General features: G+C 31.5%; 1 protein-coding gene across 1 annotated transcript; it reads left to right on the forward strand.

The window, feature by feature from the left end:
* The first annotated feature begins 25653 nt into the window (after positions 1–25653).
* Positions 25654–27752, forward strand: LOC129952280 (UDP-glycosyltransferase UGT5-like). The gene is made up of 3 exons (XM_056064794.1): positions 25654–26503; positions 26573–26741; positions 26804–27752. Exons 1-3 carry the CDS (start codon positions 25824–25826, stop codon positions 27536–27538), a joined length of 1584 nt encoding a protein of 527 aa, XP_055920769.1. The 5' UTR covers positions 25654–25823; the 3' UTR covers positions 27539–27752.
* The last annotated feature ends 44337 nt before the right edge of the window (positions 27753–72089 follow it).

Below are 72089 nucleotides of genomic sequence, written 5' to 3' on the forward strand. Positions count from 1 at the left end.
TGTTTATAGAAACACACTGGAGTGGTTGATATTTTCACATTTTTGGTTTGCGGTGATGACGATGATGGTTGATGGTTGACAAGACAAGAGATTGAATGAAAATACGAGTATATATATAAAAATAAATGAACAAAATACAAAAGGACAACAAAAAACAAAAAAACAAAAACGACTTAAAACACAAAACCCCTGAATTTGTGCGACGCATAAATATAATAATTTGAATTGCAAATCAATTTGACAGTTATCTTTGACACTTGCGATTACAGACAAGTCAATTTGAAAATCAAACAGTTCTTATGTAAATGAGAGAACAAAAAGCAGCGCTGCTGTCTACATGTAATATTGAAGATAAAGAAATAAAAATGTTTTAATAAAAAGCTGTCAAAAATTAATGGTTGGAGAAAAGAAAAGCATCTTTTTTGTATAACATTTACCTTAACCATAATAGACCACACATCATTTGACATTTCGAAATGATTTGTTGATATTTAAGAAAAAGCAGTTTTATGATTGAGGAAACATGTAGTACTTGGACTTGTTTCTATAGTATTTACTGAACTTCTAGTTTTTAGGAGTTTATTTAACATTGTTGTTTTTTTAATCTCCTCGAAGTTTTTAGTAACCTTTGATATTTGGTTTGCTAGTCAGCCGAATAGTGTTCACAATGTTTTCAGGTTATAATTATAACTTAAAAGTAGTTTAACCTCAAATCCACTGTTTATAGTATGTTGATGGAGTTAATGCGAAACCATAGAGACGCCATGTTGTTTTTTTAAGGGAGTTTGACGTCTGTTAACATTATTCAGTTAACATTGTCAGTAATTTCATAATACCAAGTAATTTAAAGATTATTGTAATCATGGCCAATTTTTATCAGAAATAGAACAAATGAGGAAGAATTTTCGCACTTTTGAATAGCATTGAATGCATGGTTAGAATAGACACAGTGAAGCATCTGTTAAGGCCTAAAAACATTTCGCTTAGATCTCATTGGAAGTTGAAAAATTAAGTAAGGTAAGGGAAGGTTGTTGAGGATTTAGGTTGAGGAGTCCTCCCCAAACCATCTTGATTTGAGGAATTTTAGACAGTCTTCAGGTGGCAAGGTAGAGACGTCTTCGGAGAAATATTTAAACAATATTGTCGTTCTTCTTTTGGATATGATTGGGAATTCGTAAAGAAGATAGAAGGTATTTTCTCCTCGCCTTCATATCCTATCCACAAATTTCATTAACTGATATCTATCAATAAGGACAAATGAGACCTGTCTAGTTGCAGAGGTAATTTTGTTTACAATAAAATGAAAAAAGAGGCTGAGATATGACACACACTGATAACTTCCAATCCCGTCTGTCGATTTATCTTGCTTAAAAGTTTGTACGTTTTTGTGTTGAATTATTCTTATAAATTTTAAAATTACCAACAATATTTTTCATATCAAGAAATAGTTTAGTTTGAAAATCTAGTTTTATTGAATAGATTTTTAATCGAAAACAAATTTTTACCAACTTTAGTAGCATTTCTAAAAATTTTTACAAATTGGATGAATGAAAACAATATTTTTTGTCAAATAAAAATATTTTGAATTTTTGAAAAAAAAATTTGAGTCGAAAGTTAATTTTTTACCAAGTTTTAGTATTATTTTTTTTTTAGATTTTTAATTTTTTGTTAGAAAACTGTCAATTAAATTTTTCTCAAAATTAAACTAAATGGTGACAACAATATTTTCTAAAAGATACAAGTAGTTTACATTTCTTATAAGATAAAATAAGTTTGAAGCCATAGTCTTAAGTGTTTGAAATGATATTTGAGTTGAAATTCAATTTTTACCAACTTTGAGTAATGTTTTTTTAGGTTTTCCTTTTTTATAAAAAAAAACTGTCAATTTGATTTTTCTTAAAATTTAACAGGTTTTAAAAACGTTATTTTCGTTAAATTTTCGAGGTGAAAAATTTTGTTTTCTGTTTTTTTTTGATTTATAGAGAAAACCGTTGATGAGATTTTTTTCCAATAATAAATTGGTTTGGTATTACGTTATAATAAACGGTGATTTTTTAAGAGCTTGAAAACTTTAAAAAAAAAAAAAAAACGCATAAAATTTGCAAAATCTCTTCGATTCTTTATTTGAAACGTTAGATTGGTCCATGACATTTTCTTTTTGAAGATAATTTCATTTAAATGTTGACCGCGGCTGCGTCTTAGGTGGTCCATTCGGAAAGTCCAATTTTGGGTAACTTTTTCGAGCATTTCGGCCGGAATAGCCCGAATTTCTTCGGAAATGTTGTCTCCCAAAGCTGGAATAGTTGCTGGCTTATTTGTGTAGACTTTAGACTTGACATAGCCCCACAAAAAATAGTCTAAAGGCGTCAAATCGCATGATCTTGGTGGCCAACTTACCGGTCCATTCCTTGAGATGAATTGTTCTCCGAAGTTTTCCCTCAAAATGGCCATAGAATCGCGAGCTGTGTGGCATGTAGGGCCATCTTGTTGAAACCACATGTCAACCAAGTTCAGTTCTTTCATTTTTGGCAACAAAAAGTTTGTTAGCATTGAACGATGGCGATCGCCATTCACCGTAACGTTGCCTCCAACAGCATCTTTGAAAAAATACGGTCCAATGATTCCAACAGCGTACAAACCACACCAACCAGTGCATTTTTCGGGATGTATGGGAAGTTCTTGAACGGCTTCTGGTTGCTCTTCACTCCAAATGCGGCAATTTTGCTTATTTACGTAGCCATTCAACCAGAAATGAGGCTCATCGCTGAACAAAATTTGTCGATAAAAAAGCGGATTTTTTGCCAACTTTTCTAGGGCCCATTCACTGAAAATTCGACGTTGTGGTAGATCGTTCGGCTTCAGTTCTTGCACGAGCTGTATTTTATACGGTTTTACACCAAGATCTTTGCGTAAAATCTTCCATGTGGTCGAATAACACAAACCCAATTGCTGCGAACGGCGACGAATCGACATTTCACGGTCTTCAGCAACACTCCCAGAAACAGACGCAATATTCTCTTCTGTACGCATTCGTGTGGTTGGTTTTATGTCCAATAAAGTAAACCGAGTGCGAAACTTGGTCACAATCGCATTAATTGTTTGCTCACTTGGTCGATTATGCAGACCATAAATCGGACGTAAAGCGCGAAACACATTTCGAACCGAACACTGATTTTGGTAATAAAATTAAATGATTTTCAAGCGTTGCTCGTTAGTAAGTCTATTCATGATGAAATGTCAAAGCATACTGAGCATCTTTTTCTTTGACACCATGTCTGAAATCCCGCGTGATCTGTCAAATACTAATGCATAAAAATCCTAACCTCAAAAAAATCACCCTTTATATAATTTACAATTTAATTCCAGTCTCTAGTGTTATTGGTTCGGGAGATATTAAGGATTAACCAAAATGTTTTTTTGAAACTGCTATGGTAAAAAAACCACAAACGCAATTTTTTTGAGAGCCCTTTCTGCTTTTTCTGCATTATTATCTGTATAATAATATTTATTTGAAGTCAATATCTACGTACGTACGGATGTGCGGACACGCGCAAACATCGTTCTAAAAATCTTTTATTTCGACTCTAGGGACTTTGAAACGTCGAGAAATGTCAACATTTTCAATTCGAAAAATTGCACCCATTATAGTAACTTCTTATAAGAAGTTAATAAGTGGCGCAATAGTCCGTTGAGAACTAGGGCCTAGTGACTTAGAACTCTCAACCGTTCCTGTGGCGAGTTATGTTGTCAGGGATGAAAGGAACCTACAGTTTTAAACCAAATCCAAACTGCTTTGTGACAGTGGTAGATATTGTTTTGATTTCTGCTTAGCTATCGATAATTATGTCTATGTTTTTGTTTTCCAAATTGTTTGAAGAAAGATCCTTAGCAACTTCAGAAATCGCCGGTAATTCTGCTTTAAATAGACTAAAGTAATCTATTAGCTTTATTGATCTTTCTAGGGAAGTATTAAAGAGAAGATACAATGTCCTACCTCTTTTCCCCATTTTGGAACCATGTGAAAAAACCAATGAATCATTTGTTTTAATGACCCTGTTTTCCATCCAGTCTTCTAATAGTGCTACTGGGTTAAAATCTACGTAAAGCTTTGAATACTCTGTTTTGTGATTTTCTGGCCAAAGAAAACACTCTTCAAGTTATAACACAGTACTGACGTAATGTGCTCTCTTGGGCTGCAGTTGGTGTAGTCCTTATGGCTTTTGAAGTACCTATAACGTTCTCCTTAAAATGGCTGTGTATATTCACAAAACATATTTGGGGCTTGGACCACATTTTCTTCCAAAAATCCTGCTGGAGGTATAAGAGACAATTGAAACTTTTCTCACTCTTTGTTTGGTGTATTCTTTCCAGTTTTATTGACTATCAAGAACCAATCCAAGATATAATGTGTATTAAAATACCGTTTGATAACACTTTGACATCTTTGATTGAATGGGATTATTCCATCAGTACCAGGAAACTTATATAGTAAGAAGGAGTCAATCGATCATGACACTTTTTTAATCTACTATGTGATAACTTCTGCTCTTCAATCAGTGATGTATTAGTTACACATCCTGGGAAATGCTTATTCATAAGTATTTTCAAAGTACAGAGCTGGAATCAGGCCATGTTTTGTCCGGTTTTAACCTGAAACAATTACCTTGGAAACAAATTTTCTGAGCCTGAAAGCGCTTGGACAGACCTACAATTAAAGTGTTTTATGACAAACGACGTGCTGGGATTGTCATAGTTAAGAAACAAACAAGTCGTTTTAAATAAATGGTATAATAATTTTTAAAACATTGTTTTGTTAATTTATTAAGTGTAATTTTAATAAGCTTTATAAATTACTAAAAAATTCAATCTGAATCAATACCTAATTTGGGCTTTGTTTCTTTATTTGTATCCTTTTTTTATACCAAAGTTTGTATACAAACACACGTTAATCACCATTTTATTCAAGTCTTAAAATACTAAATTTTATTAGAATTTAATTTTGTCTGCAATCACAATCAATCCTAATTGCATATAGACATTCTCAATATATATTCATATACCTACCTTTAGTCATTTCCCTCAATCCTTTGATACAACATCACTCAATGATGAATAGGCCCTGATTGCAATAAGTTTACCTACATCCTCTTTTTTCAGTTGTTAACCAAAAAAGGCGATGACGATAATATGGAGTAAGAGAAGAAAGAGAAGGAAGGAAATTTGTGTGAAATTGATTCGTGGCAATCATCAAAATGTTGGCTTTTTATCGGAAATTAAAGCCTTTAGGCATTTTAATTTATTTGATTGGTATAAGGGAAGGAGCGATAATTAGAATCCTCAATTGCATTTGGCGTATCTATGTTTATACAATTATTTATGTGTATACACTGAACCAAAAAGGTACGTAAATATAATTAAAAAGTTCGTTGAGACAATGAACATAGTGATGGAATTTGTCCAATAAACACATTAATTGTGTCAGTGAATTATCGTTTATTATTCTCCATTTCCGGCTTAAAATTTTACAAACAATTTAAAATTTTCGTTTATAACCACAATAAACTGAGTTTATTGATTTTAATAAATCCATTAATAAAAATAAATAACCGTTTATATTTCCATTTATAATATTAAAAAACCCGTTTATAGCCTTAATGAACAGAGTTTATTAATTTTAATAAATGCGTTTATAAATAGAAACAACCGTTAATTATTTCCGTTTAGAGTATTAATAAACCAGTTTATAGCCTTAAAGAATACAGTTTATTAATTTTGATAAATGCGTTTATAAATATAAACAACCGTTTATTATTTCCGTTTATAATAATAATAAACCTGTTTATAACCCCAATTAACAGAATTTATTAATTTTAATAAATGCGTTCATAAATATAAACAACCGTTTATTATTTCAGTTTATAATATTAATAAACTCGTTTATTGCCTTTATGAACAAAGTTTATTGATTTTAATAAACGCGTTCATTAATATAAATAATTTATTTATTAAACCTGTTTATAATATTAACAAATAAGTTTATAACCGCAATAAACAAAATTTATTGATTTCAATAAATTTGTTTATTGCGCTTATTAAACCCATTTGTTAAATTCACAAACAGGATTATTAAAATAAATCCTTTTTTCAGGAGGATTTACATGACTGCAAAAGCTTTTTAATTTTGCCATACTTTTACCATTTATCGTCAAAAGCGTATTTTTTGACAAAACATAGTAAAGTAATGGCAAAAATGATGAAACTTTTTCAGTCGTGTAAGTCCAGCAAATATTGATCTAAAACGTATAAAAGAAAACATTCATATTAATATTTTTAAAACAAAGTTTCCAACTTCCAGTTACAAACCTGTTTACAGCGCCAATGAGTCCCTTCATCCTGGACCTCATCTATGCTGAAAATTATAAAAATTCTGAAAATAAAGAATTTCGAACTAATAAAAAAGATCTAGTTAATTTAATTTTACAATGTTATTTTTTGCAGTTAAGTTCATTTATTATCAAGTAAATCAAGCACCGACCCAAACAAACGAATTCTGGGAGTTGTTGATGGTAAATCTCGTGAACGTTTTTTTTCCCTCGTTGTCTTTCCTCACAACTTTTTGGAAAGGCACAAAATACCCATGTAGGGCCCAGAGTAAAGCTGCATCTTGACAATCTGAGAAATATAAACAATTTTATTTAAAACATTTTTCATATCATCAATTAATAAAGAAATGAGTTGCTATATTATAATTTAACAAAATTGTTTTGCGAATATTTGTTAAAGCAACATTAGACTTGACATACATTTTTTGAAATACTGTGTTTCGATAAAACCCAGAAATGAGGAACAAGCGATTGGGTAATGAAGATTAAAAAGATAAACAAATTTAACAAATATCTATTGCTCTCAAAAAAGCAGTAGGTATTGTTATATCAATAATTCAATACAAATTAAACTACGTATGTACATTAATACTGTATCCGGTATCTAATAAAATTTATTTATTTTATATCTTGCTCAGATAAAAATTTACTTTTATACCGTTGTTATCAATGGCGGATCCAGGGGTGGGTGGTCGTACGGGTTATGACCCCCCTGGGAGATAATTTGTTTGCTTTTTCGTAGGAATTCCCTTTAATTCAAAACTAATCGTATTGCAATGGATTATATTTTGAATTATTTATTTTTTGTACATGAAAATAATATTTGTATTTTACTTCCTTAAACTTGGTTGCTAAAAGTACTACTTTTGACTAAAGATTGGTCCAAGAACATAATATGAATCGAATATAGCCCTATTACAAAAACACAGCACAAACTCTCTAACTTTTGACCAAAGGACGATCCAGAAGGGGGGGGGGCTCATAAAGCTTATACAGTTAAGTTGTATACAGTTAAGTTATATAAGTGCTCAGATCGTGCACTATTTTTAGGTGGTCTATAAACATCTTTACAGAGGCAATCTTTTCCTTACAAACAAAGCAAATCATTATCGCTAAATTAGTCTATTTTTATCTGCTAGCTCTTATTTTAACATAAAATATTTTAGTGATAGATTATATAAATTTAATATGCAATATGAATATTGTAGATGTGTAAATACTAGGTAATTAAGTTTAACGAATTATAAACTTTTCAATGTAATTATAGACACTTCGCATGGTAATAATGTTGATACCAATTCAACTAAAAGTAAGAAAAGAAATGAAGAAAAAATTCAAGTAAATTGAAATACTTTTTCGAACAAATTTTTAAATATTATTGTTCAAAATGATATAAACACCTTTGCTGTTTTTTTTTAACTACTGAATAAGTTTTAAATTGTCTATTGTCTTCCATCATTAAACATGACAGAAATCAAATATTTTAGTTGCTAAAAAAATACGAATAACTTACATTTTAAGTTGATTTTCTTCTTCAATGTTTTCCAGTAATGTTTGTATATATGTATAAACCATCAACAAGCGCCAGTTTCTAATAAATACAATCTGTAAATTTGTGAAAGATTTTTTAGTCAGCTTTATCATTAAAATTTTTAACAACTTATGTTAATTTTTGTTTAGGTTTTTATTTTTTGTAAGAAAATTGTCTATTCGATTTTTATTAAAATGTTATAGAATGTTGAAAACAATATTTTTTATAAGATAAAATTAGATTGAAGGCAATACTTCAAAGTTTTGAAAAGATATTTACGTCGAAAAACAATTTTTACCAACTTTTCATAATTTTTGTTTAGGTTTTTATTTTTTGTACAAAAACTGTCAATTCGATTTTTGTCAAAATTTTAAAGCATGTTGGAAACAGTATTTTTTAAAAGATTAAAGTTGTTTTAAGTAAATATCTCAAAGTATTGAAAAGATATTTACGTCGAAAAACATTTTTTTAATAACTTATGTTAATTTTTGTTTAAGTTTTTATTTTTTGTGAAAAAATTGTCAATTAGATTTTTGTCAAAATGTTATAGAATGTTGAAAACAATATTTACTATAAGATAAAATTAGTTCAAAAGCAGATATTTACGTCGAAAAAAATGTTTACCAACTTTTGCTAATTTTTGTTTAAGTTTTTATTTTAAAAAAATGTCAATTAGATTTTTATAAAAATTTTACCAGATGTTGAAAACGTTATTCTTTGTTGCACAAAATTGTTTTGGTGATGAAATCCTTTTTATTCGTAAGATTTTATTTCACTTTTTTTGGTTTATAAAAAAACAGTTGATTGGAATTTTTCCCAAAAATATATGTATGTACTTGTTTGGTATAACTTTAAACTATATAATACACAATTTATTTCAAGTCTCTAGCGTTATTAGTTCGTGAGATATGTAGGAGTTACCAAAATGTTCACCTTTTTTAAACTGCTATGGTAAAAAATCACTCACGCAATTTTCTTGAGAACCCTTTCTGCATCATTCTGCATTACTATCTGTATTTTTAAAATTAATTTGAAGTCGATATTTCTTCTGTTTCTTGAGCTATGGACGACGAAAAAAACGTCGCGAACGTACAAACGTGTGAAATTTTATGGATATAAATAGATAAATTACTGTGGTACTTAGTTGAAAAAATATTCAAGAAATGAGATGGGAATTAAAAGAAAATTTGTGTAGTTAAACTGACGTGCGCCGCGCGCCGCCGCCGAGTCGCTCATGGCGGTATGCATTCAACAGATGGAGAAACCATTTTGGTGGTGTTGCGCGTTGCAGAGAGGGGATTCACAATTAAAATAATAATAACTAATAACATAACTAATAATAATATCTAATAATAATAATTAAAAAATAACTCACCTGATTAACTTATCTAATTGTTAGCTGATGCACTAATATTTTTTTAATATCTTCATTTCACTTTTTTTAATGTTCACTTTAACTATAAACCACTTTTTCGTGTGGGCTTCTTTTTGTAAATGATTTGTATTATATTGGTTGTTGCTCGTTGAAATTCGGCGGCACTTCATTTGTTCGTTCAGTTCGGCAAAAAAAACTTCTTACATTGAAAGTATTGTTAAGCTCCGTTTATACTGCCAATTTTCAAAGAAATTTTCATATTTTTTAGCTAGGAATTTGATAATTAATTAATGGTTTATTAAAATTAATAAACATGATGTTTATTTATATAAACGGGTTTATAAACGCAATAAACGGTTAATTGATTTTAATAAACATGATGTTTCTTATTTATACTCCGTTATGTTTATCAGACGCTTCGTTCAATTTGTAAACAACCGCCAGGAAAATTAATAAACTGTTTATTACCATAGTAGTAATTGGGTAAGTTAAAATCAATGAATATGGTATTTAATTATTCTATAATATATTGCCGACTTATACCACGTGTTCACTCGAACAAAAGAAAAAAATAGGAGAAAGGAAAACTTAAATCAACATTTATTTGAAAAAAAAAAAAAATAGGTCATCACATTAGTAAGATTAAAACTAAATATAAAAAGATGGCGATCGAGTATACTTTAAAAATGTAAGAAGTTGGTCAATCAAAATCAAAAAAAAGTTATTCTTAGAACATTTAAGATATGAGTATTTTAATAAAAATTAAAATGACTGTCAAGTACATTGGTTTTGGCTTACCTTACTTTTAACAACACTGTACCTACACAAATATTATTATTACTCTTGTTATTATTATTATTATTATTATTATTATTATTATTATTATTATTATTATTATTATTATTATTATTATTATTATTATTATTATTATTATTATTGTTATTATTATTATTATTATTATTATTATTATTATTATTATTATTATTATTATTATTATTATTATTATTATTATTATTATTATTATTATTATTATTATTATTATTATTATTATTATTATTATTATTATTATTATTATTATTATTATTATTATTATTATTATTATTATTATTATTATTATTATTATTATTATTATTATTATTATTATTATTATTATTATTATTATTATTATTATTATTATTATTATTATTATTATTATTATTATTATTATTATTATTATTATTATTATTATTATTATTATTATTATTATTATTATTATTATTATTATTATTATTATTATTATTATTATTATTATTATTATTATTATTATTATTATTATTATTATTATTATTATTATTATTATTATTATTATTATTATTATTATTATTATTATTATTATTATTATTATTATTATTATTATTATTATTATTATTATTATTATTATTATTATTATTATTATTATTATTATTATTATTATTATTATTATTATTATTATTATTATTATTATTATTATTATTATTATTATTATTATTATTATTATTATTATTATTATTATTATTATTATTATTATTATTATTATAATAATTATTGTTATTATTTTTATTATTACTGTTAATATTATTATAACTTGATTGAAATATAAAATAAATACCAGTATTAATAAATAATTAGCGATAGCTTCCAGGAAATCACGGTTGTACACAATAACAGCAAATACTGCAAAAAACAAATGTTTGTAAATCTGAACGTAATTTTCGCGACATTCCACACAATTTGTTTTGTATTCTTTTTTACGATCTAAACACACATTTATATATTTTTGCGAACCAAGTAATCATGAACGTTCGTGCTTGCCAAAAGATGAAACAACCAAAAAACGAATCGTGTAATCAGACACTTATTCGATCACGCAGTCATAGAAGATAAAGCATTATAAAGATACAAATCCTTCTTACGTTCTGTAAATACTACCGTAGATTTGTATATTTACAATGGTTAACCTATCTTATTACACTTTCTTTAGAGTGCTGAAATGGGCTCAAAGTTTCCTTTGACCCTTTGTGTTTTAACTTGAAATAAGTTTGGTTTGGCTGGTTAATGTGAGTTGGTAAAGGTAGAAGTTGAAGTTGATATGAGATGTGTGACATTCAACATTTTTTCTTATAAAGGTGTGAGTAAGAGAAATGCACTATAGTTGGACATTTCACAAATAAAATTAGTCTCAAAAAATGTTTGCTCTTGTTCTCACACTCTGAGTTCACATTTCTGGGAATCATGTATACTGTAGGTGTAACATATTACGATTTCCATCAATTACATTTTAAATATTGACTATAAGGATTTTTAGAAAAAAGTGTGAACTCTGCATCTGGGTAAAAAATAAAATTTTTCGTTAAATTTTAACAAACGATTTATTATTTTTGATAAATTGTTTATTATATATAACAATGGTTAATTAAAAACACTGCCATCTACAACACACATGGTAATTACACCCAGCTTACATTACTATTATTAATAAAATAGTAAGGAAGCACAGGTGCCTGTGCCACCTTAATTTAAAAAAATTAATTTTCGCGGGTACTGCCTCTTGCGGGGAATTGACATTTCCTTCAAGAGTAATTCTTGTCCTGAAAAAGTGCTTTCTCAAATTAGCTGTTCGGATTCGGCCTAAAATTGTAGGTCCCTTCCATTCCTGACAACAGTACTCGCACACAGGAATAGTTGAGAGTTGTAAGCCACCAGGTCCTGGTTCACAACGGACTGTTGCGCCACCCAATTTTTTTTTAATATTAAATGCAAATGTTTCTCATTAAACTTTAACCTTAAGATCGACTTTATTAAAAAATGGTCTGCTTACATAAAATATAAAAGTACTTAGCCAAAATTATTACCTATATAGAATTAAAAACAAATTAAAAGACATCAATTATGCTCTAGGACTTTTGCTCTTATAGAACGAGTTATAAATATAAATAAAACTCATCACTGAACAATTTACTTATTTTGACTGCAGCGTTACTGCAATTCACAAGAATTCGTATGAAATGATATGAAGTTTAGCGATATTCCTCATACAATTTCATACAAATAATGTTTTTCGGCATCGTGAAGTTTAGTTCCGCTGAGTTTGAGTGCAGTGTTATCTTTATGATTTGATAATTGATTGATTCAAGGAATCAATTTCATTTTTGGAGGTTGGGATACAATATTTAACAATTTGCCTCTTTATAATGTTGTTCATAGCAACAATAAATGGTTCACTATTTTCCAATTACCAACGTTTATAGTGTCAGTGAATAAGGTTATACAAAATAATAAATTACTTGAAAATTTTCCAATTCGTCTATTAATAATGTTGTTCATTACAACAATAAACAGTTTATTATTTTTTAATTGCCAAAATTGTATTTGTCAATGAATAAGGTTATAAAAATAATAAACTATTTGTAAATTAAAGAATTGGTTGTGATATTAGATGAAGGTTGAGATATAATCTTTAACAGTTCCCTTTCAAACATTTTGTTTATTGTGGCAATAAACGATTAATTATTTTTAATAACTAAAATGTTTGCGGCAATTAATAGAGTTATTAATTTCAATAAACGGTGATTAAGTGCTTTATTTTTCATTTAATAAACGGCTGTTAATAGTATTAACAAACGATTATCAAACGCTGAATTTTTTTTTAATAAACCGTTCACTCCGACAAGAAAAAGTTTGTTGTGACAATAAATAAGCAGTTAATAAACACCGTTTTTTATATTAATGCACGTTTGTTTTTTCAGTGTACTTTTAGTGTATACAAGTTATTTTGTTGAATCTAAAATTTAAAAAAGTGACAGTTAACTCTGAAATACCACTTTCAATCGATTTTTGACAGTTCTACTTTTCAATTAGTTGAAATGATTGAAATTCAAATTTGAAATTAGATCGAATTTCCAACTCCAATTTAACTTAAATTTTAAAATATTAATTTTGTATAGGTGCTGCTATAGTTGTTCCCAACTGTCATGAATTATCTGCTCATATAAACTAAATATAATAATTCACTACTATTTGAAATAAGCAATAAGCAATGATAATTTTCTCCATGTGTAACGCGCTTTAAGTTTATAAATCTATGAGGGCCAATATCTTTATTATAGGTTGCATCGTAATGTATGATCTGTAAAATAGGCCCCAGTTGAGCTGTTGTCTTATGCAAAGGCTGCTTTTTTAAGAGGTAAATATCTTTATAAAATAAACTCAACATAATTTTAAAAAATTTAATTTTCCAAAGATAATCTTCTGGAATTACAATTTAAATAAGATTTCTGACATATGACAGCAACGAATGTATTGGTCGTAGTCGAATCTGGTGGTCCAATTTTCAATGACTTTTGACAACATTTGTGGTACATTGGACTTCAAGTTGTCAACCGTTTCGTACTTATCAGAATAAGAAAATAAATTAGGTGGCGCAACAGTCCGTTCATAACTAGGGTCTAGTGACTAACAACTCTCAACCATTCCTGTGTGCGAGTACTGCTGTCAGGAATTGAATTGACCTACAATTTTAGGCCGAATCCGAACTACTATTTGAGAAAGCACTTTTTCATGACAAGAATTACTCTTGAAGGTTTTGTGAATTCCTCGCAAGAGGCAGTGGCCATGAAAAAATCTTTAGATGGAACTGGCAGGGATTCAACCATCATGCCACGGGTACTACTATCCCGATAAGTTGATGGACTTATCGGGATATCAACTTCAAATATCTCCACAGACAATAATCAAGCGTTGTTAAATTGCACGGTCCTGGAGGCCAATTCACGGGTTCGTATCGTAAAACTATGCGGTTACCAACACATGTTTAGCCGTCTTCTGTACATCATGGTTGTTCAATCAATGAACCATTGATATTAACAATCTGACCACCAAACCCATTCAAATCACTCAATAATCAGTTTTTGAACAAAGTGCGCTTTGAATTTGGTATTTTACTTTAGTACCAAAGTTATGTGCAAATCTATGAGGCTCTATAAGAGGCCCATATCTATGTTGGATGTTAAACAAATAGCCCCAAACTACATTATCTCATTATCTTTTTTTGTAACAATTCAAACTCGCCATTTTGATAAAGCATGGCATTACTATGGTACAGGAGTCTATAAAAGTGGTTCCCACAATTCTGTCCTCACTCATACAGCGAAAACCATTGGGTCGGTTCAGTTCAAACTTGGTAATTAAGGTTTTCAGCAAGCATGCGATGGACATTTTGTATTCATATTTTTAGGACTCAAAACAACAGTAGTTAACATACAATCGAGCATTCATATTTTCTCAGAAACGAACCGATAGATTTGTATACAATTTTCTCTAAACATTGAACATTCTTTTAAAATGTTGAAAAAGGCAATAATTTGTATGGCGAAGAAGAAGGCGAAAGAGAGGGGCCTGTCCGACGTTCCTTGGATTAGTATAAATAGGAATCTTTTCAAGAATAAACTGTGAGTCTATGTTACCTGCTAAAAGCTGTTGTAAAAAGAGAATATCTGGGGGTTCTTGAAGGTTTTGAAGGGTTTACAGATTAATTAGTTCTAAGTGGTCTTCATAAGGTGGTTAGAATAGATTATTAACCAAAGGAAGACCACGGAGTGAAAATTGAAGAAATCTGCGTTGTACAGAATCAATACTTTGAGAGTGGGAATTTTGATGAGGAGACCAAACTTGAATACCATATTCAAGCAAAGATCTAACAAAAGTGGTGTATAGGAATTTAGTGACAAAGGGTTTCGAGAATTCTTTGGATCAACTTTTGATGAAGCCAAGGGATGAGCTGTCCTCTGTAATAATATAGTCAAAATGGGCTCGAAAATTTAACTGAGTGTCGCAAGTTATTCCTAGATCACTAATGGAACAGACAGAATGGATGTAAATATCTGGCATACTGTAAGTTCGGTAGGAAAAATGTGAACGCTTGTTATCAATTGGGATTTAGCTACATTGAGTTCTAAAAAATTTCGTAACAATGAGCCAATATCATTTTGGAGTAAGACAGAATCAGATGGAGGTAAAATAACCTTATTAACTTCCCATAGGAAATTATTGTAATGGGTCCGATTTGTCAAATTGAAAATTTTGACATTTCTCGACGTTTCAAGGTCAATAGAGTCGAAAAAAAAGATTTTAATAAAGATGTCGAAATAAAAGATTTTAATAAAGATGTCTGTGTGTGCGTGTGTACGTACGTCCGTACGTCCGTTCTCGACGTTTGTTTCGACGTCCATAGCTCAAGAACCAGAAGAGATATCGATTTCAAATAAATTTTGTTATACAGATAATAAGACAGAAAGATGAAGAAAGGGAAAGAAAAGGGACCCTAAATATCTTACGAACCAAAAAGGCTAAAGACTTGAATTAAATTTATTAAAATTAAAAAAAATCGATTTAACGGTTTTTTTATAAATCAAAAAAACTGAAGAAAAAAAAATTTGTCACCTCTAAAATTTTAAAAGTAAAATATTATTTCGTCTGAAAAACAGTTTTGTGCAACGAAGGATAATGTTTTTCAAATCTCATAAAATTTTCAGAAAAATCCAACTGACAGTTTTCTTACAAAAAATTATTAACCTAAAAAAAATTTAACAAAAGTTGGTAAAAATTGATTTTCGACTCAAATATCTTTTCAAAAATTTGAAATTTAGGCTTCAAACTTATTTTATCTTATAAGAAATATTATTTTCAACATTAGGACAAATTTTTATATTTTATTTATTTTTTCGATTTTATAGTTTTTTTACAAAAAATAAAAACCTTAAAAGAAATTAATAAAAGTTGGTAAAAATTGATTTCCGACTCAAATATCTTTTCAAAACTTTGAGATATTGGCTTTAATTTGCTTTTAGCTTCAAAAACTACTGTTATTAATATTCTGTTGACTTTTGATCAAAAACGAACAGACATTTTTTTTTAAAAAAAATAAAAACCTAAAAAAAATGTTGATAAAAATTGATTTTCGAATCAAATATCTTTTCAAAAGTTTTAAATATTGGCTTCAAACTTATTTTATTTCATAGAAAATATTGTTTTCGATATTCAGTAATTTTACATAAAAATCCAACAGGCCGTTTATTTCATAAAAAATAGTACGCAAATTTGGTAAAAGTTGATACCAGTACAATATAGACAATCTTTTAAGCAAGACAAATCGACAGACGGGATGGGAAGTTATCAGTGTGGGTCGCATCCCAGCCTCTCTTTTTAGTTATTAAACTGAAATCTCTTATTGGAAATAGCTCATAAAAACTGAATATAATAAAACGTGTTTCATTGAATATGTCCTTTACTTGATGGACGCTGAATGTTGCCAATTCAATTTTCATATTCCACGTATAAATCTGAATAACCAACAACCATTTCCACCATAAGTGTCTCATTTAAGAACAATTTTCAGAAATTATTCAAAGATACAAATATTATATCTGTTGTCCTTGTCATTGACATTGTCGGTCGGTCTGTCGAATATTATTTGAATGTCAATTTGTAAATATCTAAAATGTTTCGCTCTGTTGGTGTGATTTATAAAATTACACACAACAATTTCAAAACTGAAGGTATATTCCATATGAAACGAAAAAAGGATATAGTTAGGATATCTGGATATGCCAAAGGAGCACCATCAGGACAAGTGAAATGAAAATGAAGGTACAATATAAGGATCGTTTTCAAAAATTCTCTTACTCTCTGTGTGTGGAAGTGGAGGCCATCAAAAATGAATTGAAATTGGCTGCCATAGATACAGGACGTTTTTTTCCTTTTGAAATTGTCTCATATTCTTATTATGTGGATGTCATATAAGGTAACTCTTGGGTACATGACATGTTACAATGATAGAAATCCTGATTGTGGAAAGAGGACCAAATTGTGTGCGGGTTGCTATGAAACCGCTTTCAATTCAACTTTGGATCCATCAAATAAATCCAAAACTCTTTCTTGGATAGAGCTATCTACGAGTCCCTATACGTGATAAAGGTAAAAGAGGTTGCTAAAAGAGTTGTCTTTCAAAAATTTGATTTTACCAAAACACACAAAAGGATACGAGTGTAACAAGAATTCATAGGTAAATTCCTGGATGTTCTGATGTACATATAAAAAAGGACACTTCCATTTTAAATTGATGTTTCAATTTTAAACTTAAACAAAAAGACTTAAAATGTTAAGGGTGTATTTATAAGTGAAGTTTATTGATCAATATGACCACATCCACAGAAATAACCGAAACCCTCTGAGAATAACATTTATGTGTTTTCATTTTTACTTAAATCAATGAAAATGAAAAAAAAAGTCTTAAACAACACAACAAACATAAGCATGACATATTGTCCAGCTAAAGTAGCACATTTCTGACAACTATAATTTGTCTTCTTTAACATTTAACGTAGTGACAACCCGAAATGAAACAAACTCCATTTGGTAAGCTATGGCTATGATATGACGACGACCGAAAGGAAATATAGTTTCCAGAACACGGTGACGTCAAAATGATAGTGAAAATGATTTATACGACTGCAGACGGATAAAAAGGATATACACGAAAAACTGTTCAAGGACTATAAAGGAAAACAGGACATGACAACTATGAAAAATAAAATACAGAAAAAACTGCTTCCCTTTGAGATTGTGATTTTCGATATAATGTAGAAAGTGTTTCTCAATTCAAGAAACGAAAAAAAAAACGACGATTTCCGGAAAAGTATGTAGAAGCCAAACTAAAAATAATTCTTGTTTTTTAATGTTTTGATAAGGAAGTTCAGTTAGAAACCAGGAGAATCTTACAACGAACACAGTTTTTAAATTTTATTAAAATCTTAAACTAACTTTAACTACTTTTGAATAACATAAAACCTCAGTTCTGGAAGAATTTTAAAGAAAGAGAAAGGTTTATTTAAATGCACAAGAAAAGCTTATTATGGCTGAAATACAAACACGCTTCAGCTTCAGCTTTGCCTGACGTTTACGAGTTCAGCCATAGGAATTCAATGCATGCTATCACAATAGAGCTTCGACCTCACGTTTCGTTTGACAATCGTAAGGAAAAGAACGTAATATAACGTAATGTGACTCCAAACGGAAGCTCTAGTTCAATTATCTGAACATTTGCTTTGTCTGAAAGCTCATCAGCTGTAAAAAAATGTCAACAAACAAAATATTTGCTCTTTTGAGTGATGAAATAATAGAAATGTCATTCAAAGCAACCTCGAAGCAAGCCTATCGTAACGCAGACGAAGCCGAAGCTGAAGCGTGAATGTGTTTGAGCCATTAGAGTCTTAAAACGATAAGTAATCAAAAATTAACATTATTTTGAGAACGAGATCATCAATACAAAATTAAACCAATCCTTGTTAGCTTCAGTATTGTCTTACTTTCTAATTTTACTAAAGGACTTGGTCGATTTTGCAATTCAAAAAGAGGCTGGGACGCGACGCACACTGATAACTTCCCGTCCTCTCTGTGGATTTGTTTTGATTAAATTGTTTGTAGGTTTTCGTGTTTTGTTAAAAAAGTTGTCAGTTGAATTATTCTTAAAAATTATAAAATTATCAACAATATTTTGCATATGATAAAATGTTTGATTTCAAAATCTATTTTTGTTAACGAGATGTTTAGTCGTTAACTAATTTTTACCAATTTAAGTAGCATTTCTAAAAATATTATATTTCTTATATAAACCAACACAAATAGAATGAACGAAATTAATTTGAAGTCAATATCTTTTATGGTTCACGAGATATCGGGAACCAAACATTAATTTTTACCAAATTTGCGTACTATTTTTTTGTAGATGTTATTTTTTTTTATGAAAAAACGGACTGTTGGATGCTTATAAAAAAATAACTGAATGTCGAAAACAATATTTTCTGTAAGATAAAATTAGTTTGAGACTTTTTTGAAAACATATTTGAGTGGAAAGTAAATGTTTACCAAGTTTTAGTATTGTTTATTTTTATGTTTTTATTTTTTGTAAAAAAAAATATCTTTTCTGTTTTTCTCAAAATTTTAACAAATGTTGAAAACAATATTTCTTATAAAATAAAATTAGTTTGAAGCCATAATCTCAAATTTTTGAAAAGATATTTGAGTCGAAAATAAAATGTTACCAACTTTTACTAAGGTGTTTTTTGTTTTTATTTCTTTATTAAAAAAAAAAACTGTCAATTCGAGTTTTCTCAAAATTTTACTGATGTCAAAAACTTTATTTCTGGTGACATAAAATTACTTTGAAAATAAACTTATTTTCATTCGTAAAATATTCAAGGTGACAAATATTTTTGGTTTATAAAAAAACGTTAATTGTGTTTTTTTTTTTCCAAAAATATAATTGTTTTGTATCACGTTACGATTTAAAATTTTATTTAAGTTTCTAGCAATATTCAATTTTTCTTTTAAATTGCTGTGACGCACTCAATTTTTTTGAAATTACTTTCTGCTTCTTTCAGCCCTATAATCTATATAACAATATTTATTTGAAGTCGATATTTGTACTGGTTATTGATCTATGGACGACGAAAAAAACTTAGCGAAAGTACGGACGTACGTACGTATTTCCATTCTAGGGACCTGAAATGAAACGTCTTGAAATCTCAACATTATTAATTCGATATATCGGACTGATTACAATAACTTCCTATTGGAAGTAAATAAAACAAGTTGTATATGAGATATCAACCAAAATTTAGCCTTATCGCCAAAGATGTTTTTTTGACACAAATTCGGATCAATTTCCAACTAATCTAAAATCCAATGGTCGTTTGGTTCAAACTCATGGGTTAGTTTGGTTTTTACGGGTACAGAATTATGAATGTGACAGCCAAGTTCTTGTGAGTGTCGCACGTAAATTGACTGCCTTGGTCTCTGCTGTACACTTTCACAAATAGCGGTGATGATTTCAGCAAATCTTTCAAGTCTTTACCTAACGAGTTAGCTAATTGTTGACTGAGCCATTGGAATCAAATAGTCTATGTGAACATCTAACTAAAGAACATCCATTTTGATAATAAAGTTATATCATTGGGAGATTTTCTTCAACGCTGTAACATACCAAAATGATTCGAAATTAAAAGAAAAGATTTTGACAGAAATGAAAAGGAAAAATATGACACTATACGATCTTTCAAAATTAACCCGTTCCTATTGTACAATCATTAATATAAAAAGATATATGTATCAAAGTTGTGTACGTGAATTATTTCTTAACTTATAATGTTCTAAACATAGTTTTATGTCAAGATTAATACGATACGAAGATTTGGACTTTTTGTAAGGTACACCACATAACATTTTACTTGCGATACATACTCGTAGGATAGGATATTTTGAACTCGAGATTTTGTTCAAACAAGACATTATGATGATAGAGAAGTCGAAAAAAGTGGGTCCCCCGATTGTGTCCCTCTGAATGTCTGTCCTGGCCCCTACAGCACAAAGAATTGGGTCCGTGGACTACATATTTTGAAATTAAGGTTTAAGCCCATTTGCGTTAGTAGATTTTTTAATTTTTTTTAAGACTACAAAAATCGAAAATTCGAATTTCCTCATAAACAAACCGTTAGATTTTTTTTTAAATTTTTGGTAAAATTATTTTCTTAATTAATCTTCTTTCAATATAAACAAAATATTTTTGTATTGCTCCAGAAGTGTACCCCCCACAGAACCTTTTTTGTTTTGTTTTGCTCAAGCTCTTAAAATAACTCAAGAATATTAAATGATCAGAAATGTCCTTGCTCTAAGTTTTAATTTTAAAAAATATATTAACTTTTTTTCGAAATTAGACATCTTTAAAATAGGTCATAATATAACAAAAATATTTTTAAACTGAAATTGAAAGATATTATATATAATTAAAATGAATTCAAAAAAACTGCTCTAAAGATTTTTAAGTAAAAACTTTGAAATATTAAGAAATCAAATGGGCAAGTATATTTAAAAATTTTAAAAAGCATTGAATATTTTAAAACATACTGTTTCGATACATGCTAAAGTTCGTACGACCCAGTCGTGTATTTTATTAACTTCACATAGGAAGTTATTCTAATGGGTACGCTTTGTCAAATTGAAAATTTTGACATTTCCCGACGTTTCAAGGTCCCTAGAGGCGAAATAAATGATTTTTAGAAAGATGTCTGCGCGTGCGTGTGTACGTACGTTCGTACGTCTGTACGTCCGTACATTCGCGACGTTTTTTCGTCCTCCATAGCTCAAGAACCAGAAGAAATATCGACTTCAAATAAATTTTGTTACACAGATAATAAGGCAGGTGGGTGGTTTATTTACCATTTCAGTTTGAAAAAAAGGTGAAAATTTTGGTTAACACTAAATATCTTACGAACCAAAAACGTAAAGTGATATCAAAGAAGTAAATTTTTTGAAAAAAATCCATTTAACGGTTTTTTTTATAAATCAAAAAAACTAAAAAATTTGTCACCTCCAAAATTTTAGGACTAAAATATGATTTCATCTCCAAAACAATTTTGTGCAACGAAGAATAATGTTTTCGACATCTGATAAAATTTTGAGAAATATCGAATTGACAGTTTTTTTATAAAAATAAAAATCTAAAAAAAAACGTTACTCAAAGTTGGTAAAAATTGAATATCGATTCAAATATTTTTTCAAAAACTTGAAATTTAGGCTTCAAAATTAATTAATCTTATAAGAAATATTGTTCTCAACATTCTGAAAAATGATGAGAAAAATGGAATTGACAATTTTTTTTACAAAAAATAAAAAATTAATAAAAGTTTTTAAAAATTGATTTTCGACTCAAATATCTTTACAAAATTTGCGATATTGGCTTTAATTTACTTTTATCTTTCAAAAAATATTGTTGTTAACATTCAGTAAAATTTTGAAAAAAATCGAATTGACAGTTTTTGTACAAAAAATAAAAACCTAAAAAATGAAATTAATAAAAGTTGGTAAATATTGATTTTCGACTCAAATATCTTTTCAAAAATTTGAAATACTGGCTTCTAACTAATTTTATCTTATAAGAAATATTGTTTTCAACATTCATTAAAATTTTGAAAACAATCGAATTGACAGTTTTTTTTTTACAAAAAATAAAACTCTAAAAAAAACAATACTAAAACTAGGTAAAAATTTATTTTCGACTCAAACTTATTTTGTTTCACAGAAAATATTGTTTTCGATATTCAGTCATTTTTATATAAAAATCCAACAGTCCTTTTTTTATAAAAAATAAAATCTACAAAAAATAGTACGCAAATTTGGTAAAAATTGATACGAGTATACAAACTTTTAAGCAAGACCAATCGACAGACGGGATGGGAAGTTGTCAGTGTGGGTCGCATACCAGCCTCTTTTTTTATTTTGTTGGTTCATAAAACTATCAACCAACTTCTTCAATTAAATTAATAGTTTGAATGATTGGACATCATTGAAAAAAGTGTTCATAAATCACTTGAAATTAAATTAAGTTTTCTGTGTTAATTGAGTCACAGTTTTGTTCCAATGTTTTTAGCTCATGAGTATGTTTAAGAAATACTGGTTTTGTTTTCATGGACCGATATTTTGAAAGCGTAAATTGGCAAATTCTTTATAATTGCACTAATTTTGAGATGGTTTTCGCTTTGTTTCGGAACATTTAAGATGGTGCTATTGCTAAGTTTGTTCCGTTAAAAAAATGCAAAAAGACCAATTTGGTTTACTAAAAGTTTGTCTAGGTTAAAAATGTCGGAGCTAAACTTCGTAAAAAGATTAAGATTTTGGATTCTTTTCGTGAACAATTTATTAGATCTAGGAAAGAGTACGAATTCTTAAGAAGATTTACATATAAACAATATATTTGGTCTCTTGGTGGAAAATAAGAACTAATTCGATTTGTGAAACTCAATTGGCATTCCTTCCAGTATTTCTTACAATGGTATTTTTTCTGAAAGTTTAGAAGATATTTGTAATAACTTTGATTTTATTTTCCAATCGAATTTTTCTGATTTAGGTTTAGTTTGTATTGAAAAAGCAACATTAATGTTGGTGACCTTTCTTTATCGACAATTGACGTATTAAATGCTTTATTGTTGTTTGATAACAGTTTCTCTGCTGCACCGGACAATATTCCACCTTTTGTTTTGAAATTTTGTTAATATAACCTTAAAACCCCACTTTGCTTTATTTTTAATTTGTCCTTGAAACAAGGAGTATTTTTAAATACATGGAAACATTATCTGATAACTCCTTTGCATAAACCTGTATCCATAGCATCTGTGGAAAATTATAGACCTATTGCTAAGTTTCAGCTAATCCCCAAATTATTTGAAGCAATTGTTAAAATTACATTTTATAGTTTAGTTCAAAAGCATATTTCCCTGCATCAGTATGGCGGTAGGTATACTGCAGCAAATTTAGCAATAATTACAAACTACTGTCTTGGTTGTTTTGAAAATCGTACTCAAGTCGATGTAATCTCCATCGATTTTTCGAAGGCGCTTGATCGGGTACAACATAATGTTCTCTTGAAAAAACTTGAAACTCGAATCTCCTAAAATGGATCAGAAGCTATTTGGTTGGACGAAGACAATATGTTAAAATTGGTGATATTCTTTCCAATGAAATACAAAATTTTTCCGGTGTACCACAAGGTAGTCATCTTAGTCCACTCCTTTTCATTTTATTTATAAATGATTTAACGAACTGTATTAAAAGTTCTAGATGTCTTTTAAATGCTGATGATCTCAAGGTTATTAGTTATGTAAGTTATTCATTAGATCCTAGTAAAATTCAATTTGAATATTAATAATATTACCAAATGGTGTTTCATAAATGGTTTAAATTTTAATGTAAAAAAGTGTAGTATTAGTAAGTTTTCTAAAATAAAGGATCCCATATCAGTTCTTAATGGGATTAACTAATCAAAAGAATCTTGGTGTGATTTTTGACCCGAATATGAATTTTTCTCTCCAAATTGATAATGTTACTTCAAAAGCTAACGCCATGTTGGGATTTATTTCAAGTTAGAAGTTTTGACTCATTCGAAGATCTTTATAATTTAAAAACTATTTTTGTATCCCCTGTAAGACCTTTACTTGAATATTGTTGCATGATATGGAATCCTTTTACACAACCAAGTATTTTAAGGATTGAAAAGATTCAGAAGAGTTATGAGACCAGATATGCCTTAAAACCTTTAGTTTCTAGAAGAAAATTGTATTCAGAACTTTTTGCTTAATATGTATGTTCCATCTTGGAATTTGCGTCCCCGAAATGGTAATGTTCCTTTCATAGCACAAATTATACGAAACATAATCCAATAACTGCTTCTTATATTGCTTTAAACGAATTTGGGTTTGTAATTAATTTTGATAAAATTAGATTAGATGTTATGAAAGATGTATTGAATTTGTTGTAACACTTTGTTTTAACCACTGTCAATATGTAAATATAATGTTTGATTTTAATGTAGTCTCCATAAAGTATTGAAACTTGAAAGTCGAATAAATAAATAAATAAATAAATAAATAAGTAAATAAATAAATAATAACTTGTCATTAGATAGGTCGGTCTGTTTAATGCATAAGTTCTTAAATTGGTCTACAAAATTCTTTATTATCTTCAAAAAAGTTTTATTAAAAAATAGTAAGTTTAAAAAACGAGTTGTATTGATAAATGAATAAAATAGTCAACTCAACGTCCAAATCGTAGTTTTATAAATTGTGTACGTTTATTGATGAAACGATTTCCTTGACTGATTTTGTTAATATTGCGAAAATTTCATTATTTGATGAAACTTTTCATTTACGTATATCATATAAAAATCAATTAAATTTAAATTGGTTCAAAGACTATTTTTTTTTTACATTTACGTCAAAATTTTGTTCAGTGTTATGCCTTCCTAGTTTAATTTCACCTTGAAATTTTAATCAAAACAAACTCAAACAAATTTCGTACTATTGTATTTTTATACAAATCAAAATAATGACAAAGGTCTTCAAAACTCAGAGGCATAAAAAAGCACTTCTATCCATAAATCTCTTCTTTTCTCTCATGTTCTGTATTCAAAAAATTGAAAACCAAAGCAACAAATGAAAACCAAAAACGAAAGCACAATAATATATAAACAACGACAACTAATTTTGTTCGTCTTTATTTAATTAAAAGCTAGTTAAAGAGAACTCAACCGCTAAAAAATAAACAACAATAAAAGCTTAAGTCAAGATGACAACATAAGTCCAAAACACATGAGTAAATACGCCTTCGAACAAATAATCAAAAACAAAAATGTATAAACAACCAAAAAAACGAGCTTTTTGGAAATTATGTGATTCTATTTTCAAACCAAAAGTATTGGTTCTCTTAAATTGGACGTGACGATAAGTTCAGCATAGATAAGTTACTCAGTCTCTTGCACCCTTGCTGTTCGAAAAGTCCAACATATCTTATCTACATAAAATTTAAATAATTTGGAACTTATATATAAAGTGAGACAAACTTTAGTGCGTTTAGTTTATTTTTTAACTTTGAGTTTGTTCGGAGTGGGATCGTGAAGCCCGCTTAATCCATCATGAGTGGAGTGTTTAAAATGTTAGGCCTTTTGGTCATGCTTGGCGCAGCAGTTGAGCCAGCAAATATTCTCGGTGTCTTCACCAGCAACAGTCCGTCTCATCAAATCATCCACATGTCTTATGTTCGAAGTTTAGTCGAACGGGGACATAATGTCACAGTTGTAACCACGACTCCATTAAAAGACAAAAATCCCGGATATAAACACATTCACATTCCCCAAACCGAAGCCAGATCTCAAGCCATTGCTAAGCAGATGCAGTCATTGAAAGATTCAAAGTCGGACACAATTTGGCAGTACCTTCATGTTGCTGCGACATCACTGAAGGCTATCGGACCAGTTCAGTATGATGCAATTAAGTCGGAGCGGTTTCAGGAGATCATGAATAATCCCGGAAACAAATTCGATCTCGTTTTTGTGGGATACTTCTTCAGCGACTATCTTGTGGGTCTGGGAGAGCACTTTAAGTGTCCAGTAGTCCTCAGTTGGACGTCACATTCGAATGAGTTATTGGATCGGTATGTTGGTAACCCACCTGAGATTTCTTATGTCCCGGGTATCCTTGCAATGCAAAAACCCGACCCTATGACATTCTTGGGTAGGCTTGAATTTTTCTATGGACGAGTACTGTCGTGGTATTGGAGGTACATCATGGATGCACACATTTCAGAATTATATAAGTAAGTTAACTGGAAACTGAAAAAAAAGTTCTTGGAAATAAACAAACAAATATTTGGTTCCTCTTGTAGAGATCTTTTCCCGCCATCGAAGTACCCATCATTGGAAGAAGTCACTAAGAGAATTTCGCTGGTATTTGTCAATTCTCACCTATCTGAAACTGGCGCCCGTCCACTTGCACCTGCTGTCATCGAAGTTGGAGGTATTCAAATCAAGGAAAAACCAGATCCCTTGCCAGAGGTAAGAAAAATGTTTTGTGAATCGATGAAAAACATAATATATTTTTCTTTTCCTTAAAAAAGAATCTCCAAAAAATTGTCAACTCGTCCAAAGATGGTGTCATCTACTTGAGTTTCGGTTCGAATGTTGGCAGCCGAGAGCTTGGTCCAAAAGTTATCTATGACCTATACAAAGTGATGTCCAGTCTCAAGGAAACTGTTCTATGGAAATGGGACGACTCGCCGAAGCCAGGCAACGCGAAAAATATCCACTTCCTCAAATGGCTCCCCCAAGACGACCTTCTAGCTCAAAAGAACGTCAAACTTTTCATAACTCACGCCGGCAAAGGCGGTGTGGCTGAGTCTCAATTCCATGGAGTACCGATGTTGGCCATACCGATTTTCGCCGATCAGCCAGGTAATGCAAAGAAACTCACTCAAGACGGTTTTGGGCTGCAGCTCGACAAAAATACCATGACAGAGGAATCGATTCGGGAGGCAGTATTGGAAATTCTTCAGAATCCAAAATACACACAGAATGTGAGAAAATTCTCACAGCTCTACCGAGACAGACCAATGAGTCCCCGTCAAACGGCCATGTTTTGGATCGAATACGTCTTGAGGCACAAGGGAGCCTATCACATGCAGAGTCCTGCAATTCATTTAAATGTCTTCCAATACTTGAGTTTGGACGTTATTGGATTCCTGCTTTTGGTGGCTTTTATAGTTTTCAAAGTCGTGGCAGTTTCAGCAAAGTTTGTATTCCGAAAAGTCTGTTGTAGGTCTGGTGTCAAAGTGGAAAAGTCCAAAAAGCATTGATTTATTGTTAGAAGTTAGAATTTTAATAAATTAAACTAATATTAATTCAATCAATTTTGTTCATATCGAATACGATCTTTGATTAAATATTCAAGATATACGTTTCTAAGCGATAAGCAAAACATTAAGACGTGAGTTTTCATGTAAGAAAAAAGTAGACTGCCGAGTTAGATTGATAAAAGATTTCCAGTTAATAAAAACAATCAAAAATTGATATCTTTATAGTTCTTTTCTTTGGGATCAAAGATAAGATTGAATTGGAATATTTTTGATTAATAATTTCGCCAGTCATTTGATCCATGAACAAATAATAAAAATAGAAATAAAAATAAATATTTTGATCTATTAGTTGTTAATCAATCAATTCCTGATTTCTGAGTATTATTCCATCGGATAAAAGATAACTAACAGATAATTGCGTTATGTGTTCTTTGAAGTTCTATATTAAATATTTTGATAAAGGTTTTAAGTGAAACGATCTTATTTTTGATGTTCTATTTTTAGATAACTAATAACACTATTTGCTTAAGAATTTATTTATATTGAAGAAATTAAGTTACTGGTTAAGGTTTTTTTCATTAAGGTGTATAAATAGGACACAAGTCCCAACATGGACAAAAGTCCAAAAGTCCCAAAGTTAAACGGTGGGATGACAAAATTTGTTAATGTCTGCAGTCTTGTTGTCCATTAACCTTTAGCCTGCGCAATCAGGCGTAAGGGCAACGGAAAGAAGATATGTCATTATGAAAAGATCAAATATTATATAGTCCTTTATCATATTACATTGTAAAATAAAGCTGAAAATAGTCTTCTCTTCAGGATCTTATATAAACCAGTAATTTAGTTTAGAAATAAATTGTTAAATTTTGTTATGGACTTTTAAGTTCTAACCCTACTCAAAAGTAGGAGAATTGTTTTAGTGTCAAAAAAAAACATTTCGAAAATGTATTTTTCTTTTTTTTTAATTTTACGTACTTTACAAAAATATTTTTTAAGAATAAAAAGTTATTTAACAAGCAAGTAGGTCTAGGGTTTTTATTATAATTTAAAGCCAAAGCACAGTTGGTTGTTAGAGTTGGATATGAATTCCGGTACAACTTTCCAAATGCGTGTAGTACGACTAAAGAACAAAAATCTTTAATTAATAGTTCGACTGATAAAAGCATCTACATTGTACATAAAATAAATGGCCAATTGATACGGTGAAGTCTTGTCTGAATCAATTAACACAGCTTGTTAATGCGCCACAGCGATTTCCTGACGATGTAGGCCAATCCGTCAACACCATAGACTGGTTTCTGACTTCTAATTTTAATAAATTTGCAATCAATATAATATTACCGCCTCTATAGGCACATCAGATCATTGTATCGTATCTGCAAATTTCTCGTGTCGAAAAAAATCCAGTTTAAAAAAAAACTTATATGAGAACCGTTTGGCAATATGAGATAGCTAACTGGAATGTTCTCAATGATTTTTTTGCATCTGTCTTTTGTACTGCCTTTTGCGAGGAGTTGACAAATTCTTCGAGAGTAATTCTTCTTATGAATAGTGCTTTCTCAAATCGTTTGTTCGGATTTGGTTTGAAACTGTAGGTCCCCTCCATCCGTTACAACAGTACTCGCACACAGAAATAGTTGAGAGTTCTAAGCCACTAAGCCCAAGTTCTCAACGGACTCTTACGCCACCCAATTTGTTTTATTTTTTATCAATTACGCCAAAAAACACTACCATGTCCCAAAGTAAGCACAAATTTCTGATCATTTAGGGTAAACTATTTTATTGGATGAATCTTTCTTCGCACTTTATCAATTGCAAAAGTACTGGAAGACCTTGACATACACAAATCTGCTGGCCCGGATAGTCTCTCCCTATTGTTTCGAAGAGGTGTTCTTCAACGGAGGCAAAACAACTGCGTATAAGCATTTCCATCTTTCCTTCTCTACAGGTCTCTTTCCGAGAGGAAGAAAAATATTAAATTATATTACAGCATTACAGAACACAGCACCTTGAGCTATTAGACTATGTAAGGTGATAACAACACAAGACAGAAGGACAGAAGAGAAAGAAGAACAGACAGAAATAACACATGACAACAACACCCGGTAGATTTCGAGACGGTCCTCCATCTCTCTACTAACCACGCTCACTGGTGCTTGATTTCGGTGATCGATGGGAACCGAAGCTTAATCAGCGACTAGACCGTTGCCTGGATGAAAAATATAATTTGTCCAGCCTTTCCCCAGCTATCGTGCAATAGCATCTGATCTGTCCCCTCTTTCCAAAGTCATGAAAACGTAAATTAATTATCATTTAAAGAAATATCTCGAAGATCGGAAGCTTCTTAATGGCTTTCGTAGAGGTTCACCGCCGATTTGATGGTTTATCTAACATCAATATCTATTAACAAATTTTTACATCGCTTTTGAAAAAGTATGATTATTGCATTTGATATTTAAAAACATTTGAAAGAGTTTCGCAAAAATCTCTCTGTGCCAAAGCATTTGAATCTATTATTCTTTGGATTAGAAACTAAATTTCGAACCATTCAATTCAAGTTATATTAGATGGTGTCCCTCAGGGCACCGTTTTGTCTCCGATTCTCTTCTTTATATTCTATGATCTCTTGCTGCTTCTAATCCATTAAAGTATTTCTCTGAAGAGGAAAACACTACCCTCAGCTTTTCATAGTCGTTTCCGTATTCACATCCTTGTCCTTCAGATGCCGAAGTTCAAGGGCAGCGTATAATAAGCTCATTAAATTCCGATCTCGTGTAGACTTTAATGCTTCAAAAACTCAATGCTGTCTCCTATCGTTAAAGCGTTACTCACCCCGATGTCTCTAACTATAACAGGCACCTGTACCCAGGAAATTAATCAACTTTCAATACTCGGTACATATATCACAGATCACTTCTTATAAAATGAACACATATTCGATATTGCCAAAAATGGTGCTAGGTGTTTGGGATTTCTCCAACGACGCGACGCAAGAAATTTGTTACCACTTCTGATCTGGCTGTAATTTGCAAATCTTGCATTCAACGAAAAACTTAAATTTAACTCACGCATTTGGGCAGTCTTTTGGATATGATGTAAAAAATATCTTAAAATAGATAGGCTAGATAGATAGGTTTTGAACACCGTCGCAATGTTTCATGCCTTTCGTTGTTTTATAGTAATGCTAAACTATAATTTCTTTCTCTAAAACAATTAAGCTGTGATACTTGCACTTCCAGAAATACTCAACAACTCACCCTTGAGTTCAATTTAGGAAATACTGTTAAGTATAGAGATTTTTTTTTTAACTACTCGTCGAGAATGTGGAATGCTTTACCGAACTCTGTTTTTCCCTCCCATTTTAATATTCAAAATATTAAAACGACCAATGTATCACCGGTATCTCCTCTAAAATCTATTCCTATTATCCTTACACTGTTTTTAAATGTAGGAATGTTAAGAGTCTTGATAACCCTTTGAGAACCTGTAAACTATAAGAAAAATGAAAATCTTACAAAAGACTCTGCTAAAATTGATAAAACTTAGTTTTTGATTTTTAAAAGGTATTGAAATAAAATGTATTTTATCGTATGCAAACTATCGTCGCCAGCTTTAATTTCAACTCAATTCAAATTCAATTTAGCACTAAAGTAAATTAAAAAAATGGAAATATGTTCAGTCGAGTTCCTAATTTTTATATTGAAAATATGTGGATTTGGCATAAACTTTACGAATGCATACTTTAAATGAAATATTACTACACTTCCTTTTTCAACCATAAAATTGAAAGGTTAAATCCTTGATCTTTTTTAAGTTATCAATAACAACTAATACTTGTAAAATACATTCATTGACAATAAAAAGAAAACCACTTCCACCAACATCATCAGTTACTCTGAACTCCGTTTTCTGGTGTCGTTGGTTGTTAAGTTTGTATCGCTTCTTTGAAAGGATATCCTTTTACACTCTCCCATCCAATTCCTCACACCAACGCCACTGCCACCACCGCACCGTGCCGGGAAAACATTTTCAAATCATTTCAAATTTATAAAATGGAAAACATATTCTTTTCTCATTTTAAAAAGCAAAACAAAAAAATAAAAATAAGGAAGAAGAACTTTTCAATCATATCTATATGAGCCCGCTCTTTATCTAGGAAAACCATACAAACCATATCCTTTCTATATCCTTATTTCTTCTTCTTTTAGTTCTACAGGTTTATGGAACATTTTTAAAAATTCTCTCAGCGTGAGTGTGTTGAAATTGTTTTCCCTAGAGCGTGAAAATTTCATCTTTTACCGCAATATTTATAAAGTGAAAGTTAGATTGATGTCTTCTATATTCAAACAGGAATCAACCCTTAGTCCTTTTTTTTTTTGAATATACCGAGGGTTGATGTATAACTTTTTTCACATTCAATATAATAATAATAATATGTTTCCTCATGCAAAGCAGGTGTGATGCGTGGAACGTTTTGAATGTTGTATATTTGACTTTGATCATGTTGCTGATTGAATTATGATGAAGAGAAGTGATACCACCGACGACGACGATGACGATGAGGATGGAGACGAACGTTGATGCTACCGCTTGGTGGAGCTGTCTCCTTGTCTACAGTAGAACGCCAGTCAGCAGCGTGCGCAAGCAACAGAACATCAAAACATTTACAATGCAATTACGTTGAGTAAATTGGCTTTTGTTCTATACCGCCGCAGCATCTGAACCGCATCTCTTTGAGACAAATGGCCATAAATGGACTCATAATTGATGGTTGATGGCAAACTGATTCTGCTTATGGGAAGGGTGCAAGATACACGGTCTTATTATTATTATGATGTTGCAATCTAATATTTATACACAAGTACATACATATATATGTAAATAGACACGAGTAGATATATGTTCAAAGGAAAAGATGGTTTGGTTACGGTTTTAAGTGCTTTGGTCTCTTAAGTGGCTATGAAAGTTTCGCTTAATCAAATCAAGGACACTAAACGTCAATATACGGTCATAATTGAAAACCATCAATAATGCATTAAAAGGAAGTTCAATTTGAAGAAAGGACATGCGACGATAATAATTGGATGTGAAATGTTTTCAAAAGCATTACGGATGTCAGCTAAAAGGTTGAAATTAAAGATAATATTACTTTAATGGATAAAATCTTTAAATTAAAGTTTTTGAAGGTGGCTTTTAAATAACTATTCCAATACATAAAACCGTCAGAGAAAACTAAGTTTTTTAAATAGTTTAAAATTGAAAAAGCTATTAACTTAAATATAAATTATTGCAAAGAGAAAATCCAAAGGATATCAGTAATATACCAATTGGCCAAAGCATTGTTAATCTTATTTCGCTTTTCTTGAGAAACTATCCATACCAGAAGGTAGGTTAAGGTACGAGAACTTATATCCTTCAAGTTAAATTTATTGTTATTATCGTTTTTCTTAATCCAATTTTTTCTCGTTTATATCCTCATTATAGAGAAAGAGAAGAAAACCTGGAAGTAGAAGAAATAATACCTTTAAGATAACATAAGTTATTGCTAATGAGGTAAAATCTTATTATCGTTCAATTAAGCTTACACATTTAGAAATAATTTCCTTTAAAAGGATAGTTTGTTTTCATTTATTCACAAAATCAAAAATTTACAGTAAGGAATATTTCTATTAATGCTAGAAGTATCTTCTGAACTTGCTTTTGCAAAGTTATTGTAATAAATTCGATTTTTGATTTATTACATATCGATATTTCGATATTTTTCAACGTTTCAAGGTTCGTAGAGTTAAAGTAAAAGATTTGTATAGATATGCCTGTGCGTGGGTGTGTACGAACGTCCGTACGTCTCCACATTCGGAAAGTTCTTTTTGTCGTCCAAAAGCTCAAGAACTAGCAGAGATATCGACTTATACAGAATGATATTAATGCAGCATGATGCAAATTGTTCTTGAGAACAAGAACCCAAAATATCTCACGAACCAAAAATGCTAGGCAATTGAATTATATTGTATACTATATATGCAGGGTTTTGTCTAGGGATAATTTTCCGAACTTGATTAAACTTTTGTTTAAAGTTTATTGATAAGTATTTAGTTTATAATTATAATTAAAAATAAATGGAAATGATGCGTAAAGCCTGGCCAACTAAACTCTCTGCGCACAAGGACAACGTATACGTAAGACTGAATAACTATTTAATGTGGGTATGGAAAAGAATATGAAAGGGGACGCTCGTCCCCAAATATTTTTTGAAAAACTTGAGATTGTGGCTTTAAACTTATTTTATCTTATAAGAAATATTGTATTATTCGGTAAAATTTATAAAAAAAATTGAACTGGCAGTTTCTTTACAAAAAATAAAAACCTACAAAAAAAACATTACAAAAACTTGGTAAAAATTTACTTTCGGCTTAAATAGCTTTTCAAAAATTATAAATATTGTCTTTAAACTTTTTATTTCACAGAAAATATTGTTTTCAACATTCAGTAAATTTTTTATAAAAACCCAACAGCCTTTTTTTCATAAAAATTAAAAATCCTCAAAAATAGTACGGAAATTTGGTAAAAATTGATTTTAAAATGTTAAAAAATTGAACAATAGCAGATATTGACTTTAAATTTATTTCATTCATCAAATTTGTAGTTGTTTATACAAGAAATAAAAACTTTTAAGAAATGCTAAAAAAATGGTAAAACTTGGTTTTCAAAAATATTGTTATTAATTTTGAAATTTTTTAGAATAATTCAATTGATTTTTTTTAAACAAATCACGAAAACCTATAAACTTTTAAGCAAGAAAAATCGACAGACGGAGTGGAAAGTTATCACTGTGGGTCGCATCCCAGCCTCTTCTTAGCATTATTTTTCATGTGCTCTACATGACCCAGCCTCTAATTAAATGGATTTCTATCCTTCTGGCGCTCGAGAGAGGGCTTTACTATAAAATTGCTCTCTTTAACATAAAGAAATAGCTGTTAGTAAGAGTAATTCTTCGTATGAGTTATTTTCTTAATTCATAGACAAATTGCGATGGTGACATTTTTACCAATACGTCGGTGTTGTAATTTCACCGCTTAACCCGTTCTTAGCGCCTCTGTCTCAATACTCACAAAAAGCCCAATTGAAATCACTCTCAGTTTTTTCGTTGCTGTCAATGTCATCAGCACATGTAAGTAAATAGATTGAAATTGATGACATGGAAGCTCTGTACTATTCTTTCAAGGTCGATGTTAAAGAAATCAAATGGCAGCGCATTACCTTGTTAACTTCCCATAGGAAGTTATAGTAATGGGTCCGATTTGTCAAATTGAAAATTTTGACATTTCACGACGTTTCAAGGTCCATAGAGTCGAAATAAAAGATTTTTAGTAAGATGTCTGTGCGTGGGTGTGTACGTACGTTTGTACGTCCGTACGTTCGCGACGTTTTTTTCGTCGTCTATAACTCAAGAACCAGAAGAGATATCGACTTCAAATGAATTTTGTTATACAGATAATAAGGCAGAAAGATGCAGAAAGGGCTCTCAAGAAAATTGCGTTTGTGGTTTTTTTACCATAGCAGTTTGAAAAAAAGGTGAAAATTTTGGTTAACCTTAAACATCTTACGAACCAAAAACGCTAGAGACTTGAATTAAATTTTATATAATATATTGGAACGTGATACCAAACAGGTATATTTTTCGAAAAAAATCAATATAACGGTTTTTTTATAAATCAATAAAACTGAACAAAAAAAATTTGCCACCTATAAAATTTTACGACTGAAATATGATTTCATCTCTAAAACAATTTTGTGCAATGGAGAATAATGTTTTTGACATCTGAAAAAATTTTGAGAAAAATCTAATCGACAGTTTTTTTTACAAAAAATAAAAACCTAAAAAAAGGTATAAAAGTTGGTAAAAATTGATTTTCGACTCAAATATCTTTTCAAAACTTTGAGATAATAGTTTCTAACTAATTTTTTCTTATAAGAAATAATGTTTTTAACATTTGGTAAAATTTTTAAAAAAATCGAATTGTAAGTTTTTTTTACAAAAAATTAAACTCTAAAAAAAAACAATACCTACTAAAACTTGGTAAAAATTTACTTTCGGCTCAAATAGCTTTTCAAAAATTAAAAATATTGGCTTCAAACTTATTTTATTTCAAAGAAAATATTGTTTTCAATATTCAGTATTTTTTATATAAAAATCCAACAGTACGTTTTTTCATAAAAAATAAAATCTACAAAAAATAGTGCGCAAATTTGGTAAAAATACATATAGACAAACTTTTAAGCAAGACAAATCGACGGGATGGGAAGTTATCAGTGTGGATCGCATCCCAGCCTCTTTTATAGTTTGTTTTCAATGTGTTGCAAAAAGATTTGATGAACTGTATACTTTCTTGGTCTAAGGCCACTCTGATATGGACCTATCAGGTTGTTCACAATGAGCTTTAGAAGTTCACATATCACTGCAGAGAAGATTTTGTAAGCGATGCAAAAGTAGTCTTCATTCCTATAGCAGGGACACCCTCCCACGTTTACCCTACGATCATCGACCAATCATCATCCTTCCTTCTTAAAACCTTGGAAAAATTGATTGAAATTTACATCAGACATAACTTAAAACCATGTCTCATTTCCACAGCTGAACATGCTTACTCTAAGGGAAAATCAGTAGAATCAGCACTTCACTCGCTGGTACGTATTATTGAACATTCCCTCGAATACAAGGAATATAACTTAGTAGCGTTCCTAGATATTGAAGGAACTTTCAACAACGTCAGTTACCAGGCGATCACAACAGCAATAGATAAGCTGAAATTAGAGAAATCACTCATAGATCTTATAAGTCTCATGTTCAAAAGCAGGCCAATAACTTCTAGCATGAGAAGTTTTACTACCACCAGATCGGTGAATCGAGGCACCCCTCAAGGGTCCTTTCGCCTCTTTTATGGAACTTGGTAGTAAACGACCTACTTACATCATTGGAAGCAGAGGGTTTCAAGGTGATTGAGTATGCTGACGACGTTGCAATATCCGTATCTGGGAAGCACCCCCAAGTTCTCTCGGAACTCCTACAAAATGCCTAAAATAGGCTAACAAAATGGGCTAAGCAATGTGGCTTGGACGTCAATCCACATAAAACAGAATTAATACTCTTTTTAAAAAGATATAAAATTCCTCAGATTAGTCCACCAAAGATAAGAGGAATACCATTAAGCTAAATATTTAGGCCTCATTTTAGACAAAAAACTAAATTGGAAGGCAAATATTGATAAAAGAGTAAAAAAGGCTACTGTAGTAAAAATGCCATTGGATCAAAATGGGGCTTCTCCCCAAAAATTACCCACTGGCTATACACTTCGGTAATCAGACCGATACTCATTTATGGAGCTGTCGTATGGTGAACCGCACTGGACAAAATGGTAAATCTAAATAAGCTCATTAAAGTCCAGCGGTCAGCAGGTATGTGCATCACAGGAGCACCTCGCTCAACACCAACCGCAGCACTGGAAGTGCTTTTAAACCTAACACCTCTTGGCATCTTCTCCAAAATGGTGGCAGCTAACTAATGTGTGAGGCTTAGAGCCACCTCTCAATGGAACAATATCAATACTGAAAATACTACTATTCTAGACAGTTTCAGATCTATCCCAGATCGCTTCGACTATACCGCCCCAAAAATAGTATTCGGTAAAAGCTTCCATGTGTCCATCCCTTCAAGATCCCCCTGGGAAGAAGAGATACTACTGGAAGACGATGTGGTACACTTCTATACAGACGGTTCAAAGACCGATTGCGGAGTTGGAAGTGGTATCTTTTCAGAACAACTGAATCTCAGTCTATCCTATAGACTTTCCAATCAATGCAGTGTATTCCAGGCAGAAGTAATGGTGATTAAAGAAGCACTATCCTGGATCAAAGAAAACACGTTATATCTTGTAAGGATATACGAATCTTTTCAGACAGCCTAGCCGCTCTTAAATCTCTCGTGTATGTCTCCACAAACTCTCAAACAGTCCACGATTGCCGATCATCTCTGAATGAAATGACGGAACATTTTATTATTCACCTCATTTGGGTGCCCGCCACAAAGACATTCCGGGAAATTGCAAAGCCGATGAGCTCTGTAAGAGCTGCATGGACGAGGAGGAAGAGGAAACAGTCCAACACCTTCTTTGTACATGTCCAGCACTCTTCATTAGAAGGAATATCTTTCTCGGTAATCCCTTCGTCGATTATACAAGTGAACTGTCAACAATTGACACAAAACGTCTCTCTAACTTTATTAAAAGTACGAAATGGTTTGTTTAAGTTCATTACTCTCCCATGACTAACCTCATTAGTGGTATCACAATGGACCCTTGAGGTCTACGTGCGTCAATTACATTTGGATAGCCACTCCAACCTAACCTTAGGAGACTGATTTCAGATAGATAGTTGGTGCAGCTTAGAATAGAAGGTTTATTTTTTTAAAACCGTTCCAACAGGTGATGGGAAAGTATAAAAACAAAAAATATTTTAACTAATTTTTTAAGTAAAATTGCATTTTGAATGATTAATGTACAATGTACATTGCAAAATCTAATCCAATCAAAGGTTCGAAACTAGAAGAAATAAAAACAAATATACGCCTGAGTGAACGACGCGTAAAAGATGCTTAGATTAGATTTTTAACATTGTTTTAAAAAAAAAAGGGGGCTGCATATTTTCAATTCTGCCTTTTAATTTTGTTTTAAACATTATTTTCCTTTTATTTGAAGGGGAAAAGGGAGTTTTTTTTCCTCTTTTTCAGCTAGAAACATAATTATAGGTGTAGTAAACAAAAAATGTTTGTTTAAAAATTTGTGAAAATAAAAAAAACAATAAACCAAGAAAACAAGCAAATTATGGTATAATTGCTGTTTTTAATTACTAAAATTACCACAAACATGTTTCTATCACGCAAAACATCAAACTCTCAGAATTTATTTACTCTTAACTGCGTAAATTTCTCAATTTAGTTACCTACTCGTAACTCGTAGGTGTATAAATATACTTGCACAAAGTTAACTTTATAGGAAAACAAAATGGGAAAAGTGTTTTTATATTTATAATAACTGATGATGACATGATGTTCGTGCCAACACAACAGTGGTGGCGGCGACAATATATACACATCGTATATATATATTCTTGTGTTTTTTCTAGATGTCGATCGGGTGTTGGGATATGTAGTATTTTTAATCGGCGTCACCTCGTCTACATGCATATTGCATATTATATCCTTTATTTAGTTACCTATAGAAACATTGCACCTACAAAAGCACTCTTTTCATTTAGTTAGAGAACTTTCATGTCTTGGCGTCATAAAATCGTAAAACTGAATTTAATGCAAACAATTTGCATAACTTGAGTGTTGAGAAGCACAAGCTTTTGGTATAAGGTGAGTTAACAACTCAATTACTACAAAGCAACAGCTAGTGGACTGTATTTAGCCAACATTGCAAAATAATTGACTATTGTACACGTTCTTTTGTTTTGTTTTGTTAAAAAAAAACATGCAATAGGATTTAAAGGTTAGAATTAGGTTTCTGTTTTCTCATTTATTTAAATGAACTTCTGCATTTCTTTGCATGCAGTTACTGTTTGTGAATTTTTTGTATTTTATTTTGTTATGACAAAAAGCTTAAAATAGTTACATAGTTACATTCCCAAAGTTATCAAAATACACCGAAAAGTAAAGATGCTTACAAATTTGCTATTTAAAGCCTTAAGTCAACTAGTTTACTTCTTCTTCTTATTCTGATAGAGGATATGGTTTTTTAAATTAAAAATAAAGTTGTTTTCCCTAATATCTTATAACTATAAACATACATCCACTTGAACCTTTTATCAGGATGTATTCATTAAATATAAAAACAATATTGGACTAAAAACACAGTCTTGTGGTATGCCATTGGGAATTACTGGTACACGCACAACAATACTTTCTTTGCATGGTTTTGAGTAAATGATGTATTAGAGGAGAGAAATTTGTTTATCGTTTGTCCCACTTTTTTCAAACTTTATTCTGTCCTTAAAAATAACAATAGAAAAATGTGATTTAAATTAGCTACGATATGAAATGCATGTCATCTACAAGGATGTTGATCAAAATAAGGGCACCTGCCAAAAATATTTTTTAACTTTCCATTTGATTTTTTGATAATCTGCCGGATATGTTAAATTAATATTTCTAGACGCTTCAAGGTCCCTAGAATCTAAATAAAAGGGCTTTATTCGTATATTGGTGAATTCGTACATTCGTCATCCATATCTCAAGAAGAAGTAAAGATATGGACTCCAAATATATTTTATTTTACAGATAATAATATCAAAAGATGCAGAAATATCTTCCAAAAAATTGAGTCTGTGGTTTTTTTACTATAGCAATTTAAAATTAATTACATGGCTGGGTCATAGGAACTTTCTCATTCATCCAAAGAGACTGTTAAAAATATTTCATGTATTTAAGGATTTAAAAATATACCAGCAAATACAGTTCGTTTTAGAAATTTAAACGCCAAACTTTAATTTTTAAAAATGTTTATTTGAAAATCGTTAAAGTTAACAGGTCAATTTCGTAAGAAAATAAAAACCTGTTTTCAAGATATCGAATTTCGAAAAAAATGTTTAATATTTCAATACAAATCAAAACATTTTTGATAATCAAATATTATTGAGAAAATAAATGAGCTTGTGGACAAAATTTTATTGAAATAGTTTTTTTAGTTATTGAGAAAACAAAATAAAGGTTGTATGTGGGGTACCTTTCTAGAAAAGCTAAACTAAGAAATTTAAAAAACATCCATTGATTTGTTTTTGAAAAAAATTCAAATTTTCAATTGTTGACCAAAAAATTTTAATTTGTATGGACCTACTGTTATTTTGTTCTACAAAAAATTTAATTGATAAAAATTGTTTTCGGCTAAAATGTCGGGAACAAAAATATATTTCAAATAAACGTTAGTATATCATTTGCAAAATATCGTTGCTACTTTTTTTACAAAACACAAAAACCTATAAAAGCAACAAGAACCTAATAAGAAATGGGTTTTAACTTGACTACTATGAAAATAGAGAGTGATATTGATATTAAATTCTTTATGTGAGACAAAATATTGTTATTTATATTTTGTTAACATTTTAGACAAAATTAAAGGCAGGCACAAATGGAAAGTTATCAGTGTGGGTGCAACCTTTCAAGCCTCTTTTTAGATGATTGACGATTTAAAAAAAAAAACATAAAACAATCTTTTCAAAATTGGCAAAAATAGTATTTTTTTGTACGCCAATATGTCTCTTAAAAACGAACAATTTTGAGTTAAAGCTCATATGATTCTAAAAGAACTTGTAACATTTTGTTAGATTTATATCGATTAAGTAAAGCCTTTGACCACCAACCTAGCTTTGTATCGGACGACTTTGCCTTGGGTATCACGCTTTGATTTATGTACCCACTTACATTTAATCAGTGATTTTCCCGGGGGGTAGCTCCACTAGCTTCCAGGTTTTATTATGTTGAAGTTTTTTAAATTCATCTCTCATTGCACTTTTTCACGATTCGGCGTTCTTACTGGCAATGGCTTGTTCGAACGTTGACGGATCACTCACAAAAAAAGCAAAAGCAAAACTTGCGTAATCTGGCTTTGGCTTCCCCTGGTTTCGAGTTGATTTCTGGCGTGGTACGACATCTTGGATCAACTCTTCTTCATCAACTGCCTCACTTGGTTGTCACATGCTGCCATTGCTGTCATCAGTAAGTGTAATCAATGAATCATCGACTGGTTGTTGATGGGATTAATCAAAAGCATCCAAATCACTATGGGTTGTATGTGAACGTGTGATTTGCGGATCATTTATTGATTGAAGATCATCACGAGAGATATCCTCCTCTGATTCGCAATTTCCATCTTTTTCACCTTCGGAATAATCCAACAAAAAACTATTAGTTTTATCAGATTGGAAATGAAAATAATTTCTATGGATTTGCTGTCCAACTTTTCCCGTTTCACAGCTCGACATCCAAAAACCTTAAGCAGCGACGAATTAAGTTTTCGATTTCGATCCAGATTTCTTCAGGTGACTTCTGTCCAGTTGCTTAACTTGAGATTCGATTGATGATATAAGTTGCCGTCATTACAGTTTCTGCCCAAAACTTCTTTGCCAGGCCCGAGTACATCAGCATGCAACGCACTTAGTCCATACTTGTGCGATTCATTCGCTCACATAACCCATTTGGTTGTGGACTATAGACAGCTGACTTTCGATGCAAAACTAATTTTTTTTTTACAGATTGCGACGATGCATGCCACAAAATAATATTTTCTTTCGGTGACGGTGGACTCTTTTTGTGCCTCAGCAACAAAGGGGTTTACATCGTGTGCGACATCTAATTTGAAAAAACCGTTTACTAAGCTGGCAGTGGCAATTATATTTTAATTTGTGTCAAATATCTTACACCCATCATCAGTAAACAATACTGATTTATTGTTTTTTACCATTTGGGTTACCGATAACAGATTAGTGCAAGTATTGGGTACATAGTGAACTTTGTTGATTGTTATCTCGTTCTGGTTGCCACCGTTTAACAGTGAATTTCTTTCCCACGTAAACAATACCTTAGTTGCTAAGCACCAACAAGCCTCGGATACGGACGACTGCTGCAAGGTAGATATTAACGCCATCCAAGAAGTGCGATGGGATGGACCGGGCAAACGCAAACTAAAAGTGTTCGATATGTGTGGATTTGTTGTTGGAACTAAACTTAGGCAAAAAGTCTTGAGTTACAAGAGTGTGACCGAGCGCATCACGACAATCTGAATCAAGGCGCATGCCCCCAACAGAGGAGAAAGATGAAGACACCAAAGACACATTCTTCGAGCTCTTGGACAAGACATATGAGCAGTGGCCTGGCTATGACATTAAAATTGTCTTAGGAGATTTTAATGCCAAGCTAGGAAGAGAAGACATATTTGGTGACATAATCGGAAGATACAGCCTGCACGACAATGGATATAGGCTGATCGATTTTGCTGCGGGGCGAGACGTTCTGATAGCTATTACGCAGTTCACACACCTCAATATCAAAAAGGGGACATGGAAATCTATAGATCAATCAACCGTCAACCAGATTGACAACATTGTGATCGAAGCAGGACACACTTCCAGTATACAGGATATTCGAACATTCCGAGAGGCCAACATTGACTCCAACCTCTACCTCGTTGTAGCCAAGGTATGGCTAAGGATATACCGATCTAAGCCAAAACAAGGAAGTACTGTGAGAAGTATCGATGTAAGACGGCTACAATCGCAAGATACTGCCATGACCTTTTCCGATCCAGCCTCTAATAACCTCTTAAGGAGCTATATACTGCCTGCATTAAGCATTGAAAACCAGTTGCAACCACAGTGAAACCCCTGGTTTGAGGACGAATGCCGGCAAGCGCACGCAGCGAAACAGCAGGCATACAAAACGGCGCTGCACAAGTGGACCATAGCTGCTCGCAACCTCTACGAAAAGAAGAGGAGAGAGGAACTTAGATGGAAAAAAGAGAGCATGAGAAGCGCTCGATTGAGAAGATGTCACAACAGGAATGAGGTCGTTAATTTTACCAAAAGGTAAAAAACCTCGTAAGGGTGCAAATATGATCAGGGGAAATCGTAGTAGAACCGCAGTCTATGTTGAGAAAATGGAAACCTAGGCGACGCAAATCAACAATCCCGCCTACTCGACCTAGACGATGGAGAATACACGCTGCTCTATTAAGGTCGGAAAAGATCTCACCGATGCATTTGATGTAAAAAAAGGTTTTAGACAAGGCGATGCACAGTCATGCGACTTCTTCAATATCGTTCTGGAAAGAATTGTGTAAAACTCAACCGTCAACACTAGAGGCACAATTTTCCAAAGGTCCATCCAATTTCTCGCGGATACGCAGATGATATTCACATAATTGGAAGATCAAAGCGTGATGTCAGTGGAGCGTTTTTGAGCTTTGCGACGGAAGCGAAAAAGATGGGTTTAGTGGTAATGACGGGAACAAGTATATGCTGTCATCAAAAAATGACACTGAACAACGACGTCTTGAACAAAACGTATCAATGGACAGCTATAACTTTGAAGTAGTTAAGGACTTTGTCTACCTACGCAACGCTATTAACACAGACATCCACGCCAGCGCAAAAATCAAACGTAGAATAACTCTTGCAAATCGCTGCTTCTTTGGACTTAGAAGGCAATTGAGTAGCAAAGTCCTTTCTCGAGCAATAAAATCACCATTATCCCGGTTCTCACTTATGGCGCTGTGCCCTGGACCTTATCAAAAAAAGATGAGAGCGTCTTAGGATGCTTCGCGAGAAAAATTCTTCGGGTGATTTTTGGTCAAGTACGCATAGATGGAGAATGGAGGAGAAGATTTAACGACGAACTGTATGGGCTGTACAGCGACACTGACCTAGTTAGCAGAATTAAAGTCCAACGGCTTAGATGGCTAGGTTATCTTGAGTCGAATGGACATCAACGCTCCAGCCCGGAAGGTCTTCGAATCCAATCCCGAGGGACGGCGCAGTAGAGAAAGACCGCGACTCAGGTGGCGCACTCAGGTGGGTGAAGACCTCAACCAACTTGGCGTGTGAAACTGGAGACAGGTAGCTAGGGACCGAGCTGACTGGAGACGCATGTTGGTTGAGGTCCAGGTCCGCCCCGGACTATAGCGCCATCTTAAGTAAGTAGGTAAGTGAGTAAGAACTAACAAAGATGAAAAAAACATGGTTTCACTTTTGCCTTGTTGCTTGTTTTTGCTGCCTCGCTAGAATCTCACTTCTCATTTTCAAAGACTAAGCCTTGTATCAGCAAGTTTTTGACATAATCGAATGTGATGAATGTGATCTACAGGTAAACCTACCAGCATCCGGTGCCGGTGTTATCAATAGCCGCCGCTATACAATCCCATGATTGTTTGCATGTGCGAGCTTCTTCTATATAATTATAGTATAGACACGTCCATTTCATTGTAAGAAAGAGAAGAAGTAATTTATTATGTAAATGTCAAGATAGCAAATGTCATTTAGTTCCTTGGCCACGTTTAATTAACTTTCCAATAAATTTTAAGAAAAATGCAATTGATATGTTTTTAAAGTAAACTTTTAAAAATAGTACTAAAAAATAAACTTTTGAAAAATACATTTCACGAGAAACAATGGAATTTTTGATTTCGCGTATTAGAATCACCTATTTCTAAATTTTACATTTTTAAAATGGAAATACTCGTAATATTGCAATAATATGATAAGAAAATTTGAAGTTATTTGTATTTTACGTTTTAAAACGGATTTTTAACTGTGCAAAATGTATACCACTCTTACCACTTTTCCAGCAATGGGGGTACCTACAACTGCTGTTAAGATGGCTGCTTGAGTCAGAATTGTCCAAATATTTGAAACGTTAGTATAGTAATGTGGATAAGAAAGTATTTAATTATTCTTTTACCTATATTATTAAATTCTTTGATTATTTTTATTTTTTAAGACTAATGAGTGCTCTAAGAATAAAACATATAAATCATAACCATAATTGGATTACCCATCACCCTGCATTATATGAATTAAACCCTTTCTATTTTTAAAGGTATTTTAAATATTTACAAAACTCCCACACTCTATATTTACATGGAATAACTTTAATACCTTCTACCTATAAGCACATACATATATGAGAATCATAAACAAACAACTTCATGCATGACTTCTTATTTTAAGTGGTTAGAAAATTTCTACATCAATGATTTTAATCTATAAATAAATTACATCACCATCATCAATCTCATCCAACACCCCTACACCACCATACACCCTCAAAAGGCTCCCTTTTAGTGTATTGTTTTAACTATTACAACCTATTATTTAGGTTAGAAATAATAGGATAGGTAAAGGTTAGAAACCTTTTATTATTGTTTTTGAAGAATGTGAATTTCAATTGACAACAATAACAATAACAATAAACATTTTGAAAACTAATAAATTTTAAACATAACAAAGTTAAAAAGGGTTTTGAATACGAGTAGGTTAAGTTTGCCCTTTTCCTCTGCCCTAAATTCAATAATAGTCTCTTTCAATCAGATAAATTAACAAAGAGGTATTTTATTTATTTCTTGGAAAATAACGCCTTAGAACCTCAAACCACTATTAAACTACCTTTTGAAAGTAACATAGCACCTCTGTATGTGTCTTTACTTTTGTTTTAAAGCCTAATGAATTGGGGGGTATATTTATGACCACCTAGAATTTACCCAAAACCTATATGTGGTCATATATAATGTATTAAAATCTCTTCTCTCCTTCACTTTAACAACCACATTTTTATTTATTCATGGTCCATTTTTATATGAATTCATGAATATTACGCTAAATGTAACTAACGACGATATTAACATCTTAACTTGTGTGGTCCATTATCTGAGATTGTTGCTTATTTTTCCCAAGATTGCTTTTACTATGGACGTTTATAAGAATTCCCTCTTGAAAAGCTATAAAATGGTGCCGGCGACGACCGACGACGACGATGACGATGCCTGAACAACGAGGACCAGGACGTTGAGGTGGCTTGATGCGTGCGTTTTGTTGGTATGGCATCCTTATATAGACAAAACAATATCCCTTAAGTAAATTGTATGTATTTCAAGACTCTAATCGTTTCGTTCTCTTTTGTTTATCTCGCAGAGTCTCTGGGGCTATTTATCAGTCTAACACATACAAAATTCAATTAACTTCCAACATAAACGAGACTCTCATGAGAATGGCGCCCAACGTGGGAATAAGAAAAGTGTATTATGTTTGCTATATCTTTTCACATGGGAATGGGGGTATTTACATGTCATGTAGTAGAGGGTCATATTTATATTTATATTATAGCTAAATTATCCAAGTTTGTAGGGACTAGGGAAGATGAAGGGGAGAGGGACAGGCCGTGGAAAATGTATATAAGAAAGTGGATTGAACTGATGCTAATAAAGTTGTCTGGCGCCAAACTTATGCTTATGACAGATTCTAAAACTTCATACTAACGTCTGGAAGTTCATTCTCTTTCCGTCTTCAGGATCAATGTGTCTACCGTTTTTTAAATCCAACTCACACATGTCCCAAAGCCCAGACTATTATTATCATCACAACATATAGGAAATTCCGTTTTTTAAGGAATTTCATTATAATGCCTCAATTGAGTCTTTTTCGCAGAGAAAGTAAAAGGTGGAGGAGTACAAATTTGTAGCCCAATGCCAAATGTCATTTCCGCACAAAGTGTTGGCGCATTATTATCTCCTTTGAACTTCATATTCCTGGCTGTCTGATGGTAAATGAAAAAAAACAACAACATATTATTATATCGTAAAAAAGAGGGTGTTTTGCTTCTGCATTTTTGTTTTGGAATATTTCCAAAAAATATTTTTATATTTTATATTTTTCCTTTTTTTTATTGCTCTGTTTGTTGTGTCAATTTGTTCACATTCATACATGTATCAAATGTACATGTACGTGTATATGTATGTATGAATTGGGGCGTCGAAAATGACGTAAAAATTCAGTTTGATGGTTGTAAGTGCCGCAGCTAATAGTCTGAAAAAGGGTGTGTTGAGCTTCTTTCTTTTTGTAGCTTTTTTTTTGTTTTGATTTTATTTTTCTGTTTTGTTTTGTTTTTGGTTAACAGAAGAAAAAGAAAAGATAAACATACGGCAAAAAGATAAAAATAATAAAAATAAAAATAAGAATCAGTAAACAACCAGACGGGGCCACGCCACATATTGGGTCTGCAAAGTTTTGGCATTTAAGGAACACATATTCGTTTGTCGGTTTTTAGAAAGTCTTTTGATACCACTTTGGTAAACTTAGCAGACGATATGGTTTAACGTGCGTTGCGTCTTTCTGTTCGTATGTTCGTACGTTCATTCAATTATGTGTGGAGTGGAAGTTTATAGCTTTTTCCTCTTTCTGAGAATCAGACTATAGACGTTGTGTGTTGTTTTGAGATTTGACAGAAGGCATCAGGATTATATCAATGTTTGGTATACTAAATGATAGAGGGGAGAGAGTTGGCTTTTGTTTGTTTTGTATACCGGAAGATGTAAGTTAAATATATGAACGTGCGAGATCATTGAAATGTCTTCTTATTTGTATAAAACTTAAATAACCTTTAGCATAAGAGCATAAGACTGCTTTTGGTATTAGCTATCATAACATAAGAAAGAGCTTTTTGCATTTTTTTGTGTGAAAACATAACAAAATTTTGGAATATTTCTCGGCTTTCTTTTTCTGTGTAGACTATGGAATTATTTGGAGCACAAAAATTAGAAATAGCTTTGTTATGAAATAACAAATTTTAAATGCTTAGCCTTCTGCATCACTTAAACTAAACGATTAAAACTTAGCGCCAAAATCAGTTTGTAGTCAAAATAATGATTTAAAAATGAGAGCTTATCAGAATTTCGTGTTTTAAATTTAGGTCTGCTAAAAAAATCTTTTCGATTACTACTTATAGGAACTAATGTCAACTTCTGCATTCGTAAGAAATTTCAAACTCGAGATTTTCATGGGAGCGGTTCGAAATTCTGTATTTTAAAATACTGTATGGTCAAAATTCTGTATGATAGTGTATTGCCATACAGAATGGGTAATATTCTGTATTTCAAAATATGCTATTGAAAAATTATTATGATGTTCTCTTTAATAAAGTTTTCTGTTTCAAAAATCTGTATTACAAATTGCTGCAAATAAGGCTGAAAACGATTTCTATTATCTAGCCTTTTTTACAGTATTTTGAAATACAGAATTTTGAACCACGGAATTTCGAGATACAGTAGTTTGATTTTAAAGTATTTTGTACATAAAATATTTTGAAATATCGTATTTTGAGATACAGTGTTTTGAAATACCGTATTTTAAATACAGCAATAAAGATCCTTGGCTCGGTATTATATAATAGACTAAACGAGTGGGTCGAATCTGAGCAAATATTAAACGAATTTCAAGCCAGCTTTAGGAAAAACTACTCGACAATTGGACAAATTTTTTCATTAATAAATATTGCTGATATTTATAAAAGTATAGGAAAAAAGCTTTACGCTTTTTTGTGGATTTTCGAGCAGCCTTGGATTAAGTTCCCCGGGAAGCACTTTTTTACAAGCTTTATAAATAATGGAATCTCTATATCTGTCATTAGAGCCATGTATAAAAAAAATGTCGCTTGGGGTTGGGATTTCAGATGAGTTTATTACGACAATGGGCGTTAAGCAAGTCTGCGTTTCAAGTACTATTCTCTTTATCTTATACATAAATGACATAACAGATTCGGACGATATAGTTTTCCTAGCTGAAACTATAGACAGGATGCAGGGTTTAACTTTATTGCAAAACATAGAATTTGGAAGTAAATCTTTTTAAATCAAAAATGATCATATTCAGAAACGCGGTGGTGGGCGATATTTTCCAGGAGGGAGAAGTTAACGTTTAACGTGGAACCGATATTAATAGTAAAGGAATAAAAGTATCTGTGAGTTTTGATTGCATCTAACTCGAGTCTAGAAAAACATTTGCAATTCAAATTATCGGAAGCAAAGCGTTCTATGTGCTCTGTATAGAGAAGTTAAGTTCTAAGAAATAGCGTTTCGCACATAGTTAAACACAAAGTATTTCGAGCTACCGCAGTTGCAATACTGTTTTAAGGAGTGCAAGTATGGGGTATCGATCATTTGAAGCTGTGGAGAAGTTCCTCCGTTTTTTTATTAAAAATACTTTCAAGTTGAAAAGTACGAGGCCCAACTATATGTTATATTTTGAAACAGGAACAGGACCCCTTTTTTAGACACACTTAAATTACATTTCAACTACGTGTCAAGAGTTTTGGCGATGGTTGACGAAAGAATTGCGCAAATAGTACTCACAGTGTTAAAGGGTGGAAGGAGCTGGCAATTGAACGCTCAACTACTTTTTCAATATCAGCAGACGAAAATATCGAGGTGCTTAAGTTGAATTTTGATGACTTGCTGAACAAAAATCGGCAACATGATGTACAATAAGTTTATAAGTGAAGCTGAAGCATCACGTAAGCGGATCTTACTACAGTAAAGTTAACCATTTTTAAACCACAACACCTACTTCTTGGCCAAAAACGGTACACATATTTGATATTTAAAGTAAGAGGTGAACTCATCAATTTTAACTACATTCCCGACGATCCAGAATTGCCAATATTGTGCGATTTATGTAATCGCAAAGAACGTGAAAATGTATTTCATTTCCTGGGAGTTTGTCCAATACTCAAGGAGTTCCGAAAGCGCTATTTTGGGATAGATATACGAGTATATATATATACTCGGTCTAGAAGAAACGACCAGCATCTTGATTGGAGAACTAGGTTGGGACCTTCTGTATGAATACTCATTGAACTATCGCTATAGAACCAGAATAATTGAGGAAAATTTTGAAGGTTTTAAAGTTTGAAAATTATAAAGATTTATTTTATTGAATTGTATCTAATTAGCTTTTTCCGTATATATTAAGTAAAAACAAAATGTCAGTCTGGTAGACGGCCAAACCGTTTAAGGACTTGTGTAATCTTACAATTAAGAATATAATGTTTTGTTCTTGTATCTTTTGAAACCAATAAAACTATAAGTACAGTATTTTGACCACATCCCATTTTTAATAAAACATGACTTTATGATGGTAGGGAAAACGAAAAAATTTGTTTAAGGACTTAAAATAACAGAATTCTCCATTAACATTTTCTGGTCAAAACAAACCGATACATTTTTTTCTAATTGTCTAAACTTTTTTTTAAAATTTGGTTTCTTTCAATATAAATAAACTATTGGTCTAGAAGGGTACGCCACATAGACCCGATTTCAATATTTTTTTCTATGCATGAGCTCTTATACTGTCTCAATAATATTTGATGATCAAAAATGTCATTGTTTTTATTGTTGATTTAAAAAAAATTATTAAACATTTTTTTTCGGAATTCTAAGTAACTGCACATCAAAAATATTTTAAAACTAGATTAAGAAATGGGGAATGTTTAACAAAGTATATTAGTTAACAAAAAACGCTCTAAGAATATTTAAAAACAAAATTTTAAAAATTAAGGTTTTTTTTCTAAAAATTAAATGGTGTTTAAATTTTCGAAAACAAACTTATCTTTTAATACAGGGAATATTTTAAAAACATACTCTTCGGATACATGAGCAAGCTTCTAAGACCCCTTTGTGTATTTTATTTATTTCTTAATATTGCTTTCAAAAAATATAAATGTTTTAGAATAATGCTATTTAAAATTCCAATATTTTATAGATAAATACAAATAATTTAATTTAATGTTCTTATTTATCCATTGTTCCTTAATTGGTTGCAAAATCAAGTTAATAAAACATGGGATTATAAAAGACGGGATTTTAATGGTGGGAAAATTCATTATAAAAACCTGGATCCCGAACTCAAACTCTGAATAAAACTTGGTTACCATAAGTAAACACACTTCGTTATTTATGAGAATCTAGGAACGTATTGGAATCACAATTTTTAAAACCTCGCTTTTCAAAAGGCACGAGTGCTAAAAAATTGTTTTGTTTTAAATCCCGTCCTTTAAAATCATAAAATGTTATTATCTTAATCCTTAAAATTCCGACAGTGCAGTTTATTTTTTTAACATAATTGTGTACCATTTTATAGATTTATAAAAACAATATTCTAAAATTTTCAATTATGTATTATATTGTCAAAATACGTATAGAAATACGATTTTCAAAATAAATTTTGCACAATTGGGATGTTGTTTAGGCGTCAGTTTAATATTTAAACAAAAAACTCTCGACAGTTGACAGCAGGCTCTCGATATTGGCAACTTAAAGTTCTGTCCGTCTTAAAAAAACACCTGTTATTAGTACAAAATGGAAAAGAAATATAGGTTCAAAAATTAACTCATCGCCTTATAGTCCAGTAACTTTGTCATTTGCCTTTAATCCGGAATTTCTAATTTTTTGTTATATTGTTAAAATATTGGTATAAATAATAATACCGAACGTAAAATGTTCTGAGATCAGAAACACTAAAAATTTTCTTGCTTTTTTCGCTTATTGGTATTTTTTAACTTACATTAGAAGATTTTTTTAAATACAATCATGTTTAACGATTTTTAGGCAAATAAATTAATTACAATTTTAACTTTAAGTTTTGCCTGTAGATATAACGGTATTCAGAAAAAAAGTTGTTCAAAGATTACCTTAAAATAGTTGTTCTCGATTTTGAATGATGATAACAAGACTATTTAAACACGTTACAAAAAAAGCAATTTATTAAATATTAATTATATTTATATAATCAATAACAATAAAGTTATACTTAGCAAAGGTGGTGGTCAATGATGTGGTGTGCTGTGTGGTCTCGATCCAAGTGAAAGAGGTTTCCTTTTTTTACTTTTAATCAGCAGCTAGCAGCGAAGACAAGCACACTCATTGTAGATTTTCTATCCACGCATATTCGCACTAGTAATTGTTGTTGTAATTTGTGGATGCTGTTGCAACTTGAGAGTGAGCAAGCTGTGCAGGTAAATTCACCACATCATTGACCAACACATGTGCAGCAAACAGTGTAACAAATTTAAGTTAAGAAAGAGAATTTAAAGCAAAATTTTTTAAACAAAATAAACAGATTTGCAACAATATACGATGAGATTTTGGTTTCCAAACAATAGTTATTTACAAACAATCGAAAAAAGGGTACACCATAACTCCGGAGATAAAAGATTTTGCCAGAAGAAAAGAAAAGTAAAGTAAAAAAGGGTCTATTTTGGTCTATTTTTGGCGGTAGGGGTAGTTTCTCAAAAAATCCAAATCTAAAAATATTTAAGTTTTTAGGAAAATTAGAAACAATTGTTCCCACTTTACATTTTTGGTCTTTTCTATAGATAGAAGGAGCCGTTTGCGTAAATCAGAAATATCTAATTTGTTCAGGGTTCTTACCACGTTGGTTTATAAATAATCTACGTTTTCGGCCTTTTGTTCAAAAATCAACAAAACCCCGAAAATCGATAATTTTGTACGTATAGCTGATTTTAACCCTGATGGGCTTTTTTGTAAGATACGCTTTTTTAAATAGTGGTATTTAAAAATTTTTTTTTAAGAAACGAGATTATGAAAAGCGTGATGTTGAAACCAACCCTTCAAGGAAGTCTGTCACCAAAATTGAAGTGACTTATTTTTTTTTTCTAAAAAATATACATGTCTCTCCAGAAAACAAAAGAGTTTTAAAAGACTTTATTAAATGACATCATTTTAACGCTAATGCTGTTTTTTTTAATAATTATAAAACCTATAAGAAAAGTCAATTTCGTTTGCATGATAATATGAATCAACAAAATCCCCGCTCTTCCCATATCAAATGCCCCCCCAAAGGCATAGTTCAACAAATTATACAAAAATAAAGGAGTATGTATGAAAAACTGCATTAACTCTCGCTTAAAATGTTTAAAAATGACACTTTTGAAGAGGTGTACTGACACATGTACACACGCCACTCTCGGACGTTGTTATGGAACTTGTGCAGTGCATAGTTCGTTTAATATCGCTCTATCTGGTGTTGAAAGAGTACATTGTTAAGTGCGCTTTTAATTGGAATGCACTGTCTGATGCACACGCACGAATTGAATTTGAATTTGAATTTTCATCGCTGCACTGTTGGACATCTAGCACTTGGTACGGTACATGCACTCTGGTGTCATAGTCATCGTCATCATCATCATCGTATGGGGTCTGATCTGAAGTCCATGTCAATTCTCTCGATTCCCAGACCTGAAACGGATACAATTTCCGATTCCATCATCCATCGGGACGCAAACACAAAACAACCAATAACCGTCAGCTGCTATAGATAGCTGGAGCTGCTTCGGCTGCTGCATCGAACGACATCGCCATTGCCACTCGAAGTGAAACAATAGACTCGAACTTGATTCGAACCGAATTGGAAAACTTGTCCAACAATGGGCCCAGGAAGACCAATGCACCAAATACAATATTCGAAACAGCGAAACTATAGACGACTATGGCGATAGCGATGGCGATGGCGCTGAGCCTCTAAATCCACATATATGGAGCTACTAGATACGATAGCGATAGAGAGTAGCGAGAAGTTCTGACTGATGATGAAGGAAGCCACTGAGTGATTTATTGAATTTTAACAGTCAGCGTGAGTTTTTGAATTCAAATTGTGAAACTACATCACCAAAAAAAATACGAAGTTAGATGAAAAATAGAATCTTTTTGTTCATTTATAAACGGGGTTGAGCGAAGCAGAGGTGTATTTTCAATCCGAAAATGGAATGGGAAATATATGTATAGAAAAAGAATAATTGTCAGAGATGAAACTTTGAACAAACGAATAACCAAACGTATTGTTAAATCCATCTCATTGTTCACAGTTAAATTGCAACAATATTGATAGAAGTGCAGAGTTAACGGAAACACCTATAGTTTAAACGAACTATACGGCGACTGTGGAACGAGAGGCGGCAACAAGGATTGGATTTTAAGTAATTTTGGTTTATGGATTGAGTTTCATAGTTTTAAAGTTTTGCTGATATTTAAAAAATGTTGATAATTTTTTTGAATCTCAAATATTAACAAAATTTTAAGGGTTAAAAATCATATCAACATTTCCTCTTCAAACAATCTATTTTAGGTTTTTCTTATAATTGTCAAATGAGATTTCAAAACTGTCAGAAAGATTTTGAAATTTATGTGTTAGATAATTGAACTGAATTATTTCTCCGGTGGAAAAAACAGCACTGATCTGTACTAATCAGGGCCGTTTTATTTTTAATTACAAGAACCTCCTTCTCTAGAATAAGAATCTCACTCAGAAATTGCAAGTTGATGAAAAAGTAGAGTGTATGCTTAGAAGAAAAAATGTTCGTAATTCTCCAACACTAATATTATTAATATTTCAAGCCACTAAGTAACACGTTAGCAATACGTGCATTGCATTGAATTTTTTAAATAATTCAGAAGTAATAATTATTTTTTATTGTATTCTATTTCTTTTGCTTCTTTTATTTCAAAAATGTCAACAATAAATACACTTAAGGAGATCAAGTTTATTTCTCACCATCGATCGAAACATTCAATCCTTGTATCCTTACTTTATTATAACAACAGCTTAATCTAGAACAATTATCTATTTTTCCTTTTTTAATAGAAGCTAAGGTTCATATTTGATTGTAAGGTTGTATTCTGAGTTTAGCGTTTATATATATATTTAAATTATGTATTTTTGATTAATTTTTTTTTATAAAGATTTTGTACGAATTCTTATTTATAAAAAAATATGTGTTTGCAAGAAATCGAAACTTTCCTTTGACTAGCCTGGAGAAATTAATATTTTCTGCAATTTCATTTTTAATCAACAGAAAAACCAAGCTTGTCAGCCTTGTTTGAGACATATTTGACCGCAAATAAGTTTTAGTTTTGAGAATCTCCTTTCTCCACTGGTCACAGTCAATGGTTCGGTTAAAAGAATGCGATGACCGATCAAAATGTTTGGATATATTTCCTGAAAGTTATGTTCCTAAATAAATTTCAATACTTCGACTGGTATTGTACCGATGCAATTCTGTAGCTGTAACAAGAGCTTGCACAACGCTTGACTGCTTATATGTGTCCAAATTAGAACAAATGTAAAGTTACATTTTGGTGCACTGGAGAAAGCTTATTTTTGGTGACTGACTTGCATTGCTCACAATATTTAACTCAAAAAAAAAAAACGTCATACCAAACTACTAAGCAAACAATAACGCATGAAGTCTGTTATTTGTTCTGGCAAAGTGGTTGCTTCGTGTGAAGTCACAGCATAGTTTTTGCAATTCTCCGCTATTTCTACAGTTGATAGCGGACCGCTTTTACTCACTCAACTCGATCCTTTTAGCGAGAATTAATTTACGTATATAACACAGAATTTTGATAAAAAAAACTTTATTTAATTTATTCAAACTTAATCTAATTACATAAATGATTTCAGTGTCTTAAAGTTACATTGATTGACTTAAAAAAATATGTGTTGTGAACTTATTCACTGACTTAAATAAAGTGCTTTTGCTTTAGTCTGATATTCCTCTTTATACTATTTGAAAAATAAAAACATCTGTTATCCAAGGATGTGTTCTTACTAATTGATATTAAATAGTTTGGCTTGTTTGGACTCTGGTATTTTTTGGCACTGATACTAATACCATACGATGACGAGACATTGATTCTAAAGGATGTTTGATTATCTAGTGCTGACACTTATTCTGGTTAGTTAGATATAAATTCGGGTTCATTTTTTCAGGGTCTTATCAACAAACGGTTTTTGAAAGAGGAAAACTGAAACGTAGACGTACTTTTATTTCTAACATTAAATATTTACTTGTGACATATAATTGCAAGCAGTAAAATTTCACACATATGTGATTCGTAAAAAAATCCGATAGATTTCGATCAAGCAGAAAAGTCGAAAAAAGTAGGAACGATGATTCTGTCCATCTGTCCGTTCTTGCCAGCCAAAATCATAAGGTCGATTGTTTCCATATACATTTTTAGGTTTAAATAGAAAACTTTTTGTAATAAAATGCACGTCTAGATCACGCGAACTTGCTAATGAGTCCAAAAAGATTGCTTAAAAACAACTTTTCTTTTACAAATTTAAGTGAAATCTAATTTATCAAAACAACCCATAATTAACGAGTGCTTGAAGTTAGCCCCCTTTTTTTGATTTTCCAATTGTGGAAAGTTGTTCCCGGTTTGTTCCGCATCGTTCAAAAGTTTTTTTTTTTGAAAAATACCAAAAACTGGGGGTTTTAGACCCCAAAAACTGTTTTCGACCTAGCCGCCTCTTTTTCGAAAATCGATTTTTTAAAAATTGTTCTAGGTTGTTCTAGTTGTTCTGACCATTGTTCCAAATTTTTGGACTTCTTTCATCAAAATTAGGAAACGAATCCCTGGAACAATTTAAAAGATCCCCGGAACAATTGCGAACAAGTTTTGGAATTTTGAATTTCGGAAAAGTGGGCCAGAATATGTTTAACAGAATAGTGCACTGTTAAGTTTTATTTGGACTCAATATCTTTATTTTTGAACATATTTGAATGAAACTTTGGAACAATTTGATGTGAGTGAATATGGATATACAAATATTTTTTTTAAATGTGAAAGTTTGTAAAGGGGGGGGGGGTTGGTGATGTTTTTTTCCATGTAGGCATAATCACTATTAATTTCATAGAGTCGGAATCTTAAGTACATATTAGCCTTTGCTGAAAGAATACAGCTTTGGCTTAAAATTTTAAATTTTTTCGAGGGGGTTTTTCGAGGGGGGGCACTAGGGAGGGTTAAATATTATGTTTTTCGTTTTTGTGCGCCTTCAACTTTATTTTCTGATGGTTTTGGACAAAATTTGGACACGAGCTGGGGGAAGTATGGTTTAACTTGCAACAGTTTTTTAATTTTTGAAAAGGGGGGGCTAAAATATTTTTTTAAGAAATTTAAAGACATCGAGATTTTTTGAAAGATTGATCATCAGCGTAAATTAAAAATTGGGAGATGTATATTACATTTAAAAAAAAAAAAGTTCGGAGGCAATATCTTTTAAAATATACATTTTACGACTCTCATTTTTTGGAACAATGGTAAGAACACTTTTTAGAATTTAAAAAAAATAAAAAAAATGGGAATTTCGAAGAACAATGGGGGCTAGGTCTGAAACAGTTTTTGGGGTCTTAGAGATTATATATTTTTTTTATTTATATAGAAATTTTTTTTAATTCAAAATTTATCGACTGGCGTTAGTGGATATGACCCCTTTCATATTTTTAATCATTTTAATTAAATAAGTATCTAACTGCTTTAAGCTTTCTTTCTAAAAGTACAACTTTGAACTAAACATAATATAAATCTGGAATTCAGCCAACGCGTAGCACAAATTCATTAACTTTTGCCTAATTGATGATGCAGGAGGGTGGGGGATCATATGAGCCATAAAGCCTATACAGTTTAGTTGTACGAGTAAAGATTTAATCTTAAGGTTTGTTAGTAATTTAACGATATTTACCAAAAAGCGGTTTGCCATCCAAAAAAAAACCTAAAATATTAGTTTCCACATAATTTAAAATTTGGAAAAACTTTTGTAATGCTTAAAATTGTTTTAATGTGTTCTTTTCTGAAAGAAGGATCAAATATTCAGGTTCTTAAGAAGAAAATTTGATAATAAGTTGTCTTCCTGAAACTAGCCTTCAATTCCACTTTATTTATTTTTTGACGCACATAAATAATGTAAGTCTTTCTTAAGTTACTTTTTTGTTTCAAAATTAATTTTCTATTAAATAAAAAAAATCTTAAGATCTTACAAAATTAAAGAAATCTACTTTTTGAAGTGAATTTGCTTTGGATGCTCTACAATTGAGATTTAAAGAATTCAAATGTCCTAAATTTACTTAAGCACCTTTTTCCTTTAATTCAAGAACTAAACGTTTTTCTCTACACAATTTTAAAGTTTAATTGAATCCTTTAAGATCAAAATATTTTAAAAAGGTTAACGCAAAACATTAATCTTTTAGAATTTGTTTCTAAAATTTCTGCGTGAAATGCAGCGAAAATCCTGGCAAATATTGTCATTTAGTCTTTACATATTTTGAAAACTGTTAGAATCTTGGAATGCTTTCATAAGTAGGGAGTCGTCCCAATTAAATATCAAGCTGAACAAAAGTGTTCTTGGATAATTCCTGTGGTCACAAGGAAAAACAACTAAAGACTGTTTACTCATTTTTCAGGAGAGTAGTTTAAATTTTTTGACAAGAGCGTGAAATTGCAACTTACTCTATTGTGCAATTGGAAACTTCGATCGCGTTGAAACAAAATGTTGACTAAATACAATTTTACTCTTTCTACGTTCAAAATTATTTTTTTGAAAAAAAAATTACTGTAAAGGACTTAATTGACAAAACAAATACTTTAGTGGTAAGGGCCTTTTAGGTTTCTCTCCATGAAAAGTCTTATCTGGAGTTTAGTGTTTTTTTTTTTCATTTTAAAGGCATTTATTTGTGTGATATAAAGTTTACTTTAGTTGTTTTTCGTTGTCTATGGCATTAAATTATCTATTTCTTGCGTCGACTTTAGTTCTTATTCATTGACTAATGAGAATTAGAATAATCTTTGAACATTGATGTAGAATACATTTTATTAATTTAAAAACTTAAAGGATTTTTATTTATTATTTATTCATCAAGGAGAGACACAGCTCTTAAAGGCTACCTAAAAATATTTAACAATATAGGTAAAAATATAACAAAATAAGTACATAAATACTAACCACCGAGATTGAGACTTAGTAATAACCTTTATTTAAAACAATCTCTACTCATATACATAAATTAAAATCAATGACATTACATAAAGAGTTAGCTTGTCTTATACAGCGAGGTAGGGGTTCATTGGTTCCATAGTTAACATAAAGTAAACGATTATTTCATAAGGTACGATTTGGCGTGTTTCAAAGGATTGAATGCCTAATAACAAACATCTCGTTTTATATGATGGCATGTCGAAATTCCATAGTAAAATCCGGATTGCTGTTCTAGTGAAGCGTTTCTGTATTCTTTCAATTCTATTAGCATGAGCAGCATACAGAGGATTCGATATAGGAGAGCAGTATCCTAATATTGATCGTACATGAAAAAAATATACAGATTTTAAAGTAAAAGGATCTGAGAAATTTTAAGCCTTCCTTGAAATAAAACCGAGCATTGAACTGGCCTTAGAAATGATTTAGTCGATTGCAAAACGTGAGTTTTAAATCAAAGATCACACCCAAATCTTTTTTTTCTGAAACCTTGGACAGAGAAAATCTATCTGTCTCCAATATTGGAGACATACCACGGTAAAACATCATACTACGACATTTAGAAACGTTCAAATGTAGATCGTTATTGGTACACCAAGCAACTAAATTATTAAGATCGTTTTGAAGTTTTATACAATCTGCTATAGATTTAACACGTAAGAACAGCTTAAGGTCGTCTGCGTACATTAAACAAATTCTATTGCTCAAAACATTTGGAATATCATTTATAAATAAGAGAAAGAGAAGGGGTCCTAAATGACTCCCTTGGGGAACACCGTAAGTTACAACACTCGGGTTCGAGGTGACGTTGTTAATACTAACGCAACGTATTGAACTCTACGTCTACCGGTAAGATATGAATGAAACCAATTTAATAAGTTAGAGCGAAAGCCTAATTTATGAAGTTTAGCAATTAATATTGATTGATCGACCCTGTCAAACGCTTTTTAGAAATCAGTGTATATGACCTTTCCTGTTCAAGAACATTCAATACATATTTACTAACAATCACGAGATTAGTGGAGGTAGATCTTCCACCAACGAAACTATGGGTGCTTTCATAAATGCATGGTTGCTTTGTTTATATGCGATCAATTGCCAATCAGACTAACGTCACACAAAATACTTGCGCAAGTGTTTTAAGCTGCATTTATGAACACTTTCTTATGATTTGCGTCATATGTCAAAAGACTGTAAGAATTTGAAGTTTTACTTACTTCAAGTTTTGAAATTTGATAAATAATGGACAACAAAAAGTTGTTTTCAATAATAATAAGTGAATATTGTGAAAATCGTATTAATCGAAACCATGGCATTGATTTTCTCAGAAAAAGGAATCTTAAGAGACATCAATTAATCACTTTTATTTTATCAAAAAGAAAAAAGGGACAATTTAAACGAAAGATTCCTAGCTTAAAGAAAAACTTTCATCGGTTGACAGTGTTCAATAGCACATTTTTCTTTTTTTTCCCATCCTTTAATAAAATTCAATTTTCAGAACAATCTTTAAATTTTTAGCAAACATTTACCTTTATTGAGCTAGAACAAGTTTGTGATGCCGTTTACTGTTTTCAATTGAAATTTGAATTTTCAAGGGAAAGAATTTGACAGTTTCAATAATAAAGGAAAGAAAACCGTGTTTACCATATACCGGTCTCTTTTATTGAGAAAGAAATTCAGATTGCATGTGAGTTTTTGTAGTTGCACATTTGCGCTGCAAATATTTGCTTTTTGCTTTTATGAACATCTGACATTTATCATTTGCATTTATGAAAACTATGCATTCGTCAGACTTTCGCAACCATGCATTTATGAAAGCACCCTATGTTGCAGAGGCGAGATTATTTCTTTCAATGAAAAAATAAGCTTATTGTAATGGGTCCGATTTGTCAAATTGAAAAGTTTGACATTTCTCGACGTTTCAAGGTCCCTAGAGTAGAAATAAAAGATTTTTAGAAAGATGTCTGTGCGTGCGTGTGTACGTACGTTTGTACGACCGTATGTCCGTACTTTCGCGACGTTTTTTTCGTCGTCCATAGCTCAAGAACCAGAAGAGATATCGACTTCAAATAAATTTTGTTATACAGATAATAAGGCAGAAAGATGCAGAAAGGGCTCTCAATAAAATTGCGTGGGTGGTTTTTTTACCATAGCAGTTTACGAACCAAAAACGCTAGAGACTTGAATTAAATTTTATATAATAATTGTAACATGATACCAAACAGGTATATTTTTTGAAAAAAATCAATATAACGGTTTTTTTTAAAAATCAATAAAACTGAAAAAAAAAAAAATTTGTCACCTCCAAAATTTTACGACTGAAATATGATTTCATCTCTTAAACAATTTTGTGCAACGAAGAATAATGTTTTTGACATCTGATAAAATTTTGAGAAAAATCGAATTGACAGTTTTTTTTTATAAAAAATAAAAATCTAAAAAAAAACATTACTCAAAGTTCGTAAAAATTGAATATCGATTCAAATATCTTTTCAAAAACTTGAATTTTAGGCTTCAAGCTTATTTTATCTTATAAGAAATATTGTTTTCAACATTTTGAATGTTGAGAAAAATCGAATTGACAGTATTTTTACAAAAAATAAAAACCTAAAAAAAAATTTTATAAAAGTTGGTAAAAATTGATTTTCGACTCGAATATCTTTTCAAATCTTTGAGATATTGGCTTTCATTTACCTTTATCTTTCAAAAAATCTTGTTGTCAACATACAATTAAAGTTTGAAAAAAATCAATTTGACAGTTTTTTTTACAAAAAATAAAAACCTAAAAAAAAAATTTATAAAGTTGGTAAAAATTGATTTTCGACTCAAATATCTTTTCAAAAATTTTAAATATTGGCTTCAAAGTAATTTTATCTCATAAGAAATATTGTTTTCAACATTTGGTAAAATTTTTAAAAAATCGAATTGACAGTTTTTTTTACAAAAAGTAAAACTCTAAAAAAAAACAATACTAAAACTTCGTAAAAATTTACTTTCGACTCAAATAGCTTTTCAAAACTTAAAAATATTGGCTTCAAACTTATTTTATTTCACAGAAAATATTGTTTTCGATATTCAGTAATTTTTATATAAAAATCCAACAGTCCGTTTTTTCATAAAAAATAAAATCTACAAAAAATAGTACGCAAATTTGGTAAAAATTGATACGATTACATATAGACAAACTTTTAAGCAAGACAAATCGACAGACGGGATCAGTGTGGGTCGCATCCCAGCCTCTGTTTTCAAATACTTTTTTGATAACAGATAACTTAAAGATAGAACGATTATTAATGACTTCAGTTTTTGATCCAGATTTAAATAAAGGGTAGACGTAAGAACTTTTACATTGTTTTAAAAAGAAACCTTTATAGAGAGAGCGATTAAAAATAATTTCGAGAAGGGTTGTCAAAGATAAAGCACAATTTTTTATAATTATTGGTGCAATACCATCAAATCCCGATTGCATTTCATATTTAAATTTCAATAGTTCATTTAGTATATCATTTTTCTTTACATATAATTTACTTACATTGAAAGAATCAGAAGAACACATAAACAGAGGTCTTGTTTGCTGGCATGTTGGTTTAAAGACAGAACGAAAAAAGTCAGCAAAGAAATTACAGATACTAGACAGGTCACAAGAAGTTTGTCCCATATATCAGACTGAATTTGGAATTCCAGTGGAACTTTTTTCGTTATTAATAAATTTCCAAAACGATTTGCTATTTTTTTAAAATTTACTTTCCATACTTAATAAATAATTTTTATGAAGGAATTTACTAAGAAAATTAATTCACGGTTAATTCATTATTAAGCATTATTATCCCTGGAATCACGGTAGAGTTTAAAAGCTTTGTTTTTCCGATTATTTATATTTATTAGCTTTTTATTAAACCAGCAAGGATTGGATTGAGATTTCTTTTTTAAGGATTAAAATACAAAAAAAAACACTACTTTTTGAAATGTAAATCAATAAAAAATTAAAACAAATTAGACTTGATTAATTAAAAAAAAAATATTTATTAATTTCATCATCACTTCTTAAATCTAGGATAATGTTGGGTTCTGTTAAACTATTTTTGAAGTTATTTTTAAAAAGAATGAAATTCTTTAGTTAATAAATCCAGAATATCTTTTTTTATCTGATGATATGATTGCTAGTTCTCCAATTTTTTTAAATGACCCAATTGTGTGGAAACTTCTCCTTTGACTAACGGTAGAAGATTCTTTTCAAAATTTGAGATTGTGGTTTTCACCTTATTTTATCTTATAAGAAAAATTGGTTTCAACATTCGGTAAAATTTTGAAAAAAAAAATCAATTGACAGTTTTTTTTACAAAAAAATAAAAAACATTGCGTAAACTTGGTAAAAATTTGCATTCGACTCAATTATCTTTTGAATATTGGCTTCAAAATATTTTTATCTCACAGAAAATATGGTGTTCAATATTCAGTACATTTTTTATAAAAATCCAAATGTCAGTGTTTTCATTAAAAAAATTAAATTTAGTTTTCAAAAACTCTTCCCAGCCCCTTTATTAAAATTCTGGAAATCTGGATTTAGTTAAATTAAAGCCACAAGATCTTGAAAATTGTTCCGATGGCTTACTTTTAGAGTTCTTTTTCGTTACACAAGCAATTTAACAATTGTCTATAACAAAGATAGTTACGATACGACTAAGTTATATGAATGTTATTGAATTCATTTAATTTAAAATCGACGCCCGAGGGCTTATTCTTTCATATACATACAATACAAAACATACTTATATAACAGACTCCAAAATTTAATTAAAAACTTGATTCAATTAAAATTCACCCTCTCCGTGAAAATAATGTTTCAAGTTGTTCAAAAAATAGCAAAGTCCTTTCGTTTATTTTCTTCTTTTTTTTTGTGAAATAATGATACCATTCTTATATTGCGTTATATTGCAATAAAGTCCTTTGGGAATTATTTTTCTACAACCAACCACCTTCTGCAGCATGAAACACACATACATTTATGTATATAACTGATGCCACCCAATTTCACTTAACAAAGTGTCACTGAAGGCGCAAAAATGTGACCACTTATCGATGGAGAAACTTTCCAGCTGTGTTCAAAAAAGGATTCCCTATCCAATCGGCCGAGTCCGCTCGACGATATCGAATCGACACAAGGACGAACAATTCAAAGTGCGGTATATTCGCATAAGGACGATTCATATATTCGTTCCTAGGCAAATATTAAAAAAAAGGATCCCATTGAAATGCTATTAATTGTGTTAAGCCAATATGCGTGGCAAAAAATAATAATTCGTTTTTTTGTTGTTGTTATTCGTCTGTATGTTTCGTCCTTTTAAATACACTTGCTGCACTATAAATTTTAAATGTTATTGTTTTTCGAAATCAGGAGCTGGATGAGATAGAGCGCCACGATAGCGACACTATATCTACCGCTGCAGTTTTAATTATCAGCTTAAATTGGCTATGCAACAGGACACGCGTATAGCGTAAAGCCGTGGAGCATGATGAGAAAAAAAGGTGCCAAGCTTCATACCCCTCCCCTCAGTATTTCGTGCAACCAAATGATGCAACAACGAGACACAACACAGAAAAAAAAACAACAACAAACAAGGATTCTGAAAACAAAATGAATTATTGCTTCATATTGGGTGTACGAGTGTCCTGTATGATGATGATGATGGTGAAAGGACGCACCCGGCCGGCCGCCCGTGTCGTCCGTTGCACTGTGGCAACGTCATATAAAACGTTGATGATGATGTTTCCCGCATGTTTCCATGGATGTGCAACTCATTCCATCCAACGACCAACACTTTTTCTCTCACTATCGCTGCGTTGCGTTGTCACGTTGATTAAATATTTGCATTCGAGTGGGTGGCAATTTAATTTGTTTTTCAATGAAACTCAATATTTTCTCATAACAAAATAATAAATATTGAAGTTTGATTTTTGTGTCTGTGGTCGATTTTTATTTTTATTTTAATAACTAACAGCAGCAATAACAACAACAAAAAAAGAGATTTAAATTATAACAAAAAACAAATCATATCGCATCGAACGCGAGGTTTTGAATTGTTTCCCTTTTTTAATTGGTGGATTAAATACTTTTGAAATTTTATTATTTATATACATTTTTTTTTGCTGAGCGTATAAAGCTTCATCAATGTTTGCATTTGGAAGTAGGTATTTAATATTTTTTTGTTTATGACAAAAATAATCAAATTTTAACAAAATCAATTTAATGTTATTTTATTAAATTCTCATACTAAATCGAAATATAGGCAGATACATTTATAGAGATAGGTTAGGGTGTTTTTTTTTTTTGTTTTTTTTGTTAAAATTTAATATTGTAGTTTTTAATTAATTTGCTTTGATTTAATTTTGCACGTTATGCTTTGTTTTTAATTGGCATAAATTAAATATTAACACGGACACGGAAAATTGGTTACATAATCCATAGTTTAGTTTTATTGTTTTTTTTTTTAAATTTGTATTTCCTTCACAAAGAATTGGAATAAACTTTTATTGCAAATATTTTTAAAGAGTAAACAAAAAAGTTGACAAAATATAATTTAAATCCTTAATGAGATGATATAAATTTATGATTTAATAAAATCCGAGAAAAGTATGCATAGTTTTTCGTACTCGTTTCCGGAATTCACAAAATTGCATTATTTGGATTTGAAACTTCAATCACAACGTGTTTTAAAATCATTAAATTTGGAACTTGACAGCATTGTCCAAACGAAATTATTATAATGACCTCAAGTTCAAAGAACGTTACCCCACTAGTACGGCTAGTGATCAAATATCTTTAATTGACAGTAGGACCAAATTGGTTAACTGCTTATCAGAATTCTTGGAGACGTGAGCAATAAATTTCAATTCTTTGAGGGAAGAAATACTCTAGATTTTTTCACCATCTTGTGTAAAGCATTATTCTCCAAATTATATAACGGCGATGACGAACCGAATTCCGCTGTAAGGGAGAAAGAACCACTCAAGCTCGGCGACGCAGATCAACAATTCCGCCTTACCGACCTTGACGAAGTGAAGATAGCTATATCTAAACTTAAGTCAAACAAAGCTGCTGGAGCTGACGGCATCGCTGCCGAACTCATCTGCAAAATATGGTGTGAAGAAAGCATGCCCGGTGAATGGAATCTCAGCATAGTGTGCCCGATTCATAAGAAAGGAGACCCTCTAAACTGCGCCAACTACAGATTCATCAGTCTCCTTAACATTGCCTATAAGATCCTCTCTGACGTATTATGTGAACGTCTGAAGCCGTTCGTCAACAACCTGATTGGTCCTTATCAGTGTGGCGTCAGACCAGACAGCATCTATAGGGAAGAACTCTACCGAGCAATGTCTAGTTTTGTCATCCCTGTCAAACTTATCCGTTTGTGCAGAATGACGATGGAGAATGCACGCTACTCCATCAAGGTCAGAAAAGATCTTACCGATGCATTTGATGTCAAAATAGGTTTAAGACAAGGCGATGCACAGTCATGCGACTTCTTCAACATCGTTCTAGAAAGAATTGTGCAAAACTCAACTGTCAACACTAGAGGCACAATCTTCCAAAGGTCCATCCAATTACTCGGATACGCAGATGATATTGACATAATTGGAAGATCAAAGCGTGATGTCAGTGGAGCGTTTTTGAGCATTACGACGGAAGCGAAGAAGATGGGTTTAGTGGTCAATGAGGGCAAGATCAAGTATATGCTGTCATCAAAAAAGGACATTGAACAACGACGTGTTGGACAAAATGTCTCGCGTTATTTATAAAGGATGGAAGAAAGCAAAACCGAAAACTATAGAACGTAGAAAAATCCTTGAAGGAAGTAATAGTAAAACAACTCAATTTATGTGTAAACAAACATTAAATCTTGCACCCAAACCAATATGGATTTAAAAAAAATAAAGAGCTGTTAGCAGAATTTACAAATACACTGCATGAAGGCCTTAATCGTAATCACCACGTTCTTGTCCTATTCATAGACTTCAGCAAAGCCTTTGACACCCTCAGTCCAAAAAAACTTCTTGAAAGCTTGAACAAAATTGGTATCAGAGGATAAACACCCTGGCTCAAAATCTATCTTACTGATAGGTCCATTAAGGTAAAGGTAACATCAACTTTGAGTGAAGAAAAACCTACCGTATATGGCGTTCCACAAGGTTCAAGACTGGGACCGATATTGTTCATACTTTATACTAATGAACTACGAGTTCTACGATTGTTTAAAACTAATACAGCATATGCATATGCAGACGATATAGCAATTAAAGTCAAACACAAAAGCATGATTTCAGCATTAGAAATACTTCAAAAACATTTTAATAAAACATCCATGACCATGAACTGATTATTAATGCTACCAAAAAAAAATGTATGCACATTCGCCACCCATCTCAGCAGAAAGAACTTTTCAACATATATCACCGAAACGATCACTTCTTTGGCGTGAACATATTAACACTTTACGCCTTCAACTAAAAGCACCCTATTTGCCTTGGTTTACCTTAAAAGGTTTTCAAACTTCGAAGTGCTTAAGAAAGTTAATTATTCGCTCGCGGAATCTTGAATTCGATATGGAATCCTTGCCTGGGGAAAAGCTTCAAAAACACATCTAGATAAGATACTGAATCTCTAACATTGTCTGATTAAACTCATTAAACCTTAATATGCACACTTCAAAGTTCTAGATGTAAACTCAATATATCCTATGACTACTTTACAACAATTATTTTATTTATTAAAGATTCCTACCGCCAATAAGACATAATCTAAATACTAGAAGAAGAGCACTTGGAATGCTTGAAATCCCGTCAACTTTCAACTTATATGGGAACAGAGAGCTCAGATACATTGTTCCAAAAACAATTAATGAATTACCACAGAATCGATAAGTATAAGAAATTTTAAGAAACGAAATAAAGAATGTAATCTCAATCACTACGTAAAATAAAATAATGACTACTGTTTATAGCCGCCAGCTTGGTGGGTAAACTATTATAAATCTTGAATATTTGTGAAAATAAAGAAACCTTTGAATTGAAAAAAAAGACATTGTGTAAGTAATCGTTCCACAAGAGAGAATGTTTTAGTATGTACATACGAAACATCTCAAGAAATGTTCAGATTCCTTTAAGCAAATGGCACCCATAAAAAATGGCAGTAGGCAGCATTGGTCTACTCAATGTTTTGTTCCCAAATTAATAATTTTGTCAAGAACAGAATTAAATTGATACAACCCGTTGAAAATTCACATCGGAAGAGAAGGGTTGTGAATCTAGACGAAGAATATGTACTTTCATCATCGTGCTAGGTTAGAAGTTTTAGATAGGAGATTATTAGTAAATAGTGCTGGAGGCAGTCCAGCATTTATTGTATTTGTTTTGTTCAATATTTATTTTGTTCCGAAAATTATTTCTGCTTCAACGAACGACGGATAATCTAAAGACGAAATAATGCGTTTTTGATAAGAGAGCCAAATGATAGACTCCATAAAACTCTTTTAAAATATTGAGGGTCTCAGCCTAAGGCATTGCTTTCTTTTATAGTTTATAAATAAAAACATTAGGTGGCGCAACAGTCCATGAAGAACCAGGCCTAGTGATTTACAACTCTCAACCATTCCTGGGTGCGAGTAATGTTGTCAGAGATGGAAGGGACCTGCAGTTTATATGCCGAATCCGAACGGCTAATTTGACAAAGCACTTTTTCATGAGAAGAATTACTCCTGGAGGATTTGTCAATTCCTCGCAATAGGCAGTAGGTACCCGAGAAAAAAGTTAGGTGACATAGGCAGGGATTGAATGCAAGACCCCTTTCTGGACAGTGCAACGCACTAACCATCACGCTACGGATACTACTCTTCTATCGTTTGGGGTCACTTAAAAGCTTCCTACAGTTGGATAGGCTAGGCCTATTCTTTATAATGGAGGTTCGGTCTTTCTCGATGTCTCGAACCTGGGGGCTGACTGAATGTAAAACTGAAGTAGAAGCGTCTCGCTAGGGTTATTCCTTGTCTGATTTCCACAAAATTGTAGTTCGTGGAATTGATGTTTGTTCCGATGTAGATGAACTCCTTGACTACTCCGAAATCACTGCTACCAAGAGTGACGTGTTTTTCCAAAGCGGTGGGCAGATAAAGCTTTGTTTGTTTGTCCACTTTGTTCCGTATACTCATTTAAAAGTCCAGCATTTGTAAAGACCTGCTAAAGATAATACCTACCAGGTTAACACCATTCTTGCGCACTATCTCCCCCGAGACTATGTTGAACAAATCAAATGATAAGGCAACTACTTGTCTGAACCCTGTACATGTCTGGAATAGTTCGGATGAGCTGTTTACAGTTTGCTATAGTTGCACCGTGTATTTTGTACCATCATGTAGCCGAACTGAATCAGTTTTATCGGGATATCGAGTTCAAGCATCGATGATAGAAGTTCTTGGAGTCTTATGCTGTCATATGCGGTTTCGAAGTCGATGAAAAGATAATGTTTCTCGACTTGAAATTCGTTGGTCTTCTCCAGGATTTGCCTCCATGTAAATATTTGGTTTATCGTTGATTTGCCTGGCTGTAGAATGAACTTTAACATAGTACGTTGGAAACGACCTTCAAAGCAAGGTTAAACAAGGATATGTCGCTGCAATTTTTGCAGGACATAGAATCACCTTTTTTGTAGATTGAAATTCAATTCTTCAAAGTTTTCTTTATTTCACTTGGGTTTATTTCACCGCACGCCGTTTTTGGGTACAAGCCGAAACAAATGCTGTTTTTTATCCACTCATACTCTCTGCCTTGAATTGTCTTCAACTATACCTACTTAGGAGTTTTACTTTCATCAAAGATATCGTTTTAAAATCTCGTAGAAAAGAGAAACACTGCAGCCAAAAAACAGCATTAACTTGACGTGGCAATGTTTTCTAGCAAAAAGAAATATCAACTTATACCAAATGAAAACTATTTCAGGCGGTTTGTAGAGCTATTCAAACCTACTACTTTGCTCAGATTTGAGGTTTTGGAATGTTCGAAGAATTGGATAAACGGAAACGGATTTGGCTAGAACGAATCATCATTATGTACTGTGTGCAACTTAAGGGATTAAGAAAACATCCAGCACTTCTTGGACAAATGTCCTTGCTTAAAGCAATTTAGGGTGGCCTTCCTTGGGAAAGTTTGGTTAACAGAAGCGGAAAAAATGCAGGTGATCAATGGAGAAAACAGCACCAGTTTTGAAGGACTTGCGAGTTTTATTACTGAAGCCTTACCATACAGAAATAAACTAGTGAGAGAATATAACCAGTACAAAATTTTCTAAACTATCACCAAATTTTGATTTAAAGCTAATAATTGTTATAATATGTGCGTAAATTCAACTACCCGATAGAAGATGTTAGTCAATGTTTTGGATTTTTAATTTCAAAAGAAACTTAAAATGTGATTTAAAAATGTTTACTTCTAGATATTAAGTTGAAAATAAAAAACATTTTATAACTACTACTACTACTACTCTCTGGCTTAAATTTAAAAAAAGGAAACGCTATATTAATGTGCTTTGTTTACAAAGTAGAAACCAAACATTTCACAACATTTTAAGAAGTCAGCTTAATTTTAGTGGCGTCCTTTATAATGCTTGACGATTTAAACTTAAAGGTTTGCTAAAACTTACTTTTAAGTTAATTTTGTAGAGATGTTAAGTTCTTTCATTTGTATGCTTTAATTTTATATATTACTTCTTTTAAGTAAACGATAAGGATAAAATTTAAAAAAAACTAACAAATAAAAAACGAAATACCAACCATCAAATGTCAAAGTCTTCTCCAGGCTATTGGAAACGATTCAAAAGTTATTTTACATATATAAGTCTATACGCAGTAAATTTTTTTAAACCATTTTGTGTCCTGTTAACATTGTTGTCTTTGCTTATACATATCCCCCGTCTGCCGTTAATAACTGTGATTTAAGACTAATACTCCTTAAAGTTCAAGAAGTTTAAGAAAATTAAAAAGCCAAAAACTTACATATTTAGGCCAACATTTGAAACTTTTTTGAGTAATTTGCTTAAGTATTTAAGCAGAAGTATTAAACCTCAAAAATTTGAAAAAAAGCATCCAGAATACAAATTTCCGGAAAACAAAAACATATACAAAATCTAGACATTACCTAGATAGCCTACAATTGATATTCCTTACAATAATTTCCAACACACTATATTGACTAATTACTCATCAAACTGTAAAGTATTTGCTGATTCAATTCTATTCTTTTCTCCAACCCATCACCAGCGTTCACAAAAATTCATATCATTCAAAAAACCCCTCAAAATGGGTATAACTTCTATATTTTTGCATTAAAAGGACAAACATGAAAAAACAAAATAAAATCCACCAAAAGCATCAGTTCGTATAGTTATAAGTTAAATGGATGGAAATTTCACTAAATAAATCTTCTGGCTCCATCATAATAACAATAGAATTCCCTTCAATTCCATTTAGCAGGGATCTACAGCAAAATTTATACATATTCCGCGGTCTATCCGAGAGGAGGCAAACAATACCTAAATATATACAAAAAAGCCTGCACCTACCTCAACCAACTGTCAAAAACACACAAAATTACCATTTTGAAAACAAGTCTATTGCCCCCTACCGGAGATTGGAGGAACATATACCTCCTAACCGAACCAAAAGTGAGGGCCAACATATCTATCCACCTACATATAAATTTATATGAAGGAGGAAAGCAACCTTGCAACGACGACGATGACGAGCGATGGAGCACCCGCTGCTTTTGTTTGCCTATGAGTGCTTTAGTTTCTCAAAATCAACAAAAGAACATCCACCGCAGCACAATGTTTCAATTCAAAAACATACAAAGTAAAGTAGGTAGGTGTATCCCGTTATTCCGCCTCAAATCCGCCATCCATGCTGCTTCCGTTGTCGCGTCCTCCCGTTTTTCCCATTCTTCCCGGTCCTCCTGTTCTTCTCGTTATTCCCGTCTTTCCCGTACTTCCCATCTTTCCCGACCTTACCGTCCTTGTGTTCTTATGATCGGTCGACGCAACGTTCGTCATTCGTTGTTCGCGTCGTCGTCGTAGCGTCGTTAGTCA

The sequence above is a fragment of the Eupeodes corollae genome, chromosome 3 (genome assembly GCF_945859685.1).
Source record: "Eupeodes corollae chromosome 3, idEupCoro1.1, whole genome shotgun sequence".
NCBI lineage: Eukaryota > Metazoa > Arthropoda > Insecta > Diptera > Syrphidae > Eupeodes > Eupeodes corollae.

Coding starts and splice junctions, on each gene's coding strand:
- LOC129952280 (XM_056064794.1), top strand. CDS start 25,824: ATGAGTGGAGTGTTTAAAATGTTAGGCCTTTTGGTCATGCTTGGCGCA. Junction 26,504..26,572: donor CACATTTCAGAATTATATAA/GTAAGTTAACTG, acceptor TTCCTCTTGTAG/AGATCTTTTCCCGCCATCGA. Junction 26,742..26,803: donor AACCAGATCCCTTGCCAGAG/GTAAGAAAAATG, acceptor TCCTTAAAAAAG/AATCTCCAAAAAATTGTCAA.